The sequence below is a fragment of the Tribolium castaneum genome, chromosome 7 (genome assembly GCF_031307605.1).
Source record: "Tribolium castaneum strain GA2 chromosome 7, icTriCast1.1, whole genome shotgun sequence".
Classification (NCBI taxonomy): Eukaryota; Metazoa; Arthropoda; class Insecta; order Coleoptera; family Tenebrionidae; genus Tribolium; species Tribolium castaneum.
In genome coordinates this window covers 3,018,707-3,072,172 of record NC_087400.1, presented here as the reverse complement: position 1 = coordinate 3,072,172, position 53,466 = coordinate 3,018,707, and the positions used below count along the sequence as shown (strand labels likewise).

Genomic DNA, 53,466 nt, shown 5'->3' with positions numbered 1-53,466 from the left:
TAGTTAATCAGTTAAACTGATTACCTGATGATAAATGTAACAAAAGTTTTTATTATTAACTGTCAAAACTATGCTTTCCAGTGCCTTTAACTTTAATGTTTTTTAATTTAGTAAAACGAAAACAATTTGGCAATGTGGTAACAAATTGGTAATAACTGCTTAACTAAATGACATAATTTTAACTATTTTCGAAACAATTGCATCGCAGTTTAATAACTTTTGAAAACATCATACAATTAAATATTAATTAGCGAAAATTGAAGACCAACTTAGCAAAAATTATTAACTATATTGACTGTCAAAACTATAATTTGACTATTTATTTTGTGCTTAAAGATAGTTAGAAAACTATAACTTATTTTGGCAGTTTGTAATTAACTGTTTAACTAATAACGTAGTAAAAACTACTTAACTATTGACTTTTAAGCTACTTTCTATTAAGACAGACAACAACTGATTGTTAATTGTCAATTGTCAAGTATTCGTTTTTTTTCATAATGTTGGAGCTTAGCTTAACTATTGACATAAACTTTAGTTAGTTTAATCTAATGTTTTTAACTAACTTTTGCCTAGTCAGTTTCAGCTGATTGTTACGAATTGGTAATAACTGCTTAACTATTGACACGTTAGCAATAATTTAACTATTTTCAAAAATAGTTACAAATTTTGAAAAAATATTTAGCTATTGACAACGACATTCGGCGACAATAAAATTAATCAAAACGTTTTATTGAAAATTTTTTGGGCACTTCAATTTCAATGGTGTTTTAGTCAATAGTTAAATAAAATTTTGGTGATTTTTGTCAGATTTCCATAGGTCAGCCCCGAGATAAATCCCAACCGGCCTCTATTGATCCGAAACTATAATTAAGAGGCACTCTCGTCGTGGGATTCGGTTACACAGCGGACAAAAACACTCTTAAAAATCCCGAAATCGATTATTAACACCGGTCGGTGCAATTATTTACTGGGGGATTCCCCTTTTGGCGAGTGTCCAAACCGACCTTATCATTTGTTGCACACGTGGCAAAAAACCTGAACGGTATTTAATGACACTCACACGACGAGCAAAACTATCACACCACCTAATCAAATTACAGTCACGCTACATCATTATTTCCAATGAATGATAGTTTCGTATTTCAAAATGTTGGATTTTTCTTTGAAAAAAATTTAAATTCTCGGCGGTTCGTGTCGATAATGACGTTATTTTCCACTTGTCGTGTTATTTACCTGCGATATACTAGTAGCAAATCAATACCGGTGAATATTTAACGCTGCTTTTTCTCATTAGGGAAGGAAGTGGTAAAATTATCAAATTGCTCGTAAATCGAAATTTCGGAGACATGTTGCACATTCTCCGGCACACAGACCATTTATTTGAATAGAAAAACACAACACTCGGATGGAAAATTAAATTTTCCGCACGACGGCGTCGTTTAATTAATGTTACTAACAATGATACTTGCTTCTGCAAGACTAATTCGTTCTAATTTGATTTATTCTGGCTTCAGTTCGGATTACATCATTTGAGGTGGAGGAAAAAATCGGTTCTTCCCCCGATTATTTGGTATTTACTATTGATTCGAAGTTTATTATGTCCAGCATTTGGGGAATGAATTATGGAAATGTAGATGAATCAATATTTGGTGATAAAAATCGGAATTCCATTGTTTGAATACAACATAAGTTTGTTTTCCTATAGAGTTTATACTCGAACTTATTTATTTACTACGTGGTGATTTTTTTAAATTGTCAATAGTTAAAAAATAGTTAACAGTAAGCTGAAAATCTAATTGACAATAGTTAATATATTTCTTGTCTTTGTGTCAACAAAAATACGATTTCTAGTACTTTTTCGTCTTGTATAAAAAGTAATTTCGATGTCAATAGTTAGATTTGTAAAACTAAATTAGCTATTTGTGTTGTCAATAGTTAAAAATTTGTTCACAAATAGTGATTACAGACTGTTTAAAAAATTACAGTTTAGTTTGTTTCTATAAAAAAAAACATTGTCTTTAAACCAAAACTAGGTCTAAAAACAGCTATGAACATAGCTATTGTCAGTCAATGAGAAAATATTTACAACAATAAGAATATCGCCAATATTACTGTCAAAAGTTAAAAAATTCTTAAATAATTTTCAGATTTTTAGAACTTTTATAACATAGTTGTCAATATAACTGACGTATAAGTCAATAGTTAAGTAATTTGATTATATATACAGTAAGTAGTTAAACTTATGTTTTCGAGTAGCTTTCAAAATAATGTCCCTGAACCAAAAGATAGCTAAATATAACTATTGTCAGACAATAAATTTGAAAGATTAAAGAAATATATCAAATATTAATCACAGCAATTAGAATTTCGTTGTCAATAGTTAAAAAGTACGTAACCATTTTTGTCAAAAGTTAAATACTTATTTAACTAAAATCAATATCGCTGTCAATATCGCTGAAGTTGATTATTTGTTCTAGCAATAACTGTTGTCGTTGTCAATAGTTGAAAAATAGTTAACAGTAAGGTGAAGATCTAATTGACAATAGTTAATATTTGTCGTCTATAATAGCTACTTTTTGTGTCATCAGTTAAAAAAAGAAATACAATTTTCAGTACTTTTTCGTCTTTTATAATAAGTAATTTCGATGTCAATAGTTAAATTTGTTAGAACTAAATTAGCTATTTTTGTTGTCAATAGTTAAAAATTTGTTCACAAATAGTGATTACAGACTTACAGATTTTTTTTAAATTACAATCTAGGTTGTTTTAAAAACAAAGCACTGTCTTTAAACCACAAAATGGTCTAAAAACAGCAATAAATATAACTGTTGTCAGTCAATGAGAAAATATTATATACTACAACAAGAATATCGCCAATATAACTGTCAAAACTTAAAACAATTCTTAAATATTTTTCAGATTTTCAGAACTTTTATAACATAGTTGTCAATATAACTGACGTATAAGTCAATAATTAAGTAATTTGATTATACATACAGTAAGTAGTTAAACTTTTGTTTTCGAGTAGCTTTGAAAATAATGTCCCTGAACCAAAAGATAGCTAAATATAACTATTGTCAGACAATAAATTTGAAAGATTAAAGAAATATATCAAATATTGATCACAGCAATTAGAATTTCGTTGTCAATAGTTAAAAAGTACGTAACCATTTTTGTCAAAAGTTAAATACTTATTTAACTAAAATCAATATCGCTGTCAATAGTTAAAAAATAGTTAAGAGTAAGCTAAAGATCTAATTGACAAAAGTTAATATATTTCTCGTCTATAATAACTACTTTTCATGTCAACAGTTAAAAAAAGAATTACAATTTTCACTACTTTTTCGACTTTTATAATAAGTAATTTCGATGTCAATAGTTAAATTTGTTAGAACTAAATTAGCTATTTATGTTGTCAATAGTTAAGTATTTGTTCACAAATAGTGATTACAGACTTACAGATTTTTTTTTAAATTACAATTTAGGTTGTTTTAAAAACAAAGCATTGTCTTTAAACCACAAATTGGTCTAAAAACAGCAATAAATATAACTGTTGTCAGTCAATGAGAAAATATTATATACTACAACAAGAATATCGCCAATATAACTGGCAAAAGTTAAAAGAATGATTAAAGATTTTTCAAATTTTCAGAACTTTTATAACATAGTTGTCAATATAACTGACGTATAAGTCAATAGTTAAGTCATTTGATTAAACATACAGTAAGTAGTTAAACTTATATTTTTGAATAGCTTACAAAATAATGTCTCTAAACCAAAAAATAGCTAAATATAACTATTTTCTAACTATTGTCAGACAATAAATTTATAGTATTAAAGAAATATATTAAATATTGATCACAGCAATGAATATCGCTGTCAATAGTTAAAAGTTTTTAATTTCTGTTAAGATAATAATTTGTGGCAGTAATAATTAAATAACTGAGACATGTGTCAATAGTTACAAAGTGTGTAACCATTTTTGTCAAAAGTTAAATATTTATTTAACTAAAATCAATATCGCTGCCAATAGCCTTATCATTTGTTCTAGCAATAATTGTTGTCGTTGTCAATAGTTAACTAATCAAACGCTTATTTACGCGAAAAATAATTTTATTAACTATAAATACACTCTTAACTAACAGCTAACTGTTGACATGTAAGCCAAAATATTCGGATTTTTTATTGTAACAGTTATATTTATCTGTTAAACCATACATTTAAGCGTAATTAAGCGTTTGATTAGCTAACTATTGACAATGACAACAGTTATAGTTTGCCTGAACATATATTGCTTAACAGCTAAATATAACTGCCACAATAAAAAATTCAAATGTTTTAGCTTCCATAGCTAAGAGTGTATTTATAGTTAATAAAATTATTTAGGCGTTTTTTAGCTACTGACAACGACAGTTATTGTTATTATAGTTAATAACTGACATTTAAGCCAATGCAGTCAGTAGTTAATTCATAAATTTAAGTATGAATTATAACTATTGACAGTAGTTACTAAAGTCAATAAGCATGTCAATACATAGTTAAATCGATCGTAGTTAAAAAATAGTTAAAAATGTGTAACAGTCCTCGTTTTTGTTCATCACTCTCTAGTTTACTGTTTTTTGGTCCACTTCCTTTCCTAATTAATTATGGTTTGTGTTTATGCCCTTTCTTGCCTCAACTTTCAAAAAACTTTGACAACGTCAATGCGGACCGTCCTTTCATTACGCAGTGGTCGCATTATGCGCCAAAACAACAGCCTAAAACCGCTCCTATTTTGTGGAAAATTCAATTTTTTAGCCGGTTTTAGTCGCGTAATTGAACGTCCAATTAACTCCCGATAAAGTCGAACTATTCTACTCCGGACGTTCTCATTAGTTGTCTTTTCCTCCCTTGAGAAGAAAAATGTCGTCGAGACAAATTCGCACGATTTCCTTGACGCGCTGACCCGAATTCATGGAAAAATTCGAACAAGAGCGAAAGATATTAAAAATTCCACTATTTCGACCAAAGTACGGATTGGAATTCCGGCCGAGTTTTTCATATTTATTATATTATGCGAATCTGAGATGTGTAAACAGGGCGCTTTCGCATGGAAAAAGTGCGGAAAGGCCGCATTTACATATCGATTTATTTGCTACCTGGGCGGTATTTATGACTTTATGCCCTCGCAAAATTTTACAGCCACTTTCATTTGCGTTGCTTCAATTTGTCCCCAATTTAATGAAAACGCAACGAGAATAATTTGTCATTCAATTCGCCAACAATGCATCGGAACTGAACCGAAACATTCCCGATTTCCCTAAACAATCACGAATTAAAATCGCGGAATATTTTCGAATTACGCCGACATTTCCGCCCTTATTGTAACCCAGATTCAAAAAATATGGAACTCCACCAACACCACAAGAAAGATTAATTAGAATCACACTGCTTGATTAGTCACTTGAAAACACAAACTGTTTTCACACTGGCACTAGTTAATTAAGGGACGCTCTGTAATTATTTTAATTGGACGCACTTGAGACATTGTGCTAAGATTAAGACTTACCGATCGGTGGGTTAAAACAAACGTGATCACTTACCTGAAAAAAAAGTCAAAATTAATAACAAGAAACACACGAAATTTGAAAAATTTTAATTTCCCCCCAAAAATTTCTTAATTTTACGATCCAGTATTGAAATATTTGTTCAAGTTTTGAAGTTTGATCTAAAAACGTTGTAGAATTGAGTAAAAAAAATAATGCAACAAAAATTATATGACATTGAAGAAAATGTAAAAACAAGAGACAAATTAATAAAAAATTATAACTGAAAGCCATCGTAAAAAAAAGCTCGAGAAGAATTAGAAAAGATAAAGCAAAAAAAAACTAAATCAAAAAAACTAAAAACAACCAAAGAAATAAGCAGTCAAAAACTAGAAAGAAGTAAAAAAGAGTTAAAGAAAACCCAGAGAAAAACTGAAAAAATTGAGCAAACATAAAGCGAGAGAAAAATTAAAAAAACTGAGCTAGGGAAAAGACAGAGAAGATGAGCTAAAGAACAGCTGTTGAAGAAGTGTTAGAGGAGAGCTAGAGCAGAAGAGCTAGAGAAAAGCGGAAAAAAATTAAAGAAATTAAACAAAAAAAACTAGAAAAAACTAGCAAATACAAACTAGAAAAGAGCTAGAGATAAGCAAAAGAAACGCTAGGAAAGATCAGAAGGTAAAGAAAAAAAGGTAAAATTGAGCAAAAAAAGATATAGATAAAAATATATAATATATAATATATAATATATAATATATAATATATAATATATAATATATAATATATAATATATAATATATAATATATAATATATAATATATAGATAAGACCTGAAAAATATAAGCGAGAAAAAAGCAAGAAAAAAAAGAGTATAGGAAAACTGGAAAAGAGCAAAAAAGTTAAGAAAAAACTAGCACGATTTTGAAAGGAAGAGAGAAGAAACAAAAGAAAAACAAATTGAAAAAATAAAAAAAAACAAAAAAGAAATCGAATTTTAATTTCCTTTGTGTTTTTAGTTTACGAAATTGAAAAAAATTTGCTGTTTGTCCAATAAAAAATAAGAAAAATTACAAAAATCCAACGTTTTCTGCTAAGAAAAATAGGAAAAGCTTGAGAGATACCGAAAAAATTAAAGAAATATAATTATGTTAAATTTTAGACATTTAGAACAATAGTTTTTTCAACAAAAAAGAACTCCAAACGGTCATTTAAGGTGTGACACAAAAATTAAACTAAAAAATCGAAAAAAAAATATAAAAGATTAAAGAAAACTTGTAGGAAACTGAGAATATTTTGAAGAAAAAAAAAAAACAAATAATTGCTTTAAACAACGTTTAAATATTGAAGAAAATGTAAAGAAAAAAAGTGTACTTTTATTTCTTATAATAAAAAACAAGGACTACAAATGAAGAATCAGAGAAGAGTTAGAGCAGAAAAACTTAAAACTGCTAGAAAAAATGAGTTAGTAAAAAATTAGAAAAGATCAGATGACGGGAAATATAGAAAAGAGCTTACAAAGATTTTGTAAAAAAAAGATCAATCAAAAGAAGAGCTAGATGAGAACCAGAAAAAGAATTAAGTTGAAAATAAATTAAAAAAAAATTGAGAAGAGCCAAGAAAGAAAAAAGAAAAGAAGAAGAAAAGAGAAAATAAAGAAAAAATTACCGTTAAAGAAATTAAGAAAATATAAAACTAAAATCAATTTTTATCTTCTTTAGTATTAATAGTTTACGAAATAGAGAAAAGTGTTTGCTGTCTGACAAATTAATTTAAAAAATAAAAAAAACCTAAATTTCTGTTACGAAAAAGATGACAAATCTTCAGGATTTCTGAGAAATTAAAGAAACATAATTAAGAAATTTGATACATTTATACAATAGTTTTCAAAACAAACATACTCCTAGAACAGAAACTTAACTTGTAAGAAACCAAAAAAAATCAGAAAAAAAATAAGTTCCAAGGCAATACATGAAAAGATTAAAAAAAGAAAATGTAAGCTTCAAAAGACGAGAAAATGATGTAGAATCTAATAAAAAAACCTGGTTAAAGCAAAAGTTACGAAAATGCTGAATAAGAAAAAATAAAAAATCGCCAACAAATTTAAAACTAGCTAAGCCTGTGAGCTATAAAATATAACAACAATATAATAATTGATCGCTTTAATACGTAATTTAAAAAACCTAAATTGTAAAAAAAAATTTCGAACATGCCCTAGGCCAACAGTTCGAAAACCATCAAAACCACTCAACCCTCATCCCGAAATTCCAAACTTGTCGATAAAATTCTCCCCAACCAACAGTTGCAACACCTCGTCCAAGAAAATTTGTCATTTTTACTTCAGCTCCCAAACCTTATCCTCATAAATTAGCAGTCTGGTTAAAGTTGCAGTTTTTCTCCCGGCGCATCCACCATTTCCGTCGTCTTTAATTTAGCGAATGAAATTTTTTGGTGTGCTTTTTCCGAGTCAAACTAAATGGAAAATTAGCGTGCACACGTTTGAATATCTAATCCGAAATCAATAGCCACTTTTTCCCCTCTTGTCGAGTGTTTTCTCCACCGCACGACCATTTATCGTAATTGCCTAAACGTGTAAAGCTTCAAGTTTGTTTAACCGCAGCTAAGTGCAATTTTTGAGCAAGAAATTGTAGCCTTGACCCTTGATAATTCAAATTCATGCCAAATTCGAACTGGGACAGCGTTTGTCTCTCTATGCAGCAACATTCATTAATTATTTTGACACCCGAATGTGTGTCTGTATTAACTCAAATTTGACTCCTGCTGGAAAAACGCTTTATGCAGTGGCGTGACTGGACATATTTTAATATTAAAGCGGTGATTTATTGAATTCGGAGCGATGTTTCGATAAAGCGCAACTTTTATGGAAATAATTTGGTCACCAAATTTTTTTTGGGGTTCCTTGTGATAAATTCAAGCGAAGTGGCGCAAATATTTCATCCCGTGGCAAAATAAATAAACCGTTTCAATAAAACTGTCTCCTTTATTCTCCGATCGTCATCTTACGAAAGGTCAGTTTCAAACTTAACCATCATCAATCAACAGGACCGTATTCATCAAATTACAAGAATCAACAATTTGCCTAACTCGCTTAACTGGGGCCGATTCCAGGCACGCACTAAGGAGGAGGGCTTGATTAATGAGACGCTTTGCGTAAATAAATTTTCACTCAACTTGCGATTTTTTTTATTTGTGTGGATTTAATTAAGTACTGGATGATCTTATTTTATCCTTTGAGCCGCTTTAATGTGTGTTTTATACAAGGGAAAGTGAAGATGTTTAAAGCCGCTCAATTAACTCTGATGGTTGGACAGGTAAGACAAGGAAATTTCTTTCAATGGAAAACAGGAGATAATGGAATGCATATTTTATTAGAAATAAATACAAAACCAAACTTCATGCATAAATTTCGCGATTTAATTAAAAGTTTGCCAGTTGTTTACCGGGAGTGAGGCAAACGCGGGAATATTTTCAATTTTTGATTTGTTTAGCCTAGTTTTTCATTCATTTCCTGTTTTATTTTCTTTTTGCTTTCTTTTAAACTAACTTTGTTTCAAATTTATTTTGTTTCTTCGTTTCAAAAACTATAGAAAAATATCAGATTTTGCTTTTTTCTCTATCTTTTCCTTAATTTTTTTTTTAATTTTTATTTTATTTCAAGTATTTTTTCGCCTAAATTTTTGTTTTATTTCTTGGATTTTATTAAACGTAGGTACGAAACAACAACGAAAAAAATAATAAAATAGAAAAAAGGCCAAAATAATAAAAATAAAAACGAAACAAAGAAAATTAAAAAGAAAACAAAAATGAATTAAAGACAAGACAAAAATATAACATTAGAAAAAAGCATGACCGAATACAACAGTTATGAAATAACAAATGCTACAATAAGTCAAAAACCAGTAAAAGTAGAAAATGAAGAAAATAAGAAAGTTTTGAAAAAACGACAAAAGCAAAAAAAAACAGCAATGATTATAGAAAAAAAACAGAGTGAATTTTTGTATTTACATCTTTTTCCTTTTCGGTTATTTGTTATTTTTCATTTTTATAATTTTTTTTTGTTCAAAAGTATTAATTTTTTCTTTCGATTTCAGTTTTACATAATCGTGAAAAATTAAGGTATTTTATTATATTTTTTCTACAGTTATCTTAAACGCTTATTTAAATGAATTACCGAATAGTTTCGAAGTTTCAAAACGACAGGATGAGTATGTAAATAAATGAAGTATATAAAACAGAAACACAACAAGAATAAAAAATAAATAAATAAATAAAATTGAAAAATATACATTAAAACTAAAAAAATCAAATAAATATTTGTTACTTAAAAGTATATTTAAAATGTAAATAGAAAAATAAAATAAATGATGACAATCTTGAAACTACAGGAAAGAATTCAAAATTTAAAACAAAACAAAACAAACAAAGAAGTGGTAAAAAAAACTAAAAAACTAAATATTTGTAAGTATTTTTACGTTTTTTCTTTTTCATTTTCGGTTGTTATTCGTAACTTTTCGAATTTTTTCGTTTAAAATTATTTCATTATTATAATCTTCTTCTCATTTATACATTTTGTCCAGGTTTCACACTTCAAATATTAATTATCATTTTTAGTACTTTTAGTAATTATGCAGTCATGAAAAGAAAAAAAAACAATTATTATTAGAAAAAATAAAAAAATAACAAAATGTTTGAAAATAACAGAAACAGAAAAACAATTAGACAAAAAAGGAGAAAGACAGAACAAAATTAGAAAACAAAAAAAACACAAATTAAAAACATAATTAAAAAAAAAGCAAACAAAATTTTAAGAAAACAACGAAATAACGAAGAAGGGAACGTATTTGAGTATTTGAATTTTTAAGTTTTTCATTTTTGTTTATTTGTTTTTTTGAGGTCTTTTTCCTAAAAAGTACAATTATTTTCTTTATTTTAGATAATCATAAGAATTTCTTTTTCCAATTGACAGAAGTATACTTAAAAACTTACAATTCATTACTGTTTTCACTCAGTACTTAATAAAGGAAGATTTGGTATTAATACGAAGTTAATTTCCAATTTATTTCATTTTGCTTAAAAAAAGAATAGCTCAAAATTAACACAAAAATAAAAATATAAACAAAAAATAAATAAATAAATAACAGTCAAAAATAAAAGTAAAATATTGAAAAATTTAAGACGAAAACTTTTAATTTAGCTTAATTGGTGCAGTCAGTAGATTAAAAAAATAACTAATTCTTAATTCTTTGAATAGATTTTTGAACAATTAAATACTAAAAGAAACAAAAAAAAATGAAGAAAAAAGTTTTTACGTTTTTTTCCTAAAAAGTACAATTGTTTTCTTTAATTTAGACAATCATAAGCAGTTGCAAACATTCCTTTTTCCAATTGACAAAATTATGCTTAAATACTTACAATTCATTACTGTTTTCACTGAGAACTTAATAAAGGAAGATTTGGTATTAATACGAAGTTAATTTCCAATTTATTTCATTTTGCTTAAAAGAAGAATAGCTCAAAATTAACACAAAAATAAAAATTTAAACAAAAAAACAATAAATAAATAACAGTCATAAATAAAAGTAAAATATTGAAAAATTTAAAAAGAAAACTTTTAATTTAGCTTAATTGGTGCAGTCAGTAGATTAAAAAAATAACTAATTCTTAATTCTCTGAATGGATTTTTTAACATTTAAATACTAAAAAAAAACAAAAAAATGAAGACAAAAGTTTTACGTTTTTTCCCTAAAAAGTACAATTGTGTTCTTTATTTTAATTGACAAAATTATACTTAAATACTTGCAATTTTTCAAATATTTTTCATCAAATATTTATGAAATTATGTATAATAGTAAAAAAACCTCGTAATTAATTTTGCGTTCCAGCAGCACCGCATTTTATCGACCCACCACCACTCCAACCCTCTCGCGCCATCTACCCTCCAACCCTCCAACCCTCTCTAGCAAACTTCTCACCAGCGGCTCCACAATCCTCCACTGTCCCACCGACCTCTGCTGCTTAATCAACCTGGACAACTTCTTCGTCCTCTGCGCCGCCGTCAAAGGCCCCTCCTCCGCCTCCACCTCCAAGGGCGACAGCGACTTGGTGGTGACCGTCGACAGAGGCACAGTCCTTGCAATCAAAGTCTCACTCCTCACACTCCACTGACTACTCCCGTACTTTTTCTGGTTCATCAAGTCCCCAATGGAGCCCCGAACGCTGGGAGTGTTGCTGCTGAGGAAGGAGCGGGAGAGATGGGGGCTGTGGGGGAGCGAGGTGTTGGTGGTGGTGGAGCGCACCAGGTCCGGGAGGGTGGAGGAGAGCTTGTCCAGGTCGGACATGGAGGAGCCCCGCCGCATGCGGAGGCGGGGGGTTGATGGGTTGGTTTTGAGGCTGGTGGAGGATTTCATGGTGAAAAGGCCGGCTTTGAGGGGGAATAAAAGGGCCCATTCGGTGCTGTGGCTGTCCATGGTGGAATTGGGACAAGGGACTTCCGGGTGGGTTATCACAAGGTCAAGGTGTAGGCAATGAGGGTACCATATCAGTTCGTGGAGCTAATCTGGGTCAATACCACGCCTGTTATCAATGCCACGATTTTAGTTTACTTGAGTCAAAGGTTTTCGCACAAAATTTAAACGAAAATAAAAATTAAATTGAGAAAAAATAGAACCAGAAATTATTGGTTTTACATAATTGGCGCAGTCGGTAGGTTTAAAAAATATTTTTTTATGACTTTAAATAGGTTTTTGAAGATCTAAATACTAAAAAACCAAAAAAAGATAGAAGAAATAAATAATTATAAAAGATATTAATATAAAAACAAAACAAAATAACATTGTTTCTTGATAATTCTTGATAATTACATAATTTTGTGAAAATAAAATTAATTATTAATAAATTACGACTTATATGTTATTTTATTTTAAAAAATCTGACTGAAAATTAACACGAGAATAAGAATAACAGACAAAAAAACATAAATAAATAAGAGTCAAGTAGAAAAAAGAAACAATAAAAAATTACAGACGAAAACGGTTGATTTTGCTTAACTGTCAGTTAGCAAAAGTCAGTAGAATTAAAAAATAAATGATTTTTCTTTTTATTTGTTTGAAAAGATTTTTGAACATTTAAATACTAAAACAAAAGGTAGAGAAAGTAAAAGATAATATAAAAAAAACATTAAAGAAAAAAAACTCGATTCACCTTAGATTTTTTTCCATAAGACTGTCAGACCAAATGCCAATTTTGTAATCAAAATAATTACATATAAAAATACTGTTTTTACTCAGAACTTATAATATAGAAAGATTTGGTATTAATACGAAATTAATTTACAAAAATAGCTCAAAATTAACACAAAAATAAAAATAGAAACATAAAAAAAAACAATAAATAAGAGTCAAAAATAAAAGTAAAATATTGAAAAATTTGAGACAAAAATTTTTAATTTAGCTTAATTGGTGCAGTCAGTAGGTTTAAAAAATAACTAATCTTTGTTTTTAATTCTTTGAAAAGATTTTTGATTATTTAAAGACTAAAAGAAACAAAAAACAAGATGAAGAAAAAATAGAATAAAAATATTAAAGTAAAAAAATGTGATTCTCTATATTTTTTCCCTAACGTTGTCAGAAAAAAAAATTTGGTATTAATACGAAATTAATCTACAACTGATTTCATTTTGCTTAAAAAAGAATGGCTCAAAATTAACAGGATATGAAAATATAAACAAAAAAAAATAAATAAATAAAAATCAAAAACTTTAATGAAATATTAAACAGTAGGTATAAAAAATAATTAACCTTTGTTTTTAATTTTTTGAAGAGATTTTTGAACATTTAAATACTCAAAGAAACGAAAAGTTGGAGAGAGTAAAAAATAATACAAAAATTACATTAAAGAAAAAAAAGCTCGATTCTCATTAGAATTTTTTCCTTAACAGATCAAATGCCAAATTAGTAATCAAAATAATTACTTTTAAAAATATTGTGTTAAATTTGGTATTAATAACAAATTAGTTTACTACATAAGAATGGCTCAAAATTAACACGAAAATAAAAATATAAACAAAAAAACAATAAATAGATTAGAGTCAAGAATAAAATAAAATATTGAAAAATTTGAGACAAAAACTTTTAATTTAGCTTAATTGGTGCAGCCAGTAGGTTTAAAAAATAACTAATCTTTGTTCTTTATTCTTTGAATAAATTTTTGAACATTTAAATATTAACAGAAACAAAAAAATGAAAGAAAAAAAATAAAATAAAAAAACATTAAAGTGAAAAAAATGTGATTCTCTATATTTTTTCCCTAACATTGTCAGATAAACTTGTACTAAAACCAGTTATTTATAAAAATTCTGGTAAAAAATGGTTCAAAATTAACACGAGAATACGAATACAAACAAAAAAAACAATAAATAAATAAAAGTCAAAAACGTAAATGAAATATTAAACAGTCAGTATAAAAAATAATTAATTTTTGTTTCTAATTCTTTGAAGAAATTTTTGAACATCTAAATAGTAAAGGAAACGAAAAGAAAAGATGGAGAAAGTAAAAGATAATACAAAAATGACACTAAAGAAAAAAAAAAGTTCGATTTTCATTAGAATTTTTTCCTTAACACTGCCAGATCAAATGCCAAATTAGTAATCAAAAAAAATTACTTATAAGAATATTAAATAATTAATGAAGATAATTAATAATTAATACGAAATTAATTTACAACTTATTTTATTTTGCTTAAAAAAAATGGCCCAAAATTAACACGAAAATAAAAATATAAACAAAAAACAATACAAAAAAAGAGACGCAGTCAGTAGATTTAAAAAAAATAGCCCAAAACTAACACGAGAATAAAAATATACACTAAAAAACAATAAATAAATAAAGGTGAGAATAAAAAACAAACAAAAAATAAAAAATCGAGACAAAAACAATTAATTTTGCTTAATTGGCGCAGTCGGTAGGTTCGAAAAATTTTGACTTTGGTTTAAATTTTTTGAAAATATAAGTACAAAACAACAAAACTATGAATAATAAACACAGCAATAGAAAGAAACTTAATTCTCATCTAAATTTTGTGCGAAATAGCTCAAATGCCAACCTTTCACTCAAGCCAACCAGTTAGAGAATTGCAGTTTTCACTCCAGTACCACACATTTTAAACTGTTTTGAAGCACTTGAGTGGACCGTGTCGCGACTTGATCCAAACTGTAAAAATTGCGTTGGTGCTGATCATGTTTGTAAAGGATCGGCGAAGGATTGAGGAAGGATCGGAGCACCCCACTCCTCTTTATTGGTTACTCACTCAGCTAGAGACTAATGTTGTTAGCATTGCCCTGGTCATAGGCGTGAATAGGCTTTCGGTGACAGCGTCGATGGCGTCTAAGCCGTCTAATTACACAATGTGGTGCTGCTGACGCAGGTAATAACATTTGCAAGCGAATTGCAAGACGAAATGAGCTCAAAACCAAACTACAACGATTTTAAACTACTTTGACACCAAACTGAGCCCAAGTCTCATTTTTTTTAAACCAAATTAAATTTTTTTTAATACTATTTTTTCTGATTTCTGTGTAAAAATGTTCAAAATTTAAGCACAAAATCAATTTTACGAGTTTTTTCCTCTCGATATACGCGATAAAGTCGTCAATATTTGCCAATTTGCGCCCCATTCTGAGCTAATCCGTCCTTATTGACCCGCTTGAGACCGTCTCATATTTTCCCAGATCGTAAAATTAAGAAAAAATTAATTAAGTCCGTCTTGGCAGTTGGTAAATTGCACTAGCAATGTTTTTGTTTTATCACTCGCCTTGAACCAACCAACCCTTCGTGGCCTTTTATAACACAGCTTGTGCCCACAATATCCAACTGTTAAGCGTTAAGTGAAAAAAATTACGCAAAAAAACACTCACATTTAGCTGCATGATGATCTTGTTGTACGCCCATAGCCAACGTTGTTGTGCGGTGACTTGAGGCCTCGGCTTCGCCTCGTCCTCCTCCTCGAAGGACACGCTCTTTTTCTCGGGGACGTCGTCGTCGGGCACCTCCTGGAGGAAATTCATAGAAAACTACACGAAATACAGGCTTTTAGGGCCCACATTAGAACTTTTCAACTTCCAAGTCGGCCATTTTGGGTTCAGTTAGAGAATTTTTAAAATGGCGGACTTTCGGAACTACGAGAAATTTTTATTTTACTTTTTAACTTTCCGTTTCAAACTGAGTAAAAGTTAAGGCTTGTATGATTTTTTCAAAATAGTTATCAAAAAACGACTATAACTCAAACTTCCAGTGTATTAAACTATAACAAATTGTGTAATAAACTAAAAAAAAGTTTATTTTCGTCAACAAAATCAAATTATTTCAAAGACTAAGCAGAATCGACCATTTTATTTTCATTTATAGCGAAATCTCGGTCTGTGAGATAGACCAGCCCTTAAACCGGTTCACTGGTGTCTCATTTGTCCCAGAAATGACCAATAAAACACAAAAAGACGATTAAAAGTTAAAAAATTTCTAATAAAGGCTGAAAAACCAAATGTTTGAACAATTACTTGTTCCTCGATCGTGTCCTGGGGGACTAGGGACGCCTTCCTGGGGTACTCCTCCACGTCGACGGAGGCCCGCCGGCCCAAGGAAGGGCGTCGCGCCGCATAATCGTGCCCCGGGTGGTAGGGATCGACCACCGTAATCTGTGAGGAGCCTCTCCGTAGGCTTTGCTCGTCGTAGTTGTCCACGTGGATGACGCTTGAAGGAGAGTCGTGGTTGGGCTTGGGCGGCTCCTCCTCCTCCTCCTCGATGTAGCTCTCGACCGATTCTTGGGGTTCGAGGTAGGTGTCGTGGTAGATCTCCTGGGAGCAGCTGTTGGGGGTCTGGTTTAGGTCGACGGAGTCTTGTTGTTTGAGGAGAAGGCCGCGGTTGTAAGGTGTCTGGGTGTTGTTGTTGTTGGGTTGTGCTGGAAGTGGTGGTACCGCTATTGCTTTGGGTGGCGATTGGTCCCTTTGGTATTGCGTGGCGGGTGCTGTTGTACTTTGTGGTTGTTTGGTTATGGTGAGTGTTGTGTCTGCGATCTTCTTCACCTGGTTCAGGGAGTTGGCCATGGAGGAGATGGCCGACTCGAAGGATTCCTTCAACGTGTCGGTGCGGGATTCCGTCACAGGGTGCTGCAAAAGAGGGCCGGAGTCGTTTCGCAAACCCTACAACAATATTTTGGATAATTGGCGCAGTCGGTAGGATTATACTAGTTTTATTAAATTTACGTTTTCAATACTTCAAATAAATCATCTAACAATTTCAGAAACTTTTCAAGCATAATTTGAACAAATTAACTCATCTAAGGCATTTTATTTTTAGTTTACAGCCCAAAAACAGAAATTTTAATAGTTAAAATCACAAATTTTTACTCAATAACGAAGTCAGCTGTAGATATTTTTGCAAAATCGATTGATTTTGTTTATATGGTGCAGTCGGTAGGCATAAAAAACCGTTATTTTAGAGTTTAAACAAAATTATTTTAAATACGAGCTGTAAAATGTGTCACACAATAAAAAATATCAATATTTATTCTTTTTTTTTGGGAACTACCGATATATGAGCGTCGTCTGTTTCAGAAAAATATTTTTTAAAGTATTCAAAAAAATTTTCTCCACAAATATGCCTTCATTAAAAAAAACTATAGTATTTCAAAATCTGGTACTTAATAAGTTAATAACAAACGGAGATTTTTGTAAGATTATTAGTGTTTGCAATAACTGTACTTTGATTAATATATAATGAACATCCCAATAAAAAAAATTACAAAAAAAGTTAATTTTGTATAATTGGCGCAGTCGGTAGGTTTAATTAATCATTAATTTTGTGTTTTAGATTATCTGAAGAGATTAACTAACAATTTTACTAACTTTTTATCACTAATTTGTTCAACTTGAGACACAAAAAAATAAAAATAGCTTTCAAACCAAATAATTTTGTGACTGCTTGTTTTTACAACTTTTATGAATGCAATTTAATATGATTAGGTAATAAAACCAATAAATTATAAATCCGTTTTTACGCTAATTATACTCAGAATAATTTATAATATACATATCAATGAAAAAATAAGAAAATAAGTTGATTTTGTGTAATTGGCGCAGTCGGTAAGTATAAGTAATAATTAAATTTGTATTTTAAATTATCTGAAGAGTTTAACTAACAATTTTGCTACCTTTTTATCACTAATTTGTTCAACTTGAGACACAAAAAAATAAAATTAAATTTGAAACTAAACAATTTTGTTACTACTTCTTTTTTTTTGACAATTTTTATGAACGCTAGGTAATAAAACCAATAAATTATAAATCCGTTTTTACGCAAATTATACTCAGATTAATTTATAATATGCATATCAATAAAAAAAATAAAAAAACAAGTTAATTTTGTGTAAGTGGCGCAGTCGGTAGGTTTAAATAATTATTAAATTTGTGTTTTAGATTATCTGAAAAGATTAACTAACAATTTTACTAACTTTTTATCACAAATTCGTTCAACTTGAGACACAAAAAAAAAAAGCTTTCAAACCAAAAAATTGTGTGACTGCGTGTTTTTTACAACTTTTATAAACGCAATTTAATATGATTATGTAATAAAACCAAGAAATTATAAATCCGTTTTTACGCTAATTATAATTTAAGATTAATTTATAATACACATATCAATAAAAAAAATAAGAAAATAAGTTGATTTTATGTAATTGGCGCAGTCGGTAGGTTTAAATAATCAAATTTGAGTTTTAGATTATCTGAAGAAATTAACTAACAGTTTTACTAACTTTTTATTACCAATTTCTTCAACTTGAGACAAAATTAAGTAGAAAAAGTATTATAATTATTTCATTAAAAAATGTTATATTAATAAAATTATGAAAACAATTATATATTACCTTTAATCAAATTTTCTCGAATAAACTATATTTAAATACATTTTCTGTGAACAGTGAAAACATATTTTTTCCAGACTGACTGTATAAAAAAATTACAAATGGAGGTATTTTTCGGTAATTGGCGCAGTCGGTAGGTTCTCAAATTCATTAAATTTAGGCTTCCAATTGTTTGAAGGCGTTAATTGACAATTTCATCAACTATTTACGAGTGAATGAAGGCAAAAAAATAAGACTTCTAGCGCCCAAAATATTAAAATTTTTGCATAATTACATTAGAATTAGCCAATACTAAGACTAGACATCAATATTTGATTAAAAACGTTTGATTTTGTTGAATTGGCGCAGTCAGTAGTACTGACAAAAAATTACCAATTTCTGATTCCTGTTCCTGGCGTCATTGTAGTACTCCTGCGGCTCCTCCTGAGCACTAAAATAGTACTCATCGTTCTTGGCATTCATCGTACTCACCACATCACTAGTCCTATCACTACTAAACTCAAGTCCTCTCACTTCCATCTCCTCCGGCTGTGCCGGCAAATTATCAATACTCTGATAGGCGTAATTATAGTCCTCATTGTACATCTCCTTGGCACTGACAGCCCCCGGCCTCTCATAGTACTCATAATCCACTTCGTTATACTCCGCTGAACTCGTCCTCTTCATCAGATTGTTCCTCCTAGTCTTGGCACTGCGGTGATTGAGATTGGGCTTCGGAAGCTGTCTTCCAGGAGTCGGTGGCAGACTATTGAAGGCCTTTGGGGTGACTTTCGGGAGCATCTTGGGGGCCTTGGTGGGGGTGGGAGGGAGACTTGCCCCACGATGGGAGCAGTTTTCGGGCGTTCGGAAACCATCGTTTAGCGAACTTTGCCGACTTGTGCTGCGTTTAGTGGGGATTTGGGGCATTTTGCGACGGATAGTAGGCGTGGAGTTGTAAGGAGAGTCGTATTCGTCGAGGGCGGCGTTGGAGAAGCGACGTTTGTTCATGTAGGGGATGGAGGGGAGCTTTTTGGTGGTTTTGGGGGGTTGGGGGTCGGGGAACCCCCCGGAATCCCATTGGCGGTCTTCGAAGTCCGGGCCGTAGCGCTCCTCCTGGAAGGGGTAGGAGAGGCTGTCGTAGTACTCCTCACTTTGGTTGAAGTGTTTTGAGCTGGAAAAAAGATTTGAATTTGGCGCCAAATTTTTTTTTGGTAATTTTTTTAAGTATATCATATTTGACTGAATTAATGTTTTACCTCATGTCGACGCAATTCACTTGAGTTATGTTATCATTGGGGTAATAAATGGAGTCTCCATAATAGGTAGAGTCGTCGTATAAGGTACTTTGTCTTTCTAAACTAGGTCTACGAGCTAAAAAATGAGAGTTAGTTAAAAAAAAATTAGTTAAGAAAAATTCCTACCTTTGGGTCTAGATTGATTATTATAATACTGCGAATCTACGTAATCGACACTATCGACACTTTGATTGTAGAAGGATGTCTCACAGCTAGCCCACGTTTCTTGGCTGCAAAGAAACATTAAAATAATTTAAAAAAAAATTAAAAAAATTTGGTAAAGCTGAAGCCACATTGTGTTTGGAGCAGTGCACATTAATATTTTAGCACAATTTGTTCTTTAAAATTTAAGTAGACCTTATTTTTTACTCTTTTTTTATTCTTTGTGCTGGAATTTTAAATTTTGTGCTTTAGAATCAATGATTCTATAAAAAATATTTACGTCAGAGGTATTTCATAGATAAAATACTTTAAAATTATAGCTTAAACCATAGATTCTATAAATAATCTATAAACAGATTGGAATTTTTAAAATTATAATGCAGATTATTAAAATTTTTAGAAACATAATTTTAAAATTCAACCCTAGAAAAACCTGTGGAACAAAGTTTTTAGATTTTCAACTCAATTTCTTTGGATTTTTGGAAATCTTTGCATTCAAAATTTAACTCAGACTCTTAAAATTGCCAGAAATTTGCAAAATTCAAACTTAGAAATTCCTAGAAATTCCTAAATTTTTAAAATTTCTAGAAATTTGTGAAATTCAAAACTAAAATCGTGGATTCTATGGAAAATTCGTAAAAATTCATTAAATATGGAAAATCGTAAAAATTCTATGAATAAAAAACCTTTTATAATTTGTAAAGAATTGAAAGATTTGGAACTAAAAACTTAGATTCTATTTGAAATTTAAAATCGTAGATTTTATGAAAAACCTTAGATCTTAAGAACATTGTAGATTAGGTTCTTAAAACCTTAACAGAGATCCTTAAGATTTCTAAAGATTTGTAAGATTCTAACTTAAAAATTTAGATTCTATAAAAAACCTTAGCACTCTTAGAAACCCTACAAATAAAGTTCGTGAAAATTTCTAAAGTTTAGACTTAAATTTTTTTTAATTTTTGATTTTACTTAAAGATTTCTGGATTCTAGAATCTATGGAAAATCTTGACATCTCAGAAAAAATGTATAAATTTGAATTTTCAGAACTTCAGCTCAAATTTTTAAATTTTCTAGAAATTTGTAGATTTCAAACCTAAAAACTTTTAAAATTGTTAAAGAATTGCAAGATTCGAATAATAATAATAATAATAATAATAATAATAATAATAATAATAATAATAATAATAATAATAATAATAATAATAATAATAATAATAATAATAATAATAATAATAATAATAATAATAATAATAATAATAATAATAATAATAATAATAATAATAATAATAATAATAATAATAATAATCTTAAAACCTCAACCCAGATCTTTAAGATTCCTAAAGATTTGTAAAATTCTAGCTTAAGATATTAAATTCTATAAAAAATCTTAGAAAGCGTATAAATAAAGTTTGTAGAAATTTCTGAAATTCTGACTTAATTTTTTTTTAATTTTTGGCTTTCACTAGAAGATTTCTGAATTCTAGAATCTCTCAAAAATCTTGCCATTTCAGAAAAATTGGATAAACTTGAATTTTCAAGACTGTAGCTCAAATTTTAAGAATTCTTAGAAATTCGTGAAATTTAAACTTTAAGTCGAGAATTCTTTAAGATTTGTAAGATTCTAACTTGGGATCTCAGCAGTCTTAGAAACCCTATAAATAGAGTTCCTAGATATTTCTGAAATTTAGACTTAAAATTTTTTCAATTTTTGGCTCTCACTTCTTCGAAAATGTAGCTCAAATTTTTAGAATTTTTAGAAATTCGTGAAATTTAAACCCAAAGTTGTAAATTCTTTACAGCTTAGGAATCCATCAAATTGAACTCTCAAAAAATAAAGCTCAAATTATTGCAAATACGAAAGATTTGTAAGATTCAAGCCTAGAATTAAGAATTGTATGAAAATTTCTAATATCGTAAAAATTCTACAGATTACAATATTTAGAATTTTAGCACAGATTCTTAGAATTTCTAGAGAATTGCAAAATTCAAACCTAGAATCGCAGATTTTATTAAGACTCAGATTTTTAGAATTTCTAAAAATTGGCCAGGTTCTAACTTAGAATTTTATTAATAGGAAACTATAAATTTCTAGAGTTTGTCTATAGATTTGTCTATAGATTAAGAAATTTAGAATTAAAGCTCAGTTTTTTACAACCATAAAAATTTCTAATCTCAAACTTTTATAGTTTGCAGTCGATATTAAGTTTTTGAATTTTAGAAATTTTATGCTTAAAGGTACAGTTAGGAACTTTACAAAGTTTTTTAACGTAATATAAGTTTTTAAAATTTTTTCAAGATTGTTAGAATTTTAGACGTTTGTCATCATTGTAAACGCTTTAAATATTAGAAATTGTAATATATACACGTAGAACTCAAAATTCTGTGTAATTATTCATAGATAAAATTAAAAATTTAGTCTTTGGTGCTTGAAAATTTTGTGATTTGGAATATTTTCCAAAAAATTTGTGCTATTTTTTAAAGCCAAAGCAACGTATATGTGAGCCCTTGTGCACACCTATTCTATCACACACTGATTACCTTTCCTCATGCTCCCATTCGTACTTTCTCCGCCTGCTTTAAATACAACAAATCAGTTTTTCCGTTTTGAATTTCAAACAAATGCAAATTTTCTTATCGCCCGCGATATTTTTAATTTTCACAATCACGTCATTCCCCTCACCTGGAATAATCCGGCTTGTTCCTCGGCCTACTATTATAGAAAAGTGGGTCAAAATCCGAATTGGCATCTTGGTACTTGGGCCCCGAATAATTGTACTCGTCATTTCCGGGGGAGTACCTCTGAAAAAGCAACCCATCACAGTTGGAAGTGGGGGCTGTGGTACCCACCTGGTGCCTCCGATGGGACCCAGGGCTGAGGTGGTGCTGGTGGGTCATGGGCTGGGCCAAATGGTGGTGGCCGGGACCATCGTCTCGCTCGTAGGAGTTCTCACGGGAGGTTTCCAGCGACCGCTGGGGGGTGTTGATTTGATGGGCGGCCGACCTGAACTGGGAGGCCGAAGAGTTGGCGTGCTGACCCACGGGGTAGTTCAGGTCAGAGGTGTAGTCGCTATCTTCCGAATACCCCGCTGAAATTTCATTGTCAAAGTGATTACTGTTCGCTGAAAAAGGAGCAGGTTGTTGGACACTTGACGGAAAACAGAACTAAACTACTTGCACTAACTTACAGTTCAGCGAATTTTTTTAACCACTTTAAAGAAGTTAAAAAAATTTAATAAAGTGTTTTTGGAGGAATATTCAAGCTAGGTAACGTAGTTTTCAAATATCAAAAAGTTTGGACACAAAATACGATTTTCAAAATTTTTTTTGCTAGACCTCAAAATCCAAAAATGTGAACGTAGCAGCCTTAAGAAAGCTTTAAAGTAGCTGTAATTTACACAAAATATGTATTTTGAACAGGACTTTAAAAATTTGCCTTAAAATTTACTTTCAGAAACGTTTTTTTTTGTTTAAAGCTTATTTTAAAAAAAGTAGATGTTTGTAAAAGTGCTAATTTTTGGATTTTACAACTCATATAATTTTTAGCCGATTTTAATAAAATTTTGTTTGTAATATAAAAATAACGTCAGGTTGGCAGGTCTTAAAATCTCAAATATCAAATTGCTAAAACTCAAAATCCAAAAAAGTACACAGGATGTTTTATTTTTACAGTGCAGCCTTTGATATAGTTTTTTAAATGGCACTCCCTGTATATTTGTACATTAAAGAAGTTAAAAAAATTTAATTAAGTGTTTTTGGATGAATATTTAGACTGGGAAACGTAGTTCTCAAATATCAAAAAGTTTGGACCAAAAATACGATTTTCAAAATTTTTGCTAGACCTCAAAATCCAAAAATGTGAATGTAGCAGCCTTAAGAAAGCTTTAAAGTAGCTGTAATTTACACAAAATATGTATTTTGAACAGGACTTTAAAAAAATTTGCCTTAAAATTTACTTTCAGAAACGTTTTTTTTTGTTTAAAGCTTATTTTAAAAAAAGTAGATGTTTGTAAAAGTGCTAATTTTTGGATTTTACAACTCATATAATTTTTAGCCGATTTTAATAAAATTTTGTTTGTAATATAAAATTAACGTCAGGTTGACAGGTCTAAAAATCTCAAATATCAAATTGCTAAAACTCAAAATTCAAAAAAGTATACAGGGTATTTTATTTTTACAGTGCAGCCTTTGATATAGTTTTTTAAATGGCACTCCCTGTATATTTGTACATTAAAGAAGTTAAAAAAAAATAATTAAGTGTTTTTGGAAGAATATTTAGACTGGGAAACGTAGTTCTCAAATATCAAAAAATTTGGACCAAAAATACGATTTTCAAAATTTTTGCTAGACCTCAAAATCCAAAAGTGTGAACGTAGCAGCCTTAAGAAAGCTTTAAAGTTGCTGCAATTTACACCAAATTTGTGTTTTGAACAAAACTTTAAGAATTTGCCTTAAAATTTATTTTCAGAAGGGTTTTTTTTTTGTTTAAAGCTTATTTTTAAAAAAGCAGATGGTTGTAAAAGTGCTAATTTTTGGAATTTAGCAACTCATATAATTTTTAGCCAATTTTAATAAAATTTTACTGGGTATTATTCAGCGTTTTATTTAACATCTTTTTCACTCTGTAATTTTTTCCAAAAGTTTATAGTTTTGGAAATAACTCGGTTTTCCTAAAAAATGCATAAAATCCCTTAAATACCAACGTAGTGTGCCATGTAAAACAATTACCTAGTATCCAAATGATTTTGTGTGCATTTTTCAGAAAAACCAAAATATCTCCTTAACTATCAATTTTTGGAAAAAAACTAAAGAGGTAAAAAAGATGTAAAATAAAACGCTGAATAATAATTAGTAATAAAATACATAGCGTGCTATTTAAAAAAACCAAGTTATGGTCCTTCAAAATTCACCAAAATAAATGTGTCACAGCAAGGTGATGTTACAACGCAAATGTATGGTATTCTTACCAAAAAATACCTCAAACATTTGTTTACCTACAGACAAAGTCCCAACTTGATATCCCAAAAACAAAGGGCACTGCGTTTTTTTAATAATGTGCCTGCAGACGCACTAAATTGTAGAAAAAATTAAATAACTTCTGAACGGTTAAAGTAAATTGCAAAAACTAAATTGATTTATAAAGCCTAAAAAGTGCACATTTAAACATGTACAAATATACAGAGGATGCCATTTAAAAAAACTATGTTAAACGCTGCACTGTAAAAATAAAACACCCTGTATAGGGCAAAATAATTTTAAAACATACACCTTAACTTCGCATTTGCAGTGCCATTTAATTTATTTCGATATCTTTGACAGTGCAAGAGCAATCAGGCACGCCCGTATCAATGACCACCCTGTATAGCATTCTCAATATAGCTTTAATGAAGCTGAAATTTACATCGTTTACGTATTTTAATGCAAACTTTATTTTTAAAAATAACATTTTTATTTATTTTCCAAAATTTTGCTCTAGACCTCACATTTCAACTTAAAATTTTGAAATTTTTGGAGCTTAAAATTAAAAAGTTTGGACCTTAAATACAATTTCCGAAAGTCTTGTTAGACCTCAAAATTAAAAAAAAACAGCAGTAGCTTTATTACAGCCTTAAATTAGCTGCAAGTTTCAAAAATTATTCTCGAGATTTGAAAACCAAATTCCTTTAATAATTCAACGTTTTCGGATAATTTGATTGTACATTGCACCAAGTCTAGTTAATTTAAGTGCTGGTTTTCAGATGCTGACGTTTCATTTTTTCCACATCTTAATTAAACTAAGCTTAGATCAAAGATTCGCGCTTTGTGTGCAAATTTTAATAGAAAATTTAATTAAATTAGCTGTTTTAAACCATTTTTTTTAAAATGCCCAATTACCAACAAATTACATTAGTTCATGTATAATAGCAGTTCGACATTGATCGATGCCCACACACACAATACAATAGTCGAGGAAATGCAAATATTCGTCGAATCGACGAAAAGACGCTGAAAATGCCAAGTCATTGTAGGTTTAGTTCGATGAAAGAATAATGGCGGAATAAATTTGCTCAGCGATTTGAACGATTTTTTCCCCGACGAAATTATTTATCAACGTTCAGAGCTTTATTAGAATTATCATTGAAAGAAAGCTTTCTAAAGTATCACAATCCGATCAAAAAAATTTACGCCATCATCCGAATTTGATAAATGTTTTAAAGGGAGGGATAATTGCGATAATTGGCTCCAACGGTTTGAGGGAAAACGCCCAACTCAACAAATTTATGCTCCGAAAACGATCGAGATTGTTAATTGGCGCAGTCAGTAGTATGAAGCTAAAAACCTTATTTAGCTTTTTTACCATTTTTGGTCAAAAATTTAGTAATATTATTTTTTATTAATTCCTACTACAGGAAAATTAAGCCATAATTTTTATTGCATTACAAAAACAAATAAATTTAGGAAAAATAAAAATACATCAAAATTCAAAATTATCAAATATTTCCATTTGTAACAAAAAAAATTTATTTCGAGTTTTCAAAAAACCCTGAAAATTGCGTGTTAGAAATTGAAATTGGTGCAGTCGGTAGGTTTAGAAAAATACCTAAAATACAAGTTATGAAAGTTATATTTGTAGTTGGCTATTCCCGTTCCAGCTGTCTGAATAATCCAAATAAGTGTTTATCGCACCATCAAACTGGCCTTTTCTATGTAATACATGAATATTTAAGTAGTAAACCGTGTTTATTCCATTCCGTTCAATAATTCACAAAACCGTCGATCGATACTCACATTGTCCGAAATATTGCATCTGTCTCCTCGCCTGCTCCATCCTCGCTTCCTGATCCATGATATTGTTGAGCATTTCGAGCTTCCTTTGCAAGTCTCCAGCTTCGATATTTTCCGGATCTGCAACATCGTGTCAATTTATTTCGCTTTAAAATGGAAAAAGTCCAGTGATTGTCCTCAATTGTGTGAGAGAAGAAGAATTGAAGCAGCGTTGCATTGGTGGCAAGCACCGAAAGACAACATGCAATAAAGTGTGTCCAGCTTTAAACAGTGAAGATTGGCACGGGTTACCTATGGAAGCATACGGTTTGGTAGAAGAATCGTTCCGACACACGGTGGAGCCGCGTAAGATGCTCCGCCAACCGGTCGGGGGGTCGCAGCGGCCTGTACACCACCCAATATGCAATGCTAGGGCATAACACTACCCCACACGCCACTCAAAAAAAAAAAATTCAAAAAACCAAAAAAATATATATATCCTACCGACTGCGCCAATTACCCGAAACTAGGTTTTAGCCAAATTCTAGGATTATTTTCACTTGTGGAAACATTTTCCCGAACGGTTTGAAGATACAATACGTTATTTTTTCTCCTACCGACTGCGCCAATTATAGTTTTCTCAGCCGGAAAATTTTTTTTTGAGTGGCGTGTGGCTGGGGACGGTTCGCTACGTCGAAACTCGCTACAAACTAGCTACCTAATTGAACCACCCGGTATAAAAAGGGAGTCAAAGCAGTACAAGTTGACCTTTCTAGCTATTGATCAAAGGTTGACATTTTAGAAGTTTTTGTTTGTTTGTTTGTGTACTTACCGAAAGGAAGCTCGAAACGGCAGTCGACCAGTAGGGAATGTCCCGTTGGGTTCTTGGTACCCACCACTTCCCCATCTCGCATAACTAGTTCGGCTTCCAGGGATAACCATTGGCCGTTCCCTTCCTGAAATGACGTGCACTTCTAAATAGCTACGACTTAACTACGGTCTAAAGTCGGATTTTGGGAGAAATTGGTTGGGGAAAGGGTTGAGTTGTACAAAACAGGACGAGTAAATAAGAGATTAAGTCTTAAGAAGGGGTTGTGGTGGTATAAAGAGACGGGAATATGCGATGTTTTGGTGGTTTGAGTTTAAGAAATTTGTAAGTTCTGTGTGCTTCTTAAACTCTAGAAAACTAGTAGAATCAGAAATTTACTTCAGGCTCATTATTATTCGTGGACTACCCTGTATAATTGCAATAATTCACCTAAAACGCAAATACTTTAAGTTCAAACGTCGGCGAATTAGCTCAAAAAAATATTTTTTTTACTTTTTTCCATTGAATTCTTTAATTTTTCACCAAATTCCATCAAAAGATACCGGGAGTATAAGTTGATTCTACAATTTTAAAATTGTTTTTACTTTTTTTGTGACTTTCAGCACGTTTTTGACCGAAAATGGACATAATTTCTACAAAAATCACCAAATTTTTAGACATAAATTAAATATTTTCGTTTAATTTTTTTATAATTTAAGAAGTAAGTCATCTAAGAATTCAACGCTAAAGTTTGAAGTTATATTTTACCTTTACGTTCATCTCTTTTTCTCTCAAAACAAAAAGTACGTTTACAATTTGGCGTCTTTACGAACATTTTCCTTTTGCCGCATTATTTTCTTATTTCTGTCAGTTTTATGCTCCGCTTTACGTTTATACGTCTATGTGTTCTATGTGTCTCATTCTCTTATTTTTGCTTACGTGTTGTTTCACTTACCTTTACTACACTTTTTTTCATAGAAAAATTGTTTGTTCTGATCCGGGTTCGAATCCGCGACCTCCCCCGTCGTAAGTGGCGCTTATACCACTGGGCCACCAAGGCCCTAGATACTGACCGTGTTTTGCAGATATTTTAACACAAACTTTTTAAATAAATCAACATTACAAACTATACAATTGCAATAATTCACCTAAAACGCAAATACATTCAGTTCAAAAGTCGGCGAATTAGCTCAAGAATGCCTTTTTTCCACTTTTTTCAATTTAATTTTCTAATTTTTCACCAGATTTCATCAAAAGATACCGGGTTTATAAGTTGATTTTGCATTTTTAAAATTGTTTTCACGTTTTTTGTGACTTTCAGCACGTTTTTGACCGAAAATGGACATAATTTTTCCAAATATCACCAAATTTGTGTATTTTCAAGTCAAAAATAGTGGACGTGCGCAAATCCTACTAGATTCGCAGTGGCCATGATTTTTATTAACAATGTTTTTCTGGACTTTACTAAACAAACTCAGTTAACTAAAAATTTTTAGACATAAATTAAATATTTTCGTTTAATTTTTTTATAATTTAAGAAGTAAGTTATCTAAGGATTCAACGCTAAAATTTGAAGTTATGCTTTACCTTTACGGTCATCTCTTTTTCTCTCAAAACAAAACGTATTTTCTCTTTATTAGGATGTGCTCTTACGTTTACAATAGGCACCTTTACGTACTTTTACCTTTCGCCTCATTATTTTCTTATTTCTCTCAGTTTTATCCTCCGCTTTACGTTTATACGTCTATGTGTTCTCTTATTCTCTTATTTTTGCTTACGTATTGTTTCACTTACCATTTCTACACTTTTTTTATAGAAAAATTGTTGCTCTGATCCGGGTTCGAACCCGCGACCTCCCCCGTCGTAAGTGGCGCTTATACCACTGAGCCACCAGGGCTCCAGGTACTGACCGTCTTTTGCAGATATTTTAACACAAACTTTTTAAATAAATCAACATTACAAACTATACAATTGCAATAATTCAACTAAAACGCAAATACAGTCAGTTTAAAAGTCGACGAATTCGCTCGAAAAAATATTTTCATCTACTTTTTATGAATTTAATTCATTAATTTTTCACCAGATTTCATCAAAAGATACCAGGCGTATAAGTTAATTCTACAATTTTAAAATTGTTTTTACTTTTTTTGTGACTTTCAGCACGTTTTTGACCAAAAATGGACATAATTTCTCAAAAAATCACCAAATTTTTAGACATAAATTAAATATTTTCGTTTAATTTTTTTATAATTTAAGAAGTAAGTTATCTAAGGATTCAACGCTAAAATTTGAAGTTACGCTTTACCTTTACGTTCATCTCTTTTTCTCTCAAAACAAAACGTATTTTCTCTTTATTAGGATGTGCTCTTACGTTTACAATAGGCACCTTTACGTACTTTTACCTTTCGCCTCATTATTTTCTTATTTCTCTCAGTTTTATCCTCCGCTTTACGTTTATACGTCTATGTGTTCTCTTATTCTCTTATTTTTGCTTACGTATTGTTTCACTTACCTTTTCTACACTTTTTTCATAGAAAAATTGTTGCTCTGATCCGGGTTCGAACCCGCGACCTCCCCCGTCGTTAGTGGCGCTTATACCACTGAGCCACCAGGGCCTCAGGTACTGACCGTCTTTTGCAGATATTTTAACACAAACTTTTTAAATAAATCAACATTACAAACTATACAATTGCAATAATTCACCTAAAACGCAAATACATTCAGTTCAAAAGTCGACGAATTCGCTCGAAAAAAAATTTTCTTCTACTTTTTTTGAATTTAATTCATTAATTTTTCACCAGATTTCATCAAAAGATACCAGGCGTATAAGTTAATTCTACAATTTTAAAATTGTTTTTACTTTTTTTGTGACTTTCAGCACGTTTTTCTCATAATTTCTCAAAAAATCACCAAATTTTTAGACATAAATTAAATATTTTCGTTTAATTTTTTTATAATTTAAGAAGTAAATCATCTAAGGATTCAACCAAAGTTTGAAGCTATGCTTTACCTTTACGTTCATCTCTTTTTCTCTCAAAACAAAAGGTATTTTCACTTTATTAGAATGTACTCTTACGTCTACAATTTGGCGCCTTTACGTACATTTACCTTTTGCCGCATTATTTCCTTATTTCTGTCAGTTTTATGCTCCGCTTTACGTTTATACGTCTATGTGTTCTCTCATTCTCTTATTTTTGCTTACGTGTTGTTTCACTTACCTTTTCTACACTTTTTTTCATAGAAAAATTGTTTGCTCTGATCCGGGTTCGAACCCGCGACCTCCCCCGTCGTAAGTGGCGCTTATACCACTGGGCCACCAAGGCCCTAGGTACTGACCGTGTTTTGCAGATATTTTAACACAAACTTTTTAAATAAATCAACATTAAAAACTATATAATTGCAATAATTCACCTAAAACGCAAATAAATTCAGTTCAAGAGTCGGCGAATTAGCTCAAGAAAGCATTTTTTTCCACTTTTTTCCAATTTAATTCTCTAATTTTTCATCAGATTTCACCAAAAGATACCGGGCGTATAAGTTGATTCTACAATTTTAAAATTGTTTTTACCTTTTTTGTGACTTTCAGCTCGTTTTTGAACAAAAATGGACATAATTTCTCAAAAAATCACCAAATTTGTGTATTTTCTAGTCAAAAATAGTGGACGTGTGCAATATTTTAACACAAACTTTTTAAATGAATCAACATTACAAACTATACAGAGTGATCCACGAGTAATAATGAGCCTTTCATAGATAACTAATGGTGTTTAGTCTTTTAATTCGTATAAACTTGATAAGAAAACCAAATAATTTACAATACTAATAATTTTTTATATGTTCGTAAATCGGTAAAACTTAGAATTAATGATTGAGAAAAGAATCGCGTAATTTAAAACCGGCTGATTTAACCAACTCTAAAAGTTTATCTAAATATCTACCACTTAACTACGCTTTAAGTCCGGATTTGCCTCAAACTAATTGCTTTTGGAGCGGTTCGAAATATTCAAAACACGAGTAAAGCTGATAAAAACGAGCTTAAAGTAAATCCGGCCTTAAGAACGGGTCAATGCGCTTTGTGTCGGATTGGATCGGTTCGGTTAATTGCATGCAAAATTCGAGATTTGAACAGAAAACATGCATTTTTTCCACAATATGTCGTAGAAAGTACGTACTGGAAACGGGAGATAAGTCTGGATGCATGCTATTTTAATTGGTGGCAACAAATATTTGATTAGAAATTATTGTAACATTTAGTTTAAAAATTTTTGAGTTAAGGGATTAACTAACCTCGTTTGAATACTGCACTGTTTGTAGGGGTATCCAATGGTAGCCCATGGCCCTGTCCCAAATCATCCCTTTGCTCCAAACCTCGATTAATAGTCCAGTGTTCAAATCGTTTGTTTCGCTGAAATTTCAATCAGTTATTGGGAAGAGCACAACTTTGGGCTTACTTACAAGAGAAAGTCCTGTTCCCAGCATGGTGTCGCTCCTTTGACGGTCACTGTGGTCGATTTTACGTTTTGTAATTTGAGGGTGACGTAAGTGTTGAATTGAGACGCTGAAAAGCAGAAATTTCTGTTAGAAACAAGCCCAAAAGGGCAGGATTTCGACCAGAAACAAGCAAATTTCTGAATTTTTTGAAATCAATTTATAGAATTTTTGAAAAAAAAATTTGAAAAGTCTAGTCCAAAAGGAATAAAATTGGTAAAAAATTTAATTAAAATAGTCTAAAAAGGCAAGATTTAGATGAGAAACAAGCTTCTAAGTTGTAAATGTCTAATTACTGTTGTTTTAGAAAATGATTTCAGTTATACACTTATAGAATTTTTCAAAAAAATATTTTAAAAACCCAAAACTTAGAACCTCCTATTCCAAGTCTAAATGGGTTAGAATTGAGACGTTAAAATTAGAAAATTTAGTCACAAAAGATTAAAAATCAAGATTTCGATCAGAAACCAGCTTTCGTGTCTAAGTTTTAACTGCTAAATTACTGAAATTTTAGAAATTGGATACAGTTTTTTATTTATACAATTCTTAAAAGAAGAATTTGGAAACCCAAAACTTTAGAACTTCTTACTTCAAATATAAGCTTTCGTGTTTAAGTTCTAACTGCCAAATTACTGAAATTTTAGAAATTGGTTTTATTTTTTTATTTATAGAATTCTTTAAAAAAGATATTGGAAATCCAAGACTTTAGAACTTCTTACTGCAAATATAAACGGGTTAAAAAGTAAAAAGAATTGTTAAAATAGTCTAAAAAAGCAAGATTTAGATCAGAAACCAACTTCTAACTTGTAAAGCAGAAATTTCTGTTAGAAACAAGCCCAAAAAGGCAGGATTTCGATAAGAAACAAGCAATTTCCAAATTTTTAGAAATCAATTTATAGAATTTTTGATAAAAAATTTTGGAAAGTCTAGTTAAAAAGAGTTAGAATTGAGACGTTCAATAGTAAAAATTTAGTTAACATAATCTAAAAAGTCAAAATTTTGATCAGAAACAAGCTTCTAACTTGTATATGTTGTTTTAGAAAATGATTTCAGTTATCCAATTACAGAATTTTTCAAAAAAAAATATTTTGAAAACCCAAGACTGAAACCTCTTACTCCAAGTCTAAATGGGTTAGAATTAAGACGTTAAAAGTGGAAAATTTAGTCACAAAAGATTAAAAATCAAGATTTAGATAAAAAATTAGCTTTCGTGTTTAAGTTCTAACTGCTAAATTACTGAACTTTTAGAAATTGGTTTCAGTTTTTTATTTATAGAATTCCTAAAAGAAGAATTTAGAAATCCAAGACTTCAAAACTTTTTACTTCAAGTGTAAAAAAATTAGAATTGAGACGTTCAAAAGTAAAAAAATTAGTTAAAATAGTCTAAGAAGACAAAACTTAGATCAGAAACAAGCTTCTAACTTGTAAATGCCTAACTACTGTTGTTTTCGAAAGTGATTTCAGTTTTCCAATTATAATAATTTTCAAAAAAATATTTTAAAAACCCAAGACTTAAAACCTCTTACTCCAAGTCTAAATGGGTAAGAAGTGAGACGTTAAAATTAGAAAATTTAGAACCTCTTGAGTTAGAAAATTTTGTTGAAAAAAGTCAAAAAAGCAAGATTTTGACCAGAAAAAACCATACTAATTGCTAAATTACTAGAATTTTAGTAATTGGGTACAGTTTTGTATATATAAAATTCTAAAAAAAAAAATTTGTAAACCCAAGACTTTAGAACTTCTTACTTCAAATATAAAAGGGTTAGAATTGAAACGCTCAAAAGTAAAAAAAATTGTTAAAATAGTCTAATAAAGCAAATTTTAGATCAGAGACAAGCCTCTAAATTGTAAATGCCTAATTATTGTTGTTTTAGAAAATGATTTCAGTTATCCAATTATAGAATTTTTCAAACAAATATTCTGAAAACCCAAGACTAAAAACCGCTTACTCCAAGTCTAAATGGGTTAAAATTAAGACGTTAAAATTAGAAAATTGAGACGTTAAAATTAGAAAATTTAGCCACAAAAGATTAAAAATCAAGATTTCGAACAGAAACCAGCTTTCGTGTCTAAGTTTTAACTGCTAAATTACTGAAATTTTAGAAATTGGTTACAGTTTTTTATTTATACAATTCTTAAAAGAAGAATTTGGAAACCCAAGACTTTAGAACTTCTTACTTCAAATATAAGCTTTCGTGTTTAAGTTCTAACTGCTAAATTACTGAAATTTTAAAAATTGGTTTCATTTTTTTATTTATAGAATTCTTTAAAGAAGATATTGGAAATCCAAGACTTTAGAACTTCTAACTGCGAATATAAACGGATTAAAAAGCAAAAAGAATTGTTAAAATAGTCTAAAAAAGCAAGATTTAGATCAGAAACCAACTTCTAACTTGTAAAGCAGAAATTTCTGTTAGAAACAAGCCCAAAAGGGCTGGATTTCGATAAGAAACAAGCAATTTCCAAATTTTTAGAAATCAATTTATAGAATTTTTGAAAAAAAAATTTGGAAAGTCTAGTCAAAAAGAGTTAGAATTGAGACGTTCAATAGTAAAAAATTTAGTTAACATAGTCTAAAAAGGCAAAATTTAGATCAGAAACAAGTTTCTAACTTGTAAATGTTGTTTTAGAAAATGATTTCAGTTATCCAATTACAGAATTTTTCAAAAAAAAATATTTTAAAAACCCAAGACTGAAACCTCTTACTTTAAGTCTAAATGGGTTAGAATTAAGACGTTAAAAGTGGAAAATTTAGTCACAAAAGATTAAAAATCAAGATTTAGATAAAAAATTAGCTTTCGTGTTTAAGTTCTTACTGCTAAATTACTGAACTTTTAGAAATTGGTTTCAGTTTTTTATTTATAGAATTCCTAAAAGAAGAATTTCGAAATCCAAGACTTCAGAACTTTTTACTTCAAGTGTAAAAAGATTAGAATTGAGACGTTCAAAAGTAAAAAAAAATAGTTAAAATAGTCTAAGAAGACAAAACTTAGATCAGAAACAAGCTTCTAACTTGTAAATGCCTAACGACTGTTGTTTTCGAAAGTGATTTCAGTTATCCAATTATAATAATTTTCAAAAAAATATTTTGAAAACCCAAGACTTAAAACCTCTTACTCCAAGTCTAAATGGGTTAGAATTCAGACGTTAAAATTAAAAAAATTACTTACAAAAAATTAAAAATCAAGATTTCGACAAAAAACCAGTTTTTGTGTTTTTTAGAAAAAGATTTCAGTTATTCAATTACAGAATTTTTCAAAAAAAAAAAAATTGCAAACCCATGACTTAAAACCTCTTACTCCAAGTCTAAATGGGTTAGAATTGAAACGTTAAAATTAGAAAATTTAGTCACAAAAGATTAAAAATCAAGATTTCGATAAAAAACCAGCTTTCGTGTCTAAGTTCTAACTGCTAAATTACTGAAATTTTAGAAATTGGTTACAGTTTTTTATTTATAGATTTCTTAAAAGAAGAATTTGGAAATTCTAGATTTTAGAACTTCTTACTCAAAATAAAAAAGAGTTAGAATTGAAGCGTTCAAAAGTAAAAAACTTAGTTAAAATAGTCTAAAAAAACAAAATTTAGATCAGAAACAAGCTTCTAACTTGTAAATGCCTAATTACTGTTGTTTTAGAAAAAGATTTCAGTTATCCAAATTTAAAATTTTTAAAAAAAAATATTTCAAAAACCCAAGATTTAAAATCTCTTAAAATTGAGACGTTAAAATTAGAAAATGTAGTCACAAAAGATTAAAAATCAAGATTTCCTTAAGAAACCAGCTTTCGTGTCTAAATTCTAACTGCTAAATTCCTGAAATTTTAGAAATTGATTTTACTTTTTTATTTAAAAAATTCTTAAAAAAAGATTTTAGAAATCCAAGACATCAGAACCTCTTGAAGTAGAAAGTTTTGTTAAAAAAAGTCAAAAAAGCAAAACTTCGATCAGAAAAAAACCATACTTATGTAACTTCTAATGAAAAACTGCTGAATTTTAGAAATTGATTACAATTATCCACTTATAGAAATCTTGAATAAAGATTTAATAAACCAAGTATTTAACACCAAAAGCATTAGAACTGAGTAAAAATGCCCCAATTAGGTCAAAGTCTAGACTTGTAGTCGACCTATTTCGACCTACAAGGCGCTTCAACGAGATAATCATACATCACGTCCCTGAAATTATCACTTTGTTTAGAAGTAGCGTCGAGTTTATGGCCTTGTTATTGCACAAACCGTTCAAATTTCAACCCAAAAATCATAAATTCAAAATTAAAACAGTCTCAATATGCTCCAAGCGTGTAATCCAGCGATTAATCTTGGATTTGGAGCTCCAAACAAGTCATTTGCATTCGGCGGCACAATTCGCCCGTTTCCCTGATGTTGTTGTTGATGATTTTTTTATTGGGAGTTGCAAGCAACTTACCTTGTGCTCCAACGTAACGAGCTTTTTTCACTGAAACAAAGGAATATTTAAATTAGTATCGGAATTTCTCAGAGATCGAATTTTCGAATATAAGTAAGCGAGACGAAGGGAATGATATTTACGCTCGAGCGGCTCTATAAATAGAAATCCAGATTAGAATATTGTGTCAATAATAAATTCAAAGACTAAAATTATTTCTGCTGCTATCGACGAGACTATAATTAAATTGGAGATCAATAGCAAGTGTCGTTCACTTCCAACAATTAAAAATAAACACCCAAAATAAAGGTACTTCTAGAGTCTATAACTGGAAAGTTAGAACTTTGTAGATTACAGTTTGCGTTTCAAAAACTTGTTTTTTTTTTCAGACAACAGCTGGAAATTAACGAAAAAGCTCCTTTCCAGTTGGATTTTTGCACTTGTACAAATTGCTCTTCGAAATGAAGCTCATTTCTCCTTTTTCCCTCATCTCTTAAGACAACGGCCAACGCTCTACCCTTCAGTCCCTCTTTATCCGCTTGATCAGAGTTGTAAACTGAATGGTGAATGGCCCAAGATCTTATCGAGTTGACGTGAACATCCTTCCAATTCTCTTCTATGAATAGTGTTAGTATATGGAGTTGAATTTTTTTTATGAAAGTGATGGTTAATTAATTTCGGGGCAAAAAAGCTCAGTTTCGCTTTGAGTTAATCCCATGTCGGGTGGCAGGGATTAAAGTTTGACGTTTCAGAGGGAATCTCGACCGTTTGACGCAGGATTTTGAGCACGGGACATTGAAATGGAAGGATAATGAAAAATTGCAACGTGACTGATAAGGGATAGCTCTTATCAGGGACAAAGCTCGTTTATTAGCCGCGAGTGATAAGGGCGATAATGCATTCGTATTTAGTGCGAGATAATTAATTGGGAGGGAATCGAATGTGGGATTGGGGAAATAAATTTAGAAAAAATATTTTTTATTTTGGAAACATCGCATTATAAAGCAGAGAATTTTAGATTAAAAAATACATTAGAAATAAATCTTGAAAACTATTTCAAATTCTAGTAAAAAAAATATTATTTTCTAATGGATTAAGGAATTTTTGCACATGTGAGTGTTAGAAACTAGAAATCTTTGATAACTTCTAATTCTAGAAATGCAAAAAAAGATATAAGAAAACATTAATCAAACATAAATTCTCAGAAACATAAAGATCTTCTTATTTTCTAATATGCAGAGGGCAGAGGATGTTTGAAGATGTAAATATTAGAACTTAAAACTATTGAGTAGCTTCAAAATGTCAAAAAACCAACAATTTTCGATAAATTCTAATTCTAGAAATGTGAAAAAAAGAATAAATTTAACATTAAATCAAATAAAAATTCTCAGAAACCAAGACTTTTTTACTTTCTAATGTACGCAAAGTTTTTGAAGAAGCAAATATTAGAACTTAAAACTATTAAGTAGTTTCAAAATCTCAAAAATCTAGAAATCTTCGATATCTACTAATTCTAGAAATGCAAAAAAAAGAACAAATAGAACATTAAATCATATATAAATTCTCAGAAACTAAGAATTTTTTACTTTCTAATGTACAGTAAGTTTTTGAAGATGCGAATATTAGAACTTAAAACTATTAAGTAGCTTCAAAATCTCAAAAATCTAGCAATCTTTGATAACTTCTAGTTCTAGAAATGCTAAAAAAAGAATTAATAAAACATTAAATCAAGTATAAATTCTCAGAAAAAAAGAATTTTATAGTTTCTAATGTACAGTAAGTTTTTGAAGCTGCGAATATTAGAACTTAAAACTATTAAGTAGCTTCAGAATCTGAAAAAATTAGCAATCTTTGATAACTTCTAGTTCTAGAAATGCTAAAAAAAAATTTAATAAAACATTAAATCAAGTATGAATTCTCAGAAACAAAAAATTTTTTACTTTCTATTGTACCGAAAGTTTTTGAAGATGCAAATATTAGAACTTAAAACTATTAAGTAGCTACGAAATCTCAAAAATCTAGAAAACTTCGATAACTCCTAATTCTAGAAATGCAAAAAAATAAATAGAACATTAAATCAAATAAAACTGCTTAGAAACAAAGAATTTTTTTACTTTCAAATGTACAGTAAGTTTTTGAAGACGCGAATATTAGAACTTATAACAATTAGGTAGTTTCAAAATCTCAAAAATCTAGAAATCTTCAATAAGTTCTAATTCTAGAAATGGGAAAAAGAGAATAAATAGAACATTAAATAAAATAAAATTCTCAGAAACAAAGAATTTTTTACTTTATAATGTAGAGAAAATTTTTGAAGGTTCGAATATCAGAACTAAAAACTATTAAGTAGCTTCAAAATCTCAAAAATATAGAAATTTTTGATAACTTCTAATTCTAGAAATGAGAAAAAAAGAATAAATAAAACATTAGATCAAATATAAATTCGCAGAAACAAAGAATTTTTTACTTTCTATTAGTCAGAAAGTTTTTGAAGCTGCGAATATTAGAACTTACAGCTACTAAGTAGTTTCAAAATCTTAAAAATCTAGAAATCTTCGATAACCTCAAGTTCTAGAAATGCGAAAAAGAGAATAAATAGAACATTCAATCAAATAAAAATTTTCAGAAATAAAGAATTTTTTACTTTGTATTGTACCGAAAGGTTTTGAAGATGCGAATATTAGAACTTAAAACTATTAAGTAGCTTCAAAATCTCAAAAATCTAGAAATCTTCAATAACTCCTAATTCTAGAAATGCGAAAAAAAGAATAAATAAAACATTAAATCAAGTATAAATTCTAAGAAACAAAGAATTTTTTACTTTCTAATGTACAGTAAGTTTTTGAAAATACGAATATTAGAACTTAAAACTATTAAGTAGCTTCAAAATCCAAAAATCTAAAAATCTTCGATAACTTCTGATTCTAGAAATGCGAAAAAAGAATAAATAGAACATTAAATCAAATAAAAATTCTCAGAAACAAAAAATTTTTTACTTTCTAATGTACAGTAAGTTTTTAAGATGCGGATATTACATCTTAAAACTATTAAGTAGCTTCAAAATCTCAAAAATCTAAAAATCTTCGATAACTACTAATTCTAGAAATGCAAAAAAATTAACAAATAGAACATTAAATCATATATAAATTCTCAGAAACTAAGAATTTTTTACTTTCTAATGTACAGTAAGTTTTTGAAGATGCGAATATTAGAACTTAAAACTATTAAGTAGCTTCAAAATCTCAAAAATCTAGCAATCTTTGATAACTTCTAGTTCTAGAAATGCTAAAAAAAAAATTAATAAAACATTAAATCAAGTATAAATTCTCAGAAACAAAGAATTTTTTACTTTCTAATGTACAGTAAGTTTTTGAAAATACGAATATTAGAACTTAAAACTATTAAGTAGCTTCAAAATCCCAAAAATCTAAAAATCTTCGATAACTTCTGATTCAAGAAATGCGAAAAAAGAATAAATAGAACATTAAATCAAATAAAAATTCTCAGAAACAAATAATTTTTTACTTTCTAATGTACAGTAAGTTTTTAAGATGCGGATATTACAACTTAAAACTATTAAGTAGCTTCAAAATCTCAAAAATCTAGAAATCTTAGATAATTTCTAAATCTAGAAATTCAAAAAAAATAGAATATAAGATTAAATATAAATACCCAGAAACGAAAAATTCTGTATATAAGGTATATATAAGGTGTATATAAGGTTTTTAAAAATGTGAATATTAGAACTTAAAACTATTAGGTAGCCACAAAATCTCTAAAATATAAAAATTCTCGATAACTACGAATTCTAGAAATGTAAAATGAGGAATTAATTAAATATTAGATCAAACATAAATTCTCAGAAACAAAAAATTCATTATTTTCTAGTGAATGAAGTTTTTAAAAATGTGAATATTAGATCCTAAAGCTATATTAAGCAGCTTCAAAATCTCGGAAACCTAGAAACCTTCAGTAACTTCAAACATTTGTTTAAATCTAGAATTCGATTCATTTCTTTCATTCTAAAACACGTAATAGCATAACTCTCGACCTGAAACAAATTTTATTCATCCCTCAGCGCTCGAAACTTCCACTTCCAAGTCTTTGCAACTTTTCAACTATCAGTTAAATATATCACCCCCTTTTGAAATTGTTTCACCGTAACAATAATCCCATTCTGCCCACTCGCTCCATTGTGCTGTGCCACTCTGCACAAAAGATAAAATCACCATTTTCCAATCTCCTTCAAAAATCGAGTTGTAAAATTGCCATCAATCATCGATCCAATGACGTTTTTCCGTTGGTCGTGACGCATTTTTTCACGTCAGAGTTTTCGATATTTTTCAATAAGTAAAATTCGTTTGACCTGTGTCTTGAAATCCAGCAACAGGTTGAAAGAGGCGATCGATAGTCTGTTGCCTACCTTAATTAATTTTCTTTCTATAAATATTTACACTCGGATGGCTTAATGTTATCATTGAATGGAATTTCACGAGGAGGATGAATTTTGCACTAATTAACTGGATTTCGCGGCTGGGAGTAGTTCAGGATAAAGGTCACGCCGGATTTTGTGGAGGCGGTGAAATGAGATAGAGTCTCGTTAGTTTTTCACGTTGTTAGTCGGTCAGTGATTTGATTATTTGGAAAATGAGAAACCAGCGTTGTACTCGACTGATAATAGTGTTACACGATTCGAGAAAATCTATTTCGGGATTAAAATGTGTTTTCGATTATTTCCCCTTTGAGACGCTCCAGTTTCCATGAAGAATATGCTATTAGATAATAATTAGAAAGAAAAAAATGTGTTATTCTGTCCTAAATTCTACTCCTTGAATACTTCTAACTCTAGATGTCTAAGACTAAACTTTTGTTCTAGAATTCTATAGTTTCTAAAGTATTAGAATTTAAACTTTTGATAAGATTCTGAATTTTTGAGACCTAAATTTATAGATATATAGATTTGAAGAAACTTACTTTCTATAATTCTAGAATTATACAATTTCTTTTTTTTATTTATGAACCCTGTAATTTTTTCAAAAGTAAAAAATATTGCTATTTTGTTCGAGATTCTACTCTTTTAATACTTAAAACTGAAAATTTCAGAAATTATAATTCTAGATATCAAGGATTAAACCTTTGTTCTAGAATTCTATAGTTTCTAAAGTGTTAGATTTTAGAATATTTTGATAAAATCCTAAATCTTTAAAAACAAATTTTCTAGATTTATAAGTTTAAAAGACTTTTTTGTATACTTCTAAAATTATACAATTTCTAAAACTCGTCGTAAACTGTATAATTCTATCAAAGATCCAAAATGTTGCTATTATGTTCTAAAGTCTACTCTTTTAATAGTTGAAACTGATGATTTCAGAAATTATAATTCTAGATGAATAAGTCTAAACCCTTGTTCTAGAATTCTAAAGTTTCTAGAGTGTTAGAATTTATTTTTTTTTGATAAGTTCCTGAATTTTTGAAACTTAAATTTCTAAAATTATATTTTCTAAAATTGTTTATAAACTCTAATAATTCTTGCAAAAGTAAAAAATATTGCTATTTTGTTCGAGATTCTACTCTTTTAATACTTGAAACTGAAAATTTCAGAAATTATAACTCTAGAAATCAAAGATTTAACCGTTGTTCTAAAATTCTATAGTTTCTAAAGTGTTAGATTTTAGAATATTTTGATAGGATCCTGAATTCTTAAACGCGAGTTTTCTAAATTTATAAGTTTGAAAAGACTTTTTTCTACAATTCTAAAATTATACAATTTCTAAAGATTCCAGAAATTATAATTCTAGATGTCTAAGACTAAATATTCGTTTTAAAATTCTATAGTTTCTAAAGTGTTAGAATTTATTTTTTTTCTGATAAAATCCTGAATTTATGAAAGCTAAATTGATGAACGTATAAATTTGAAAAGACTTATTTTCTATAATTCTAGAATTATACACTTTCTAAAATTATTTATGAACTCTACTATAATTCTTGAAAAGTAGAAAATGTTGCTATTTTGTTCTACATTCTACTCTTTCAATACTTGAAACTAAAAATTTCAGAAATTGTAATTCTAGATATCGAGGATTAAACCGTTGTTCTAAAATTCTATAGTTTCTAAAGTGTTAGATTTTAAAACATTTTGATAGGATCTTGAATTCTTCAAGTCGAGTTTTCTAAATTTATAAGTTTGAAAAAACTTTTTTCTACAATTCTAAAATTATACAATTTCTAAAGATTCCAGAAATTATAATTCTAGATTTCTAAGACTAAATATTCGTTCTAGAATTCTATAGTTTCTAAAGTGTTAGAATTTATTTTTTTATTAATAAATCCTGAATTTTTAAAAGCTAAATTTCTGAACGTATAGATTTGAAAAAACTTATTTTCTATAATTCTAGAATTATACACTTTCTAAAATTATTTATGAACTCTATAATTCTTGAGAAGTAAAAAATGTTGCTATTTTGTTCTACATTCTACTCTTTCAATACTTGAAACTAAAAATTTCAGAAATTATAATTCTAGATATCGAGGATTAAACCGTTGTTCTAAAATTCTATAGTTTCTAAAGTGTTAGATTTTAAAACATTTTGATAGGATCTTGAATTCTTCAAGTCGAGTTTTCTAAATTTATAAGTTTGAAAAAACTTTTTTCTACAATTCTAAAATTATACAATTTCTAAAGATTCCAGAAATTATAATTCTAGATTTCTAATACTAAATATTCGTTCTAGAATTCTATAGTTTCTAAAGTGTTAGAATTTATTTTTTTATTGATAAATCCTGAATTTTTAAAAGCTAAATTTCTGAACGTATAGATTTGCAAAAACTTATTTTCTATAATTCTAGAATTATACACTTTCTAAAATTATTTATGAACTCTATAATTCTTGAAAATGTAGAAAATGTGGCTATTTTGTTCTACATTCTACTCTTTTAGTACTTGAAACTAAAAATTTCAGAAATTATAATTCTAGATATCGGGGATTAAACCGTTGTTCTAAAATTCTATAGTTTCTAAAGTGTTAGATTTTAGAATATTTTAATAGGATCTTGAATTCTTAAACGCGAATTTTCTAAATTTATAAGTTTGAAAAGACTTTTTTCTACAATTCTAAAATTATACAATTTCTAAAGATCCCAGAAATTATAATTCTAGATGTCTAAGACTAAATATTCGTTCTAAAATTCTATAGTTTCTAAAGTGTTAGAATTTATTTTTTGATAAAATCCTGAATTTATGAAAGCTAAATTTCTGAGCGTATAGATTTGAAAAGACTTATTTTCTATAATTCTAGAATTATACACTTTCTAAAATTATTTATGAACTCTATAATTCTTGAGAAGTAAAAAATGTTGCTATTTTGTTCTACATTCTACTCTTTTAATACTTAAAACTAAAAATTTCAAAAATTGTAATTCTAGATATCGAGGATTAAACCTTTGTTCTAAAATTCTATAGTTTCTAAAGTGTTAAATTTTAGAATAATTTAATAGGATCTTGAATTCTTAAACGCGAATTTTCTAAATTTATAAGTTTGAAAAAACTTTTTTTTACAATTCTAAAATTATACAATTTCTAAAATTCTTCGTAAACTATAATTCTGACAAAGATCCTAAATTTTGCTATTATGTTCTATAGTCTACACATTTAATATTTGAAACTAAAAATTTCAGAAATTATAATTCTAGATGTCTAAGACTAAACCTTTATTATAGAATTCTATAGTTTCTAGTGTTAGAATTTAAATTTTTTTGATAAGATCCTGAATTTTTTGAAACCTAAATTTCTGAAAGTATAGATTTAACAAGACTTTTATTTATAATTCTAGAATTATACAATTTCTAAGATTATTTATGAACTCTATAATTTTTGAAAAAGTAAAAAAAATTGCTATTTTTTATCTAGACATCAAAGATTTATTCTAGAATTTTATGGATTTAAATTTTAAGATTTTTAAATGTTTTAGAAAATTGAAGGAGATTTAAAAAATTGACAAATTATTTTAGATTTCTACACGTAAATAATTTCATAATATGAGATAATATAATTTCTAGAATTAATTCCACAAATCAATTTCTGTTAAAAAAATTATGTAAAAATACAAAATTGCAGAAATAAATAACATTTTTGTTGCTGTCTACAACACCATACTTTTGTGTGAGATATTTAAAGCGCCATATTTTTAGCTAAACGCTAGTTTGCGTGCTCATAAATTACACTTGTATTGACAAATTAATTCAGAATGTTTCGCTTTCTTCAGTTTGACAAAAACATTCCTCCCCCAAATTTCGTCCGTTCAATCGTTGCATTCGAATTTTTCTGACATAAAACAAGCAACGGAAAATCGATTAGGAATGTTGACCAGCACCTGTTGCACTCTCGAATCAGTATTGACATTTCGACATTTACAAGCACGTTATTTCCCACCATTTGACTTGCTCAAGCCCAGATTTATTAAGCTTGAACTTGTTACAACATGGTACTCATTATTCGAAAATTTCCATTTCTTTTCTAAAGCTTTCCAACACTGGATATTGTTGTGCCTTTAATTAAAGGGAGCAAAAATAGAACAAAGACTTGAATAGTTATGAGCACGTGATAAGGATCGCAAAATTCATAAAATTGTTTTGCATATAAGACTGATAAGAGACAATTTGTCACTGCAGACGAGGTAAAATTGTGGTGAAAAATCGTTCGCTGGCAACAGGCGTTCGCATGTCCTTCCCCCATTCCTCACCCAGCAGGGCTACCAACCGCAAGTACCAACATAAAGCGCAACAATTCCACTAAATATTTTATTGCGATCCGGTGATAAGTGGGGAAGTCGTCAAGTCTTGTTAACTGGAGACACACTATCCAGGCAATTATCCCCTGGGAGTTTTATTACGAGTTATTGGCTGTAAATTGGTGTGTTATTTTTTTGGGAAAAATTGTTCGATTTTTCGCTCGATATTGCGGTCATTAATAACCGAAGTCGAGTCGGATTTATGTCGTGTTCCAGTTTCGGTTTTTGCAAGCGAGGGAAACTTATCGATCGCTTCCGGTTCCAGCTTTTGTGTTCGCGTACTATTAACATTGTAAAAATAGAAACGTGCGGATTAGTATTCAATTCGAGGGTGATTAGAGGCGGGATGTAAACGAATCGAGTTTGGAAAAAAAGTTAAAAAAACAACAAGCAGAAAGCAGATTCCATAACTCGTAGAATTTTAAAACTTTTCCAAAATTGTATTTTGAATTAGAATTTTTGAAACTGGTAGTCAAATGCTCAAAAAATATTAAAATAAAAATATTTTTGTAACAAATACACAAAACAAAAATTTCCAGCTCTCTGAAAAAAAGTTGTAATTTTCAAAAAAATTGTAGTTTTTATCAAAATTTCTGGTTCCTGCAAACGCTAAATAATTTATTTTAAATTTTTCCCGTACATTTAACAGTTTAAGGCACTAAAAGCATAAATTCTCAAAAATTTTCCATATTTTCAAAATTTTGCTAAATTTTGAATTTCAAGCCTAAGACGATAATTTTCTAAAAAGTTCGAAAGCAATTAAGTTTTAACCTTCTTAAAAAAAATGGAACTACAGTACTAAAATGTCAAAAAAAACAATTTCAAAATTTTGTAAAATTTTAAATTTTAAGCCAAATATTTGGTAAATTATTTGCCAAAAACTCCGAAAACAAAAAAATGTTAATATTCTTAATAAAGATAAAACTGAAGTCCTAAAAAGTCAGAAAAATACAATTTTAAAAAATTTTGACTTTTCACAATTTAATATTTATAGAACTAGAAATCAAAATTTCAAATTTCTACAAATCTAATTGAATTTTTTACTCAAATTTTAAGTTTAAGGCATTAAAAGCATATATTCAAAATAATAAACAAAAAAAATCTATAATTCACAAAACCAAAATTTTCAAAATTCCAAAATATCCTAAAAGTTTGAATTCTAATCATAATTTTTCGTACATTTTTTGTAGAGAGTCTGAAGACAAACAAGTCTTAATCTTCTTAGAGAAGACAGAATTAAAGTTTCAAAAATGTAATAAAATCCAATTTAAAAAAAAATCAGAATTCTTTTTTAATTTTTGAAAAGCAAAAATCCAAGTTTCTAGATTCCACAAACGTAGAAAAGTTTTTCACACAAATTTTAACAGGTTAAGGCACAGATACTGACAATGACAGTAATATTAAATCAAAAAATTTTAAAAATCACAATGTGAGAATTTTCAAAATTTTCAAAATTTTGAAGAATTTTGAATTTCAAGTCTAAGATTTTGTGGATTTCTAAAAAGTCCGAAAACAAATAAGTTTAAATCTATAAACAATAATTGATTTGGAACTTTTTAGTTAAATTTTAACAATTTAAAGGCCAAAGAGCATAATTTATTTCAGTTAAAGTAGCAGATTCTATTGTTCACAATGAGTGGATTTTGAAGTTCGGAAACATGGCAATATTTTCGAAATTAAAAAAAATCCTAAATTACTGAATTAAAAAGTTCTAAGTTAATTTTTTGAAAAAAAAAATTCTAGTCTTAATCGAAAAATTTTAAACACCAAAGCTACAAACTATTTACGTGTACATTGCTATTAAAATAAATACTTCGTGTCAGCTAATCAGATAAAAGTGTTAATTATCTCGCAGTTTTGAGTTTTTCGTGACGACTTTTCGCAATATGTGATATTAAAAATACAAACAAGAAAAAATCCACCAAATATCCGAACTAAACGACAAAAATCAGATAATTGGCGCAGTCAGTAGGACGCTATTTTATTTTTGAATCAGGTAACAAACTTTACGACCCATAAATATTTATTTTACTGCCATGGCTGTTAAACTAACAAATACAGTACTTCGCGAAATTCGTCAATTAAACGTTATCACGACCCAAAAATACCACTTATCACACTGATAAGAGCGAACGGAAACAACAATTAAAAACAACTTCCTTGTATTAAATTGAAAAACTATTTTGGTTTTTTACAGCAGCGGCTAGTTCCCGGGCAAATGCACAAACTCCTCCCCTCCTTATCGAAGGTCAATAATGTCGGGGATCCACACTAGCACCTGCTTTAACCCAACCGAACCATTACAAAAAAAAATTACGAAAATTCTGCGATTTTTATTGAAACTACTATTGAATCACATCGTCAGGGGTTGTTGTGGTGTCATGTCCGCCTCGTGTGAGGTTAACCCGCTTTTGGCGGGGTTTCTCCAACTAACATTTAAACCTATATTTAAGGCCCTCCGTAGCGTTGGGCTCTAAAATTTTCGTTTTTTTCGCGTTTTGAGTACGGTTTAGCGTTTTTGGCTAACCTGTGACACTCAGTAGCGACATCATGTGGTGACTTGTGTTGAGTATCCTTGTTCAGACACTCAGTCGTGGGGTTGGCAGCCCCCTAGGAGCTAGAGCTCGATGGACGTCGCGACGGTTCATTTCGACACCGGTCGAAGCACAGCACATCACATGCCAATCGTCTGCGTGGAACTGGCAAAGCCGCCATCATGAAGACGTCGCGGTGCGCAACGACGCCGAGTGACGTCACGAAAATGGCACCACCCCGACGGCAGCGCGACCGCAGCAGCGACGCACCTGCGCCACAGCGGGGGCCATCAATCATTTTTTCGACAATTTATTGTTCAATCACTGAGAAATTTAACCAAAAAAATATACTGACAAAAATCCGGCTCGCAGGACCATATTATGGGCAATCATTGTCATCAAGCATTTTTTCACTCGAACGATCAGAAAATTCAACAAAAAAAAATATACAGACGAAAAAGCCGGCTCGGAGGACCATGTTATGTGCAGGAAAGTCTTAACTAGACCACGATTTGGTCAATCATTGTTATCAATCATTTTTTCAAGACATGGTCAATCAGTTGAACGATCATAAAATTTAACCAAAAAAAATATACAGAAGAAAAAGCCGGCTCGGAGGACCATGTTATGGGCAAACGAGTCTTAACTCGTCCACAGTCTGGTCAATCATTGTCATAAAGCATTTTTTCAACACATGTTCAATCACTCCAACAATAGGAAAATTTAACCAAAAAAAAATATATATATACAGACGAAAAAGCCGGCTCGGAAGACCATGTTATGGGCAAGCAAGTCTTAACTTGACCACAGTTTGGTCAATCATTGTCATCAATCATTTTTTAACACATGTGCAATCACTCGAACGATCGGAAAATTTAACCAAAAACTATATACAGAAGAAAAAGCCGGCTCGGAGGACCATGTTATGTGCAGGAAAGTCTTAACTAGACCACGATTTGGTCAATCATTGTTATCAATCATTTTTTCAAGACATAGTCAATCAGTCGAACGATCTTAAAATTTAACCAAAAAAAAAAAATATACAGAAGAAAAAGCCGGCTCGGAGGACCATATTATGGGCAATCATTGTCATCAAGCATTTTTTCAACACATGTTCAATCACTCCAACAATCGGAAAATTTAACCAAAAAAATATACATATACAGACGAAAAAGCCGGCTCGGAAGACCATGTTATGGGCAAGCAAGTCTTAACTTGACCACAGTTTGGTCAATCATTGTCATCAATCATTTTTCAACACATGTGCAATCACTCGAACGATCGGAAAATTTAACCAAAAAAAATATACAGACGAAAAAGCCGGCTCGGAGGACCATGTTATGTGCAGGAAAGTCTTAACTAGACCACGATTTGGTCAATCATTGTTATCAGTCATTTTTTCAAGACATAGTCAATCAGTCGAACGATCTTAAAATTTAACCAAAAAAAAAATATACAGAAGAAAAAGCCGGCTCGGAGGACCATATTATGGGCAATCATTGTCATCAAGCATTTTTTCAACACATGTTCAATCACTCGAACGATCGGAAAATTCAACCAAAAAAAAATATACAGACGAAAAAGCCGGCTCGGAGGACCATGTTATGTGCAGGAAAGTCTTAACTAGACCACGATTTGGTCAATCATTGTTATCAATCATTTTTTCAAGACATGGTCAATCAGTCGAACGATCTTAAAATTTAACCAAAAAAAAATATACAGAAGAAAAAGCCGGCTCGGAGGACCATGTTATGGGCAAGCGAGTCTTAACTTGTCCATAGTCTAGTCAATCATTGTCATAAAGCATTTTTTCAACACATGTTCAATCACTCGAACGTTCGGAAAATTTAACAAAAAAAATATACAGAAAAAAAAGCCGGCTCGGAGGACCATCTTATGTGCAGGAAAGTGTTAACTAGACCACGATTTGGTCAATCATTGTTATTAATCATTTTTTCAACACATGTTCAATCAGTCGAACGATCTTAAAATTTAACCAAAAAAATATATGCAGGCAAACATCCGGCTCGCAGGACCATGTTATGGGCAGGCAAGGCTTAACTTGTCCACAGTCTGGTCAATCATTGGCATCAAGCATTTTTTCAACACATGTTCAATCACTCGAACGATCGGAAAATTTAACAAAAAAAAATATACAGAAAAAAAAGCCGGCTCGGAGGACCATCTTATGTGCAGGAAAGTGTTAACTAGATCACGATTTGGTCAATCATTGTTATTAATCATTTTTTCAACACATGGTCAATCAGTCGAACGATCTTAAAATTTAACCAAAAAAAATATACAGAAGCAAAAGCCGGCTCGGAGGACCATGTTATGGGCAAGCGAGTCTTAACTCGTCCACAGTCTGGTCAATCATTGTCATCAAGCATTTTTTCAACACATGGTCAATCAGTCGAACGATCTTAAAATTTAACCAAAAAAATATATGCAGAGATAAATCCGGCTCGCAGGACCATGTTATGGGCAAGCGAGTCTTAACTCGTCCACAGTCTGGTCAATCATTGTCATCAAGCATTTTTTCAACACATGTTCAATAACTCGAACGATCTTAAAACTTAACAAAAAAATATATACAGACGAAAAATCCGGCTCGCAGGACCATGTTATGAGCAGGGGAGTCTTAACTTGTCTACAGTTGGGTTTTTCTTACATTTTTTATTAATTTCTCAAATATTTAAAGGTCAATAATGAACATTTTCAGCTTAATATTAAAAAAAATCGTAATAAAGTTGTACTAGTGTAATAATAGTCGGTAAAATCAATCAGGTGGCGCCTGATCCGGTCAACTTTTTCCAATCTGGGCAAAACTTTGACTAATAATTTCAAATCGAAGTCATCATGCGAATGCACAGCGACCCCGAACACAACCATAAATCCTCGCGACATTTCTCGCTTGAAAATCAATATTTGGCAAGAGATCTCGACTCTCTCTCGAGCACTTTTCTAAATACGACCATGTGGTGGAGGATCACTTCTTTTGTCATAATTTTGACTCGACCCAATTAGTTTTTACAGCTTTTGAGTCAAGTTATTGATCCAAGTGCAGCGTAGTAATAGAGTTCATTGAACCATGACCTCGAAACATGCACTTGCACCTACCCTACCTGTGATCATTCGGGAGCCTACCATTTGCTATAAATAGGCTAAATCGATAATTAAGTCCCGGAGCACCAACGTGACATAATTACGTTTGTAGTTATTGTCTAGATAACAAGTTTAGTTCGAGAAAAATGACTGGTTTCAGTTAATTGGCGCAGTCGGTAGGAAAATACAAATCGTTATAATCTTGCTACATTTTCATAAATCATCCCTTTTAATTATTACTTCAGTAAATTTAGATAAAAGTTCTGAAAATTTTACTTCTGACAATGAAAAAAGTGGAGATTATGTAGATTAGATGTTGGTGGATGATTGGACAAAGGCAGGAAATAAAACAAACATGCATTGTAAAGTATATATTTCGAAAAAAAAATGTGAAAAGAACCTCATTAATGAAATTGGCGCAGTCGGTAGGAAAAAACATATCGTAAATCTTTGCTGATTTTCAAAAATCATCGTTTTTAATTATTACTTGAGTAATAATTGATTTACTCTTCAACACTTCCTAAGACAGAATTATTAAAATAACTTGACAAAAGTAAATCTAAATTTTCAAAAGCTAAAGTTCTTAGAATTTCCAAGCTAACTTCTGGATATAAAAACTTTTCAAGATAAAAACCCAAGTAAGTATTAAAACTATTTGATCTAGCAATCAAAAAAATTGACGTAAGACATTCTAGATATATTTTTATAATACAGAAGAAACTGGAAATAAAAAAACACAAAAAAAACATAAATAATACAACACGAAAATTTGTTTAATTGGCGCAGTCGGTAGGATTTACCAAATTAATAATTCAGCTCAACTTTGACCAAATTATAATGTCCATTTTGGCCACTTTTGCTGTTCTACTAACATTTTCAGCACAAATATCCCCAAAACTACTAAATCTCAAACCGCCACAAGAAAACTCCTTCAGACGCCAATTCGTCAAAGACCTCATCGACGAATACAAAACGTTTCAAGTAATTTTTCACTACGATAACGACTCCAGTCACCACTTAAACCAATTTCTCAAACGCTGGGCCGAAAAAACCACCCCTTGGATTATTTTTAACCACGATTTAAACCAAACCTCCGATAAACCATTTCTGGTCAAATCACTTCACGTCGTATCTTTGCAAAACCCAACCGTGTTCACAAACTACCTCCAAATCAAACGAAACGTTGGGGCAAGTGATGTGGTGGTTTTCCTCATCGATATTTTCGACTTGAAGTATTTTGAAAAAAATTTTTGGTTCATGCCACGGCTTGAAACCGCCGGAAACGTCCTTGTTGTGGACTTGACCGAAGAAAAATCTATCAATGTGTTCAGGATTTGCTTTTTCTGTGGCAAAAACAGCGGAAAACTTGCCAAAATCCAAACAATTCGTAAAACTGGAGAGAAAGTACCACCCCAATATCTCTATCCAAGAAAATTCAACAATTTCGAAGGCCATACTTTCAAAATTGCATATCTGGACTACTACCCGTACGCCTACCACCAAAAAAACTCAACAAAAATCATGGGAATTGACCCAAAACTCGTCAAAATGCTCAGCCAGGAACTAAATTTCAAATACAAATTTTACAAGTTTAATGGTGACTTGGTTGAGAAATTAGATTTGGGCGAATTTCATTTCGCAATTGGTGGATTTTCGCTCAATTCGCAGCATTACAGTCAGGTCCAGTACAGTTTTGCCATAAATTTCGAAAAAGTGGTGGCAATTTATTACTACGATACCAGTTTTAGGTTCGCACTTGTGACGTTCTTTCTACCGTTTCCGGTTTTGGCGTGGGTGGGGATAGCTTCCGGAGTGGTGGGGATGGCTGTTATTGCGTACTTTGTCGTGAAAAAATGGGGTTTTTACGTAAGGCGTGAGCCTTTACTACTCGAGTGGTGGGGGAAGCGCCTCTACTACTCGAGTGGTGGGGGGTGCGCCTTTACTACTCCACATCCCATTTTAGACGTTTATGAAAATACTGATCGAACAACCGACTAGAGTTAGGTTTGGGGGTTTGAAAATACGTTTCAGCTTCATTATTTTCCTATCAACTTGGTTCCTCTTCTGTTTGTTGCTTGGTACAGGCTACAAGTCACGCCTGACCTCGATTTGGATGAAACCACCAATGAGAAAAAGTTTCACACTTCAGGAGCTACAAAATGACGGTTATGACGTCATAGTTGACGATTTTAACAGCGAAAAATTTGGAAATTATGTGACTGCGAAGTTAGTTTTCCACGTTTTGTTTTTTTTATTGGTTTGTTTCAATAGATTTTCCCAAAAATTTGATACTTGTCAAGCCATCGAACATATCAGAAGCCACAAAAGCGTTCACATCAATGAAATGTCGCGTGTTTTTCTCCACTCGAGGTTATTTTGCCCCAAAATCAGGTTTTACCAAAAATGGGGCACTAGATTTGGTGTTAGTCAAGTTGGCCAAACTGTGCTAGGTTGGCCTTTTAAAATTGGGACTCCGTTTGTTAAAGTAATCGACGATAAGTTGAAACGCATCACTTCGGGTAGATTTTTACACGAGTGTTGGAAAAAAAACTAGAAATTTTTTGAAGGAGGACATTTGGAACAATGGCGACGCGAAATGGTACTGTCAGTGCGCAAAAATCGGCCTTGGAGAAAATACCAAAGAGAGTCTTTAAGTTTGAGGTCTTACAGCGTTCATTTTTACTTGTATTTGAGCTGTATTCTTGTTTCTGTAA

At 30.3% G+C, this 53,466-nt stretch overlaps 1 protein-coding gene across 2 annotated transcripts; it reads right to left on the bottom strand.

Annotated features, from left to right (window-relative positions):
- Positions 1 to 22,807: 22,807 nt before the first annotated feature.
- On the bottom strand, positions 22,808 to 47,870 carry LOC103314271 (protein unc-13 homolog A). 2 transcript variants are annotated; one of them, XM_064358147.1, is made up of 6 exons: positions 47,641 to 47,870; positions 36,349 to 36,378; positions 31,894 to 31,996; positions 31,726 to 31,843; positions 26,655 to 26,771; positions 22,808 to 23,008 (listed from the first exon to the last, which is right to left on the bottom strand). In XM_064358147.1, the coding sequence occupies exons 1-6, from the start codon at positions 47,663 to 47,665 to the stop codon at positions 22,937 to 22,939; spliced, it is 465 nt and encodes a 154-aa protein (XP_064214217.1). In that variant the 5' UTR covers positions 47,666 to 47,870; the 3' UTR covers positions 22,808 to 22,936. The 2 variants fall into 2 exon arrangements, with proteins under 2 accessions (XP_064214217.1, XP_064214218.1); XM_064358148.1 differs by having other exon boundaries at positions 22,808 to 22,975.
- Positions 47,871 to 53,466: the final 5,596 nt, after the last annotated feature.

Coding starts and splice junctions, on each gene's coding strand:
- LOC103314271 (XM_064358147.1), bottom strand. CDS start 47,665: ATGATGTCGCTACTGAGTGTCACAG. Junction 36,379..47,640: donor GTCGCTACTGAGTGTCACAG/GTTAGCCAAAAA, acceptor CCTTTGTTTCAG/TGAAAAAAGCTCGTTACGTT. Junction 31,844..31,893: donor TGGGAACAGGACTTTCTCTT/GTAAGTAAGCCC, acceptor TTGAAATTTCAG/CGAAACAAACGATTTGAACA.